The following is a 72089-nucleotide window of genomic DNA, read 5'->3' as shown; positions in this document are numbered from 1 at the left end:
GTCAGTCATTGGAGGACTTAATGTTCGGCCTCCTGGGTTGTTACTGGAGAAGCGGTCTGACTTTCTGCAAGCCTGACTTCTAGCAGCTTCACTTTCTGGGTTGGATCCTATAGAAGGGATTGGCTACTGGGTAGGTTGCTACAGATTATGGATCTGAGTATGATCGTAGATGATTTGGTCATTCATTATTTATTTGTATAGTCCATCTCCCAACATACATTTTCTCATTTTATTCTCCCTTTCACTCTGAAAATCAGAGATTATATTCCTACTTTTATGAAAAAGTAATCCAAATCTCAGACGATACCAGGATCTTGTTTATAATGATTCAGTTGGTTAAGTTGCAGAGTAATAAATTTAGCCAAACTTAGTCTCCATTTTACTTCCTCTTTGTGGAAATGGAACCATTTAGATTGGGCTACTATTTTAAATCTTGGACTGTCAAGAAACACAAGCTTTTTTATGGATAAGAATACTTACTCAAGAGACTCAAGAGAATATTTTCATAGACTTTCCTTAGGACCAGCTGTTCTATGTACCACACACTAACTTTTTTTCAAAGAACCTTATAGATCCAAAATAGATCTGTCGCAAGTAGAGTTGCTCTACCCCATAAGGTGCACCTGCTCTTTATGCAGTCCTGCTTTCTTCAACTCATCAGATTAATATGACAAACATTAAGTGGGCTGTGTGTTAGGAGATATTAAATGAAATTTACAGCTGTAGCCTATGATTATTCCACATTGCATTGGGTAGGAGAGATATTTAAATATATTGCTTTAATCAGCATGTGCCTTTTGAAAGATAAGCCAGACCATGGCAGTCGCTCATGGTCAAGGCACAGTGACCCCATCCCCACCTCAGAAGCTCATGAGGTCATGGGCTAGAGAGTTCAGACACAGGCAGCAGCATCCACATGGAGAAAAGACAGGTGCCTTGGTCCTGAGCTCTCATCCTTCAGAGCTATTTACTGTCTGTTGCTTAGGTAACGCCTTCCCTCCAAGCTCGTTCTTGTAAATGTTGGCTTCTTCCTCTGCCCACACCTGTTCCAGATGGCCTGACCTGGTATTTCTGCATGTTCTGGTGTCAGTTGTGATGGTGGATGACAGGTGGAGTCTGCAGCAGACTCTGGAGCCCTGATCGTGATCTCTGCCTGCGGATTTCCCTGCCACAGGAAGTGTGCACTCAAGCTCCCAGCGACAAAGTGCTGCTTTTCCTCAGAATAGGCTAGGCTTTCCATCATTACAACCAACTCATGGCAGAGCTTCCAGGGAAAATGGAAGCTGAAATCAAAGCTTGTTCCTTGGCAAAGCACCACCTACTGGGTGACTTGAAAATAGCAGCACTCTATGCTCACAGTTTGGGGGCCAGGGTCCAATAGGAGCAGCGGGGAGGTTTGGTTTCTTCTGAGGGCCACTTCCTGTTGACTTGCAGATGACACCCACTTTCTGTGTCTCCACACAGTCTCCCTGTGCATGTCTGTATCCTGATGTCCTCTTCTCATAAAGGCCCCACCTAGTGGATCCCGGCCCACCCAGTGACCTCATTTTGCCTTAGCCACCTCTTAAATAGCCTTATATACATACGACCTCAATTGGAGGTCAAAGGGCTCAGGACTTTAATACAGGAACTTGGGGGGAACAGCATTCAACCTGTAACACAAGACTTGGGCGTGGGCAATGAAGTGGGATTCCTAGAGCTCCAACCCCACGACTTAACGGCTGGCTCTGCTTGGCGGACTGTGAATCTCATTATACAGGCCCAGCCACGTGGACTGGGAGCTGGAACAGAATAAGCTGGAAAGATGCTGCCTCTTATAGGACAAGCCTTGCTGTATCTGGAGGGTAGAAGCTAAAATCTTGCCCAATGCCAACATTCCCAGGAAGTCTACATGGCAAGCCGAGCCAAGCCAAGCCATGTGCTTTAAGCAAAATATCCTGCCTGCTGGTGAAAGTTGAATAAATCTCAAGTTCTGAACCATCTGATGAGCAACTTTTTACCCTGTAAAGGGAGAGCTGGAGCCTACTGGTGGCTGGGAAGGAGAAGGAAGAAAATTAAGTGCAAACATTCTCTGTTCTGTGGTCAGAGGCTGCAATGTTGAGGGGAGCAGGGCGGCACCTGGGCGCTCTGCTTGTTGGTCCCTGGCCATGACCTCAGGCCCCCAGAGCATGTGCTTCAGCCCCTCCTGTGTGCTCCCTGCTCTCAGCAGGGCAGTCCGTGCCCCACCACTGAGAAGCAGGGCGTCCTTATCAGCCAGAGCTCGCGCTCCATGAAATGTATAGATCAAACCCCCAAGGAGTTTGACATTTATATTTTTAATAGAATTTTTTTCCTTCTTAAAACACCCTCAGGCTGAGAGTGAAGTGAAAATGTGTTTGCTTTAATTGCAGTGTGTGCTTCATGGACTCTGAAGCCGCGAATCCTCCCTCGCCTCGGAAGGGCACAGCCATATCAAACAGAGCCGGGGACGCGGGGAGGAACAAAAGGTCTGAAATGCCACGCGATAAGAAAGATCCTTTAAAACTCTTCAATAACAGGAATCTGGAGAGAGTTTCATTCATAGACGAGGAAGATTTAGAGGACAGCGATTAACCCTTTAATCATTGTTTCTTGCAATCCCAGGTCCCCCTTGGAGATCAGTCACATTTCCTCTCATCAGAAAGGGAAATAGAGCCAAGAAGGCAGCTTCTCTCTGCAACAAACAAATCCTGAGTTCCCCCAGATTTCGTGGGGCACACAAAGATGAATGAGACATGGCTTTTGCTTCAACTTGCTGAGAATGCGGCATCCCCAAAATGGACCGGGACCCCGTAGAGGCTCCCTGGAGACAGGTGCCGTGGCATCCTCTAGACTCAACTTCTTCTGAAGATCTTGGTTAAAACATTTTCAACCTGCACACCCACCCAAATCTAATATTCTCTTTGTTCTGAATCAAGATTAGTTGCCAATATTAAGGTCTCTGCTTCCTCGAATAAGAGGATTATATGCATTCTTTAGAGGTCTGGGAGTTCAATTACAAACACCTCTGCATAATAATCAGCATTCTTCCTTCACCAGTGATATTTTCATTATGATAAGCGAGACTGGTGTGGAGGCCACTCAGGAGATAGTGCTTATTTCCAGCTCCAAAGATCAGCATCTAGACAGACTCCGAGCAGCAATGTGTGAAAGGACCCCCTGGAAAGGAGTCAAGGGCAAGGGAGAGACCTTCCTTTCCCCCACCTCGCCCTCCCAGTTTCTGACCTTGGTGTTCCTTTACTCCTCTACCTGCTATCCCATAATAATTTGGGGTATCTTTCTATCAGAGAAGACTGAGCATATGTCCACAATGCAAGGTTGGCTCCGCCATGTTTAAAAATTAAGACCTAACCTAAAATGACACAAGTGTCCCAGAAGAATAAAAGTGGGTAGCTATTTTCATTCCAGGCATGTGAATGTAGCACCTAATGTGCATGACAGATTGTACCTATCCGTCTGGAATATTAAAGTTGCAGAAAATAATCTCTCTCCATCCAACAGCAGCCTGTACCCAGTCATGATGTATATACCTTGTCATATCTGTTTTCTGGAGTGGCTATTTCTGTCCTTCCCACATCCTGACCTTTGCACTTTTCTGCACCCCACCCTGCCATATGACCCCCACCAGCTGTGCCTGCAGACATGCTTCACTAACCCTGTGAGATAGATGGTGCATGTAGACAGATTGTGTCCATCTCAGAGATGAGAAGACTGAGGCTTAGAGAAAATAAATGACTTACATGAACCCTCACTCTCAGTGAGTGGTTGCAATAAATTTAGTTATTCTAACCCCAAAGTTCATGATGTTTCTTCTACATAAGAATTAATGATGTATTGATCTCTTGCAATTGAGAGCTTCTATTTTTAACAATATTGTCTCATTTTGCTGTCACCACCACAGCTGTCCAGGAAAGATGCCACACATAGTCCCACTCAGGAGATACGTAAGCATGAGCACCGGAGCCCAACGTGGGTGGATCCTGACCTGATTGTAAGCCTGACTAGCTGAGAAAAGTAGGAAACTTGTTAAAACATCCTGAAAGCCAGAAGGGCAGGACATCATAGTAACCCTTCCTTGGGAGGGTGACCTTCAGAATAAGCTAGAATGAAAGTTAAGCACATTACCTGGCATTTAGAGGGGCCCAGGTGAGTCCCATTCTCTTTTCACCTGCCTTGATAACATCCTTTCTTCCCAGGTTTAAAATTGTATGAACTGTCTGTCCTTCGCCATTTCTTACTCCCCTCCTGCCTGTGGTCATGTGCGTAGGCAACTTCATCAGGGAATCTGATCAATTTGTTCACAGGCAAGTTCATCAGGGAATTTGATCAAGATGGATAGGCTGCGGTTTAATCCAAATCCGTGGGCTACAACTGTGCTGATTCTGGATGAGTCTAGGTAACATCAGAGAGAACTTCCCTCTCCCCCGCCACCTCTACCTCCCAGGCTAATATTAATAGCATCAGCCGGAGGCAAGGAAGTGATAGGTACAAGCAACAGACATAGTAAATGAATTATCTCAAGCTACTTACTCCTTGGCAGTGAAGCAAGCAACTCATCTGCAGTAAAACTTCAGGTTTTCCCGAATGAGTTGGCATCATGCCCCCACCCCACCCCACCCCACCCTAACCCACCCACCCCTGGTTTTCATTTTCAGCTAGTTTATGAAGAAAAACTAAAGGCGTTCTGTTCAGAATTTGCTTCTCCTTCCTTCTTTTAACAAAATAAGTAGCGACTCCAGAGATCAATTAAAGAGTAGTCAGGAAACCTAATAGTTAGGAAATAGAGAGAATCTGAGATTAAAAACAAGGTCTGCCCTAGACCTGTTTTTAAATATTGATGTCAGGGCCTCCCCGGGGCGCAGCGGTTGAGCGCTGGGTTGCGAAGCTGCCCGCAGCCTCTGCAGCGCCAGTTCGATCCCCGGCTGCTCCCTGGACACCGGAGGAGGGTCCCACATGGCGCGCAGACCTCTCCTGCCGCCCGCTGCCCTCCTCAGCAGTGTACTTCAGTCCTTCTGCCTGCTCTGCTCCCCGCTCTGGCTCTGGTGAATTCTCTCACCCTCCCGCGCTTCTGACTGTACCCAGTGCTTGTATCAATTAATCAATCAATCTGTATAAATAAATAAATAAATCTTAAATAAAATAAATAAAAATATTGATGTCAAGTTATTCATGGTTATTTGTGGTTAATAGCTGATGATAGGGCTGCTCAGCACGCCCCAACTTGGAGATTAATTCTCCTCCTTTACAAAGAATGTCACCATTTAGTCAGGACCAAGCTCCACGGAGCTTGGTCTCTTTCCCTCTCTCTTTTCATTTAGTCTGATTTGATAAAACAAATCCTTTGCACCAAAGCACCTCAATTGCCCACGTCCCGAACCCCACAAAAGAAGAAAAAATAACAATAGTTGAAAAATGTATCCAATCAACCAAAAGCAAATGCATTTCTAATTAAAGATTATAAATATGGGTCACCCTTTAGAACAAGCAAACACAAGTCAAGCATCATTCCTCTTGATTTGTTCCGGGTCATTGTTCTCCTCTGCCTGTCTGCAGAACACTAATGGATCATCTTGATAAAAATTCATTTTTCCATCCGTCTGTTATATTGCACTTTTAATGTCAGTTTCTCCTAATGTATCTTGATTTCACCCCAGCCCCAGCTGCAAACACACCAAATTTTATTAGAATGACATCTCATGTCTCCAATCATCCAAATGAGGGAAGTATCTGCAAGACCATTTTCTCCCCTGCATTTGCAGTTTTAAGTTTCAGCATATGTTAGCATAATGCTTTCATTCAATACCATTTCCAAAGGCAGAGGCCCTTTTGAATCAATTTCTTGATTCAGAACCAGGTCAAATCGAATAAGCAGTTTATATGCATAAAAAAACGAGGATCTGATAGCAGTGAATGTCAAAAGTAATAGAAAAAGGAATATTTCATTTGGGAAACAATTCTTAAAGCATAGAAAGTTTTGTTCTATCCTAATCAAATAGTAAAATGCAAGGGGCAAAAACCCTCTAAGCCTTCCACAGCCACTTGGCAAAACCAGGACTGGTAAAGGCTGCTGGTGGGTGGGGTGAGGACAGACCTCTGAGGAGGAGGGTCCCATACCTCTCAGTCACAGGCAGGGTAGTCAACCACTGTCACCTCAATAAAGAAGAGAGCAAGAGGTGCACACAGCACACCCCCTAGAGTCATACGTGAATTATGAAGAATATACTAGAAGGATGGTGGTGGCTCTAAGCAAACCCAGCCCTCAGCCTCTTACTGGAACTCCAGGAGCTGGAAACAAGACCAGGGACAATTTGGCAAAGTGGAAAAATCAAGGACACACGGTTGTTTAACAGAAAAGGCAGGCAGGGAAGATGAGGTTAGACGCAGTGTACGTGTGGAGAGAAACACTTGGGAATTGATTTGCTTGATATTAACATCAGAGACAACAACAAAAACAGGTTGCTAGAGTTGGATGGTAACTTGTAGATTTTGGGGCACACTGAAAGGATTTTTGAGGAGTGCGTATATAATGGGGACTGTGATAAAGCATTTTTGGAAAATGAGTGTGTGTATTAATTAAGATTCTTCAGAGAAATGGAACCCATAGAGGAGACAGATAAGTGGCATCATATGTAGATGTCGATGGGTGAAATATCCAGACGGGTAGTTGACACTTACATACACACATTCTGTGAAAAAAATATGTTAATATTCTTAACATGCTTTGCCTAAGGATGGGAACCTCTTGTACATTGTCATTATCTTTCAAGTCACTGGACATTATGAACACTGTTTATTGATCACATAGTCCTATTCCTCCTAATCAGCTTCCCCACTTTGATATGATTTGGGAATGGTAACTTTGTATAATTTGGTTCATGATAGATTTAGCAAAATTGTGTGATAATAGCAACTATATGAATGTTATTCATTTGTTCAACCACATTTATTGAATTGACTCTGTTCCTGGACTTAGTAGTGAGAATTCAAGGGGAAACAAGATACCATGTGAAGCAGCTCTCAATCTAGAAAGGAAGATTCATAATCAGCCACAGATTTTTAAAATATACTATTCCAAAGATAAATACATGCAGAGTGTGTCACAAGAACCTAGACGAGGAAACCAAATACGTAAGGGGAATGGTAACTGAGATGCATCAATGGTTTTGTTAGGTGAGCTCATTCGAGAAAAGAAAAAGGCTGATAAAGACATCACGATGAGAAATAGAGAGAGACAGGGCTACCCAACGCTGGGAGCATGAAGGAGCAGTGATGGGATAGGAGACTGGAGATACCACAAAACTGAGTATCATGCCAATCCTTCAACCCCCGGGAAATGTGGTCCCTGAAGAGAAGAGAGCTGAAGCCTGGCCCAGCAGGGAGTGACGTGGAGACTCCCATCACCCTTCACTCCACTTGCTGCAGGGGTATAGGAAATTTATTCTAACAACAAAGGTTCAGAAAAAGTTAAACATAAAACTAACCCTTGAAACCTGGCTATGTAACTGAGAAATCCAGAGGGAGAAGAGATGGAGCTAGAACAAGGGGAGGAGCACCATGGGCCGTGGTGGTGGTCCGGGTACTTGGTGATGGTGGACTACGGTCAAACCACTTGAAGGAGAGGGTCTTCTACTCCCAAGACACAAATGACGATGGAAATCAACATCACCTCAATAATAATAACAATCAAGAAGTGATGTTCAGAAATCACTTCTGCAGTGCGCCTGTGTTACATCTCACCTCTGACCTTCGTCACCAAGCCAGAGAGGAGATTTACGCAGAGTGAACCACTGCTAGTGCCACACCATGAAGACTCTCTGGAGCTCCCTTCTCTACCTGCAGCACCAGTCAGGACACACCCCTGTCAGGCTGGTCCTGGTGAGCCCAGCTCTGGACTCGGTGCACGCACATCAGGGCTACCCACAGTCCAGGCCAGCGCTGGGTGTCTGCCAAGTGCCTAGATCTGAGTATGTTACAAGTTCCGAGTTCATCTATTCCATAGGCATCTGCTCAAACTGTATTGTGCTAGGAAAATCAGGGTGGACACCAGAGAGTGGAGTCTTGTCATATGCCCAGGAGCAGACAAGGATGCCGTGCGTGTGATTCTTGTTTAAAAGATGTTTATTTTACTTTTTATCATTTATTTTAAATCTATGATTTTCGAGTTGAGTTAACATTGGTTTTCAATTCTCACCTCCTCAGATGGATGTTCCATGCCAAACCCACCCACAAAGCACCACCACCAGGGTCCATTAGCCCCCTCCCCACTTCCTCTCCACTCTCCTGCTCTGGTGGTCTCAACTTGACAGTCAGACTTCTACGCTTTGTTTGGGCTAATTTTGTCTGTCCCTGTGTTTTGTTTCTCTATATTTCATATATGAGTGAAATCACCTGGTGTTTTTGTTCTCCTGACTTACTTGACTCAGCATAATTTCCTCCAGCTCCACCCATGTTGTTGCACATGTCAAGTCATCATGTGCTTTTTCACAGCTGAGTAGTATTCCACTGTGTGTATATATCATATCATGATCATCTGTCATTGGGCACTTAGATTGTTCCCATACAACCTATTGTAAATAGTGATGCAATAACCATCACAGTGCACATATCTTTTCCAATCATTTGAGTGGCTCAGCCCCTAAGGAAAACAGTATGGAGATTTCTCAAATATTAAAAATGGATCTATTGTATAATCCAGCAATTCCATTCCTAGGTATTTCCCCAAAGAATGCAAAAATTGTTAGAAAATTTGAGTGAAAAATTGCACTATATTTGTTACCCTGAAGGTTTAATATATCTCTGAAATACTATTCCTTCACATTGTAACTTCCTGTGGGCCAAAAGAAACATTCATGCTGGGCTTATCTTTATTTCCAGAAATTTTTATTGGCAACCTCTAGGAGACCTCATGAGCTGAGAGGATTGCATTAAGTGTAACTATGGCAAAAGCTGGTAAACAAGAGCAGAGACAGTGGGTAGCTAGTAAGGGAGGAAAGTATATTATAACCCGCGTCACCATGGGAGTAAAGTAACAATAAAATGGTTTGTGTGAGGTTGAATAATTCTTTAGCAAAAGACGATTGATTCAAAGAGCAAAAGACTTGCTATAAAAACAATAAAGAAAAACAAAACGGTATCTTTGAGATATGAGAAAATTAACACTGACTCTATGACTTTTGTCACACCAGCACCCCATGACTTGCACACAAAGCATTCATCTTCAAAAGACAAACATATTTCTTAAAATGGCTGAAATAGGCAGGTTGGTAGAAACTTGAGAGGGATCAAAAAGGAAAGATGGGGTTGGAAACAAACATTCCTTCTCAGAGTGCGTGTTTTCCGTCCTGGCGCTGTCTTGCTTCTCTGGTGGCCTGGGTGGGTCAGTTGTTAAAGAATCAGGTCGCAGTAGCCCTCACAATGACAGACTTGACAATGAGCGAGCTTTGTTAAAAAGGAAAAGATGGCGCTTCATGCTGACGGATGTTGCAGAATTCACTTGATTAGTGAAACCTACTGTGGATGAATCACAAATTAGCTCCGAGCTTTCTAGCAAGTGACACAAAAATAGAAAAACCTCTCTGTTACAAGATTCAATATATTCATGAAATCAAAATAAGCCAATGGCTCAGGAGAATTGCAACTTTCCTTGATACTAAGATGTGATTGGGAATTTCTCAGAGGGGTTCTTATTAAAAAAAAAAATACTATGGTAAGATGGTAAAGTTTTGGTAAAGTTTTAGAAGGCTATTTCTTAAAATACCAAAATAAGCTGAACTGATATTATAGCAAAAGGAAATTCAGTTTAAAAAAATGTCCTTCCAGAAAAGGTCTAGGGCAGAATTCCCTGTTTATCCCATTGTGATCCGAGTATATTGTTAAGAAACAGCTGCATGGCACTCAACACCCTCCTCTCTCCATTGGTCTTTGAGCAAATACAGAGCAGCCAGAAGCTTGGTTAGTATCTCCTGGTGTAATGCTCTGAGGTCAGCTTCCTTGCCTTGTGCATACAGAACTGTGCCTGGTATAGTGCGTTCTCCTTATGAGAACGAAGAGAGGAAGAGAAGTGACTAAGAATGAGCAAATTCACTTAGTGCACTTAAGTTGATTTGCAATTGTGTTTCCAAAAGTTCAAAAACTCATAATTAGCACAAAGAGAGAGCAAAACTCTTTGTACTGTGATGTCAGGGTCTTTTTCTTATTCAGGATACACTTTGTCCTCAACAAAATTGTAGTGGCACCGTGGTTGAGCGCTGGGTTGCGAAACTGCCCGCAACCTCTGCAGCGCCAGTTCGATCCCCGGCTGCTCCCCGGCCACCGGAGGAGGGTCCCACATGGCGCGCAGACCTCTCCTGCCGCCCGCTGCTCCCCTCAGCAGTGTACTTCGGTCCTTCTGCCTGCTCTGCTCCCCGCTCTGGCTCTGGTGAATTCTCTCACCCTCCCACGCTTCTGACTGTACACAGTGCATGTATAAATAAATAAAAATCTTTAAAAAATAAAAAAAAAAGTACAGATTCTTTAAAAAAAAAATTGTAGTCTATTTACCCTAAATATGTTCCTTTATGTTTTGTAAATTTTAACAACCAGAGCTTCTATTCTGTGTAGAGGCCCATTTGGGCTGCAATAACAAATTACCCAAAACCAGGTGACTGACCAACAATAGACATTTATTTTTGCAGTTCTGGAGGCTAAAAGTCCAAGATCAAAGTCCAGCCTGGTCAATTCTAGTGAAGCTCTTCTATGAGGTTGCAAACTGCCATCTAGCTGTATCTTCACTTAACAAAAACAAAAACAAAACAAAAAAAAAGGTGAGAGAGCTCTCTGGAGCACCCTTACAAGAGTACTAATTTCATTTAGGAGGGCTCCACCATCACGACCTAATCACCTTCCTGAGGTCTCACCTCCTATACCACCCCCTTATGGAATAAAGACTTCATCCTATGAATTTTAGGAGGATACACATTCAGTCCATTGCAGGAATATTTAAATTTGCTTGGATTCAATTATGATGCTGTGTGCCCAGTGACAAATCTATCGTTACAGTTGATCCACAGATGGCCTAATTCACCAAGATCATTATATATGCGTGATGCTATTCCATCATTATTTGTATTCATATTATCTCCACAAACATGGAGGCATATGGGTTAAAGTTTCTGCGCTATCAAGCTATCACCAGTCACTGCGGCACAAGTTCAATCCCCAACCAGGGAGCTGACCCACCCATGCGCAGCAGACCTCTCCTGTCTCACCCGCTGCTCCCCTCAGCAGTGTATTCAGTAGATGGGCCTGTCCTGTTCCCCACTGTCTCTGGTGAGTCCTCTCAGGCCCCGCACCTCTGGCCTACACCCCAGCTCTTGTATGAATAAGTAAATAAAAATAAAACATAATTTGTGCTGTATTTGCATTTTCACTAGCATTTTAATAATGTTAGAAATGTCGCCTCTGACAGAATGAAACTCCTAAAGCTTCACCCTGATTTTCTGACTATATAAAGGATCAAGCCATTATTTGGATGATCTTAACTGGTTTTACTTGAAAGATAAGATGAAATCATCTGTTTGCGAAGATTTTTTTACTCTAATGAGCCAGCACATTGACTGTTATGCTTTCTGATTTTTTGTATATATACAAGAAAACAAAATGAAAAAACAAGGAACACTTAGAGCAATAACACTAAATGGATCTAAATAAAAAGCATGTTTCACACCATCTGCAGTGGGAGTTGTGAATTTATCATGACTAGGCAGAGTCTGCAGTCAGTGACATCACCCTGGCCTGCTTGGTGGGTGGCTAAATGCCAATTCCACAAGCGAATTCCACAATCATCATCAGTTTTCTAGAGAACTGAAAATTCTAGTGCTTAATTTCTCATTAAATGTGCACTTCTGCCTTCTGAACACATTGCTAGCACAAACTGTTCATTGCAAAACAAGCAAGAAAAGTAACAACCAAACAATAAAATAAATAAGGTGATAGATTTACAGCACAAAATAATAAATGTCAGACCTACTCTAGCAAGGGAGTCAAACTAGTTTCTAGACGCTCTATGGCCTTGTTTCAGTCATGACAGCGGGAAGGTGTTGCAGGAACACACACCTGGAATTCCTTGTTCCCCACTGACCTTCCTGACTGGAAGGCAAACAGCTGGAAGAGGCAGCAGAAGCCAAGTCTCCTCCCCCTCTACTGGACAGATGAACAGATCCTCTGTCCCCACCAGCACCCACGCCGAGCCCTTCACTTCCCCAGCAAGAGCCCTGCTTGCTGTCCCTGGAAGGAAGGGGTGATTATGTGACTAGAAAGGATCAGGGAGAGAGAGGCAGGTTATCTCTGGTTGTCATGAAAGCATAGTCATGTCTTAGCTAGAGAAGCCTGTTCACTGCAGGTACTATGAGACATCATGACAGAAAATTTCATTTTTTATATAAATCATGCAGCATGATTATCCAGAGAGTTTCACTGAGTGACTCTACGTACATGTGGCCCCCTTTTGGATCAAGAACCCCTCATAGATCACTTGGTTCTTTTATAGAAACTGCTAATCTGAAAGGATGATAACTCTTCAAGGGGGAGCTAAGTGCCAGCTTCCACATGACACCCTGAAAAGCAGCACATGCCTCAAATCAACAGCAGATGGGGCCGAGCCCTCCATGCCATAGAACACACTGATCAGAATCCTGGGAGTGAGAGAACTGGTCTTGTTACAGGGCAGGGAGAGGTGCACCCCAGATCCCCCCAAAACCTGCCTGCTCTAAATGGGTTCTGCCATCCGCCGCATTAACACAAAACATGAGACTTTAATGGGAAGGAACTTTAATACAATTAGGAAACAATACAGGAAAGGCAAAGAATCTAGTTTCTAAATCAAGCACCCAAAGTCATCCGTCCCCTCGTAGGTAAAAGTCCACCCAAGCAGGATTGGCCCAGAGCAAGACCCCAAATCCTGCCCCAAGTCTAAAGCATCTTCCAGTGGGGACCCACAGAAAATGACCAGAAACAACCAGACAAGCCCGGAAGGAAAAGAGCAAAATCAACATCAAGATAAAAGCTGCCATTGCCACCTCCCCACGGGTCTCCCCCACATCTGTGTCACCCTGTCCACGACCACAAGGCCAGCGCAGTTTCCTCACGTGTCTCTCGGCTCCATGTGCCTCCAGGACTCCTCCTAGCTCCATCCTGCTTCCTCCTTCCTCAGTCTCCTCTGCAGCTTCTTCTCTCCCTGATCAACTCCACCCTCCATTTGGATGGGGCAGGGAACCTGGAATCTCCCCCTTTCCTGGGGATCACCTGTGACAGTCTTACTTATCTGCAGTCCTAGTGGCCTGCTGGGACATTCCTACTTCCTCTCCTCGCAAATCTTGTCTCTATGAGCTTAGAGTTTCTGCCCAGAAGGGCTCGTAGGAAACACCCCTACCCAGCTTCCACCATCTTATGTCTGGGTCGCCCCACGCCTGCACACGGCAAGCAGAAAAGGAATTCCCGGACCGGCAAGTTAGTGGACCCTGCTCACCTGGGAGGTAGGATTGTTGCTACATGGAAGAATAAGGAAAGAAAGGATTAGGGGCTCTACTAGAACCCCCACATCAGTTTTATGACAATTAGGCAAGTAGAGCAATGAGGACTGAACTCTCAGAGCAAGGGCAGGGAAGGAATAAATAATTGTGAACTAATAATACCATTGATCACAGCAAGTTAAATAAAAGAATCATTTTGACTTGCTCTGGATTGGAGCAAATTTCCTCCAGGTTCTACTCTGGGCTTTTAATTACCTTCCGTTATCATTAACAGTTGCCTCACCAGAAGCATTAACTTCCCATTATTCTCTTATATACTAGGACAATGCCAGGTAGCGCTGCCCAGGCTCATCGTAACATTGTAGAAGGAGATTAGAATGCGGCACAGATTATTATTTTTTACTGAATTACCTTCAAGACAAATTGAATTTCATTGCCCGGAATGAATTTTATGTTTTTGCAGAGAAGGGACAAATGGGTGTCAACCCATAGTACACAGCAATGGCATTATTGTAAGAAATCAAACAGATTTATATACATAAGATTTAATAGTATCTGTAGTATCTTCAAGTGAGCTATAAGAGTTTTGCGTCAAGGTCCCAACACGTGATTCATCACCACAAAGTAGAAGTGACATTAAGATTATTGTATTTCAGTGGAAAGATAAAGAGGCTAATTCTCATCATCACAGCTATTATTCAAATTCAAATCCCAAGACTTTATTGAAGTCAAGGAAATTGAGATGCTACAACAAAGATTCCATCCTGGACTCTATGTATGTTCAACAATACTGGATATCGCCACCATGATCCAGGGTTTTGTTTTAGAAATGCCAACAGGATTGGGCTCCCCAGTGGCGCAGCGGTTGAGCGCTGGGCTACGAAGCTGCCTGCAGCCTCTGCAGCGCCGGTTCGATCCCCGCTGCTCCCCGGCCACCAGAGGAGGGTCCCACATGGCGCGCAGACCTCTCCTGCCGCCCGCTGCTCCCCTCAGCAGTGTCCTTCGGTCCTTCTGCCTGCTCTGCTCCCCACTCTGGCTCTGGTGAATTCGCTCACCCTCCCGCGCTTCTGACTGTACCCAGTGCTTGTGTAAATAAATAAATAAATAAATCTAAAAAAAAAAGAAAAAAGAAAAAGAAATGCCAACAGGATTGATGAAGATTTGTCAAGAAAATAGTGTCTGTCACTATGGAGGCCTGAACAAGCCTTGTTATATTGGACCTGTTAGTCCCCTCTGAGATGTAGCTTTGTATAGTGTGGCTAGCAGGCTGGGTCAGTGTGTTTTATTAGGACAAATCCGAGTCCCTCAGCCCTACCACTGCTGGCTGGCAGAGGACTTGTTGTGGATGATGAAGGAAGAATTTCTCGAGGATTTCTGGATTAGCTCCGATGTCATTTGCTGAGATAAAGGGGCCTAAGGAAGAGAAGAAATCACAAGCGCATCGTAAATCTCCCTTCCTACTTCTTACTCTATGGAGAGCCAGAAGTTCTGATTTTGTGTCAGGTTTTGATGATAGGCTGTTTCAAAGCAAAGTACTTGCCTTGTCTTCCGCAATTCTCTTGATGAAACTGTCCATCTTAAACACTCCAGGAACCTCTCAGACTATTTTTGTAGGTTGATGTTTCTTCTCTTTAAGAAATGTGTGGTGATGTTGTCTCACCCTATTTCAACTAACTCCTCAAGCTGAAGTGGGGGCATAACTTTGAAGGATAGTGTTTCAAGGACAGATTTACTGATAGAAAACAGATGACAAAACACATGTCTTCTTAGACAAGAGGAATTATACAAAAGATATCCAGTACCAGAGGGTCCTTATTTTATTAACAAGAAAGAATATTAGAATATAATAACAGTAGCTGACTGCATTCTCAATGACTATTATTTGATATGTTTGCTTATTATCAAATCTCAAATATCAACCCTATAGTCTGCTGCCCTCAGTTTTGTTCCTTTAGATCTTGACATAGTAGGATTTCCCCAGCCTTGATAATCTCTTTAAAAACTATTGTCCAGGGCCTCCCTGGTGGCTCAAGGGGTTAAGACACAACCTAGGAAACTATCCACAGTTACTGCAGCATGAGTTCGATCCTTGGCTGGCCAGGGAGCGATCCACATGGTGCAGCAGACCTTTCCTGTCTCGCCCACTGCTCCCCTCAGCAGTGTACTTCAGTCACTCTTTCTGTTCTGTTCCCTGCTCTGTCTATGGCGAGTCCTCTCACCCCCTCACACCTCTGGTCTGTACCCCAGCTCTTGTATGCATAAATAAATCTTAAAAAAAAAAAAAGACTGTTGCCCAGGAGATGATATACACTTGCTCTTGAGTGTTAAGACAGAAAATGAGACAAATCTTTTATCATCTACAATAGTGCCTGTAAATTGGCCACTCAGAGTGAAGGCAAGAAGCAAGATAAAGCAAACAATTAGTATGATCTGACCATGAATATTATTGGGATTTTACTCTTCCCAGGAATTGGCAACCATTCACATTCTTCTAAGAATTGGCATCTCTTTACAAATAAGAAAAGGAAAGAAAGCAAATGTTAACATTCTAGCAATGAAACAGAAAGCTAGTAACAGTTCACAAAGTCCTTTCATATATGTTAACTCATTTAAACTTGACAAGTTTGATAAGGTAGTAGAGAGTTAGGGATAGCTAAAATTCACACAATTAATAGTGAGGTAGATCAGATCAGAACCCAAATCATTCAATATCTGAAGGTCATGTTCCCATCACTAAATGAGCTACAGATTCTGGTTTTATAAATATTGGAGAGTAAAAGGGAGATAGATGAAAGGAATAACCAATTTCTTATTAACAAAAAAATAATAAAATAAAAATTACTGTATTTGTCTCTGAGGTATAGTTTTATAAACTAAGTACTTTATTCATTTAATCAATTGTATTTGTCTCTGACGTATAGTTGTATATTTATTCTTTTAATCAACATTTAACATGTTCTGTCAAAGAAACAAATATTGGAGAGTATTGAACTATTTCCAAAAGAGGAGGCAATTCCACTACAAATTTGAAAGTTCACACCTACCTACAGCGAACACTTATTGCGTGTATTTTAATCAGGACTCTCCAGAGAAATAGAACCAATAGGGGGCTTCCCTGGTGGCACAAGGGGTCAAATCTCAGCACTATGAAGCTATCCACAGCCACTGCAGCACGAGTTCCAACCCCGGCCAGGGAGCTACCCACATGGCACAGCAGACCTCTCCTGTCTCCCTGCTGATCCCCTCAGCAGTGGATTTCTGTGGATCTGCCTGTTCTGCTCCCCACTCTGTCTCTGGTGAATCTTCTAACCCCTCCCAGTACCTCTGGCCCACACCCCAGCTCTTATATGCATAAATAAATAAAACAAATCTTTAAAAAAATAGAACCAATGGGGATGGTGTGGACATACATAGTTTAGCTGGTAGGCCCAAAAGCAGGTCACTGATATAGATGGACTCTGTAGTCTTTCTGTTGGGAAATTATCCCCTACTTGGAGATAATTTTTGTTTTTGTTAGTGAGTGCAAAGAAGCATAGTAAGATTTTTCTTTTTGTTTTCTTCCAGTCTTCAACTGATTGAGTGAGGCCCACCCATACTATGGAGAGCAGTCTGTTTTACTCAACAACACTGACTTAAATTTTTATCTGATCCAGAAATACGCACATAGGAATATTCAAAATAAACTTTGACCAACAACCTGCGCAACCTGGAGCCCCAACAAGGTGACACCATCATAGGGAGATACAATAAAACCAGCTAAGAGGAAGATTCTACAAATTAGAGACAGGCAAAATGAAAAGGGCATATATGGGGCAAATATAAGGTACTAGAAATTTTGTGTCTATGGGTGTGTCTGCGTGGCACAGACAAACATAAATTTAATCTCCTAGCTTCTCCAGAGCAGTCTGCTAGGGCTCAAGACACACACATCAGGGAGAACTGCATTTTAGTGCTTCTCCGGGGCATTGCTTATACCAAGAGGATGATGCTATCTCAACTGAAGCAAGACTTGCAATTATAAATGAACCTTAAAGTTTATCTAGGTGAATCTTCTCCTCAATACAAAATCCCTATCTATCTTTCTCATAGCCAGTTCCTTAGCTCCTGCTAAATCCCTGAAATGTTAGATGACTCTATCTAGAAGCTATTTTAGGCTCTCCCAAGAGCTATTTATTTTTTGAATACTAATTATTGAATATTTTTAATGCCAATCTATCTTTAAATAAATTCCACTTCTAGCTGTCCTCAGGAACCACAAAATTGCATCTTAAATGATCACTTATTTAATAAACAAATAAGATTCTTCTTGATTTTGTCCCCTTGCCTATCTTCCTGTACCCTTATTGTCAATATCTTACTATGCTTCTCTTCACTCACTATCATGTCCACCACCTTCCCTACTGGGGTCAGAATTGTGGGCCAATAAAATTCAAATGCTGAATTGCAAACCCTCTATGTATGGGGAGATCGGGCCTTTCAGGAAGTAGCTAAGGTTAATAAGGTAATAAGGGTGGGCTGCTGATGCAACAGAACTAGTGTTCTTATTGGAAGAGGACGAGACATTGGGGTGTGCACACACAGAAAAGGCCAATATATGCAGGTTGTCTCCCCAGAAACCCTAACCTTGGACTCTAGTTCCCAGAATCTCAAGAAAATAAATTCTGTTATTGAAACCATCTGGTCTATAGTATTTTTCTATGGCAACCCTCGATGACAAATACCCCAAATTTGGCATCTTTCAAATCCACCTCTTTCCAATTTATTCCAAGGAGCTAAAGCGTGGAGGTTACCGGGACGCAGGGACACTGCGTCGTCATTAGAAGCAGCACTGAACTGAACCGCCCTGACTCAAAGATGATTTCCTGAGGAGCAGGGAAAGACAGAGGGAGGCTGAGATAAAGGATGAGCGCAACACCTGAGAAACACAACTGAGTTCCTGCCAGAGTCACTGTGGAAACAGGACTCCTCATTCATTAAGAGCAGTTTGCAACCCTTACGAGAGCGGACCTCATAGGCAGGTTGAAATGATTCAGCGACATGTCAGATACAACACACACAGAACAGTGCCTGACATAAAGAAACCTCAAATAGATATTTAGAAATATATAGGTAGTGAGAAATAAATTATAAATTATAAAATTTGCACCAGCATCAGAGAGCACAGTGCCCCCGACTTCACTCACGTTGGTCTTCTCTATCTTCCAAAGAGATCGATGTTTATGTATAAATGGTGGATCGAGCATTTACAATATTTCCTGTTTATTAAACCTCTTTCTCTTTCACTACACTATCTTCCTCCCATTTCTCTGCTTTCCTTTTTCTCCATCAATATTCATTCAGCACCAACCTTAAGTCAAGTTTCCTGTAAGGAAATGGTGACATCGACAGTGAACTGAGTCCTGGATTACAAATATTTTAAAACCTGGAGAACCTATGAGGGAGTGAAACAGTAAGCGCGGTGCATGACAAACAGGAAGGAGCTCCTTTTGTACCTGATGATGGAACCCTACCAGGTAACCCAGGAGCCTTCTTTGTAAATGATGGATGACTTGTAGTCAGTTTATCCCCTTCTAGCCATGAAGGGAGAATTTGATATGCAGTCCTGAGAATTTCTGGTAGTCATTCTGTGGGGTCATAGACTTACAAATCACCTAAAAATGTAGTGACTTAAGCAAAAATATTTCTCATTGGACATTTCCAGGAATCCTGATGCGACTTACGTGCGTCCTCAGCTTCAGGGTCCGTGACAGACTTCAAGGTGACTCAGTCAGTGTCTCAACTCCTGGATCTGGGGGGGAGGGTCTATTTCCATGATCACTCACATGGATGCCCACAAGACTCAATTCCTTATGAGACTCAATCCTTGTGAGACTCGGGACTTCAGTTCCTGTGGTCACCCTCGATTCTTTATCATGTGCCTCACAATGTGGCAAAGATGTATTGGGGGACAGAAGGAGTAAATAATGAGTTTAGTTTTTAAAATGGAGTATTCTTCAAGAGATCCAGATAGAGATGAACAAAAGGAGCTGGGTATACAAATCTATTTAAAAGTACCAAAAGGGGGCCTTCCTGGTGGTGCAAGGGGTTAAGACGCAGCCTATGAAGCTATCTTCAGCCACTGAAACATGAGTTCGATCCCCAGCCAGGGAGGTGACGCACATAGTGCAGCAGACCTCTCCTGTCTCCCCGCTGCTCCCCTCAGCAGTGCATTTCAGTAGATCCGCCTGTTCTGCCCCCCTCTGTCTCTGGTGACTCCTCTCTCCCCCAGCACCTCTGGTCTGTACCCCATTTTTTGTATGCATAAATAAAATCTTAAAAAAAAAAATAAAATAGAAACACCAAAGGGGATACTTGGGATTAGAAAAAACACAGTAAAATATATAAATTGAAAGTTAGTGAACGTATTTAGTCCCACTGATAAGAAAGTGTACAATGAGCATTATTTTTTGTTACATAAGATAGGGCCCAAGAGAGTCTGCAAGGGCTCTCAGAGTGTCACTGACAAAGCCTAGATGACTTTCTAGACAAGACCACTTTCTAGACAAGAGACAATTCCCTGCTCAATTCAGTCTGGCCTTCAGACCTACAAGCTCAGATTCTTGATTTGTCTGCTCCCAGGATTGGGATCATATTAACCAAGCTTATGAAGCCAATGTATCAACCTGAAGACTATTTGTTAACTTACAATGAGAAGTAAAGCCATTAAGTGGAGTGAACTCATGTTCGCTCAGCAGCCCTCCATCTCCCTGCAGACTTGCTATGTGGGAAATGAATCGCACTCAGAAGATGGCTTGGTCAGCATAGATTTAAAACAAAAGGAATTATTTATGAGACTGCAGAAGTAAGGTACCAGGCTAAGGTGCGAATCAGGCTCTGGATTCTTACAGATATGAGTTTGAATCTCATTGCTGACACATACCGGTTGTGCCAAACCTGGAATGTCAATCAGTTTTCTTATGTTTGGTGTGAGTAGTAAATACATCTGATGGAGGTAACGCTGGATACACTGACATAGCATATGTAAATACTTAGCCAAAGTCTGATGAAAAGTATTGATCAATATATCTTGACCATTTTTATTTAATGACAAGTGTAATTATCATCCATCTCCCAGAGGGATATGTCATGGTCCACTTCATCCTTTTCTCATGACCAGGCCGCCAGAGGATCTGTGATCATACCTACATGTCCTTTCTAATATCGCTCCTTATTAGAAATGCTCAATATCTCAGTAAAAAAGCAAGAGACGCTTGGTATGAAATTCTCTGCTGTCATCAAAAATGACAACTGTATCAAGGAAAAAAAAACCTGGATTTTTACAAAATAGCATATTTTTCCAGTAGAAGATTTTTTTTTTATTTATTTATTTATTATGTTTGTTTGTTTGTTTTGTTTATACATGCACTGGTACAGTCAGAAGCGCGGGAGGGTGAGAGAATTCACCAAGCCAGAGCAGGGAGCAGAGCAGGCAGAAAGACCGAAGTACACTGCTGAGGGGAGCAGCGGGTGGCAGGAGAGGTCTGCGCGCCATGTGGGACCCTCCTCCGGTGGCCGGGGAGCAGCCGGGGATCGAACCGGCGCCGCAGAGGCCGCGGGCGGCTTCGCAACCCAGCGCTCAACCTCTGCGCCACCGGGGGAGGCCCATCCAGTAGAAGATTTTTAACTAGTTTTCATTCATTTCATTCTAATACTGTGCATTCTCTCTTCCTTCCCACATCCTTTCACATCAACCAAAATCAAGTCTGAATTAAAAGTAAGGGGAAAACTGTAACTCCAAATATATTTATTAAAATATCATGGACATTTCTATTTCTCAAAATTTCCGTGCATGAATATCATGCCCTTCAACGTTGTAAACTATCACTTAAGTTGGAAACTATTCAAAAAAATTACAACGTATAATTATAAAATACAACGTATAAAAATTACAACTGATTATCTTGTGACAGGCATGGTTTGCACACTTGAACTTAATTTTTCCTTGTGATCGTCATGTGACTTCCGAACTATTGTTTCCTCAATTTCATGAGTGATAAAACTGAAACAGAGATCATTACTGTAACTTCCCCATAAATACACAGCCAGCAAGTGGCATAAGATTGGTACTCAAGCACAGCCTCTAAGCTGGGCAGCTTTTCAATGAAAAATGCATAAAACCAAAAATGGTGAAATATCAGTACACACAATAAATTTAAAACAACGTATTGATTCCTGGAATTTCAAGAAAGTTCTTTTTGACTTTTCAGAAGGAGAAAAGGAAAACAAAAGCCTCCTCATTCATAGCCCAATTACCCTCTACCGTCAACTAGAAACAGGTGTTATGTTTTGCAGACTTACAAAAACAGAGACTGGAGCTAGGCTTCCCTTACAAGCATGAAGCAGGAAACACCAGAAAGCTGCCCCTTTCCCCGGTTTGTTAAATAAATCCCATTATTGTTGTTCTCTGAAAAAGAAAAAAAAGCAAGCAAGCAAGCAAGAAAGAAAGCTGCCCCTCTACGCGGCCCTAGCAGAATCCACATCCTGGGTCTCCTTTGGAACTCAAGTCTGTGGAGAGGTGCAGCTGCCAGGGGGAAGGCTTTGATGGGAGATTGCTGTTAATTTTGTCGGAAGGAGGGAGGGAGGGAAGGGAAAACCAGTGATAAATCTGCCTGTCAAACGTGCCCTCCCTCTCACCCCTACCACCAAGGCAGACAGACCCAGTCACTGCCCAGCTCCTTCTTAGTGACGTGGTCTAGATCTTGCTTATGGCTGTCATTTCACCGGGACCTTACTCAAACCCATAATCTTCTGGAAAAAAGCACTTCTATAGACACCTTTCCATAAGCTGTTGCAGAAAGAACATGTGTGTTGTGCTCAGCGGACAACTATATAATCCCTCTCTGCTACTTAAATGCTTCTTGATGTTCAGAAAGTTATTTTACATCTTTGTCTTATTTTATTCATGTGGAAATACAGTATTTATGACACCCACCTTGAAGGCAAGAGAAAAAGGATGTGAGGAAAGTTTGAGTGGTGGGAACTTTTATTAGGGTCTAGAGCCATCAAAGGGAGATCTCAACCCTCTGCGTTATTAGGTTTTTCTCATTTTCATTCACTTTTTGAAAACCCAAGGAAGTTTTATAGTAAACATTATAAAAATGTCTCCTTCTGTTTCTTGTAATCGCACACCTAGTGCACTAATAAAATTAGACCTTTACTTGGCTCAACTAATGACTCCCTCAGCTTAAATATTTCCTGCTAAATGGATCTTTGAAAAGTCCTAAGGAAACATATTAGCATTAAATATGCCAAGGAAACAAATACATACCTACAGCATCACAAGAGCAAATCAAATTAGTGAGAGTAACCTAAGTTCACGATAACCAAATGGGCCTTGCACAGCCCACGCCTGAAGAGGTGGGTGATCACCAGGGGGGCAGCAGAGCAGAGCTCCAAATCCCACCCCCACTTCTCTCTCTCTCCTGCCTGCAGGGAGGAACATAGACTCAATGGCAATCACTTCATAGGAGAGGTGGGAAAGGATTCAATAAAAATGCACGCCACGGCCTTCCTGGTGGTGCTAGGGGTTAAGTCTCAGCACTATGAAGCTATGGGCAGCCATTGCGGCACGAGTTCGATCCCCGGCCAGGGAGCTGAACCACATGGCACAGCAGACCTCTCCTGTCTCCCCGCTGCTCCTCTCAGCAGGGTATTTCAGTCAGTCTGCCTTTTCTGTTCCCCGCTCTGTCTCTGGTGAATCCTCTAAACCCACCACCCCCACCCTGTCCCACACCTCTGGCCTGTACCCCAGCTCTTGTATGCATAAATCAAATAAAATAAATCTTTTTTAAAAAAAGAAAGAAAGAAAATTCACACCAAACTCAACCAAATGCCTAGACCATAATAAATGCCCGGTAAATTGTAGCTTTACTTTATTTTTCAGAAATGATAGACTCCCCACCCAGTCAAGGACAGAGACATTTAAATACCAATGAGGTGCCATTTACACAGTGTAAGAGATGGCACCCCCTGCTGGCAGTATAGTTGGGCAGCTGGTCTGTTTATTCTGCTTCGAGAGCGAGGTAAATGGTTTGAATCATTAAAATCACACAGTTTGAGAATCACATAGCGATTTCAAGAAATATTTTACAGTCTTTCACCTTAAATTCTACCTTGCTGATTATTGAACCTAAAACGGTATTTCCAACATTCTTGAGAAATTCTGGGACAACTTTTGGAGGTAGAGGGGCTTTATTTTTGCCCATTATATATATATATATATATATATATATATTAAGATGATGCAATACTTTGGGATCAAAGATATTTTTCCCCCAAAGATGTTTAATTTAGAAACCAGCATTTAAAGGCAATAATGAAAGGGAAAAAAGTATAAATACAATGAATTTTCTTTAAGCAATGACTTGCATAAAACTGAAAAAAACATTAGTAGATTATGCAACAGACTATAAAATTATTAATGTATTGTTCACTTGATAAAATGTCTTGCAATTTTTTCAATAATCACTATGAAGACTTTATTCAAATACAATAATAGAAATAGAGGAGGAGGTGGAGAAGAAAAGGAAACCGTTGAACATTACTGCTGATTATATGTCAGAAATGGAGCTGAACACGTGTGTGGAATGCGAGGTCCAGGGTGTCCACTATGTCAAAGAAACATAATTTAATGCGCTATCCACCCTCATCACTGTAACCCCAACAAATTCTACGTTCATGGTCAGGGACCATAAGAGAACTTTTCAAAACTAAAAACTTGATTTTCTCAGAGGGCGAGGTGAATTGTTTTCTTTCTTTCTACTGTTTCTTTTTTGTTTCTTTAATATTGGTTTTGTAATAAAAGAAAATTATACCCTACTCCGTGAAGAAATTTGTAGTGAAAAGCCATAATTTCTAGTTTGAAAGAGAACAACCAAAGGTCTTCCCAGTTTTCAAAAAAATCTCAAAAATAGGTTGTTGAAAATAAGCCATTTTGTATTTTTTTAAAATGCTGCTGTTGTTAAAATTAATAGAAAGACAGCAATGCCGTGACTCCAAATAGAAACTGAGAATTACAGCAGTCTCCTCCCATCATTCACTCGGCTGCCAGAGAGGTCTTTTTAAGACATACACCAGTGGGCCACGGAAAAATTTTCCAAAAGTTTCCCATTGCATTTATAAAATAACCCATACTGGGCTGTGGCACCCCTTAGCCTAGTCCTCATCAGCCTCCGGACTCACTACCCACCCTCCCTTGGATTCCTCCTGTTCTCACCACATCGCCCCATTTTCCTTTCTCAAACACACCACTTGCATCTACCTCAGGGTCTTTGCACCTGCTCATCCATTGCCAACTTTCTCTGAAAATTGCTTTGAGTTTTCTCTGAACAGGGTTCTTTTAACCTCTCAGTTCACACCTGCAAATAATCATGGAGCTGTTGAAATCTCACGGCGCGTCGAGGCGAGGCCTGCATTCAGTCCTGCGTCCGCTAGTAGTCAGAATTTGGAGAACAAGCCAGCACTGAGGAAGCTGTGGATGTAGTGGTGTTCTCGAGGGTGAAGGGCAAGCAAGATGCACTGTGTGCGGGGTAGGGGCCTGGCTGAGGAAGCTGGAGATTTGGCAGGCGAGTTAGTCTTGTAGGCTTGGGATAAAAATTCCAGAGGAAACAACATCTAAACTGGAAGATGAGCAAGAGTTAGCTGGGGAGATGGTAGGTAAGTGTTCCAGCCACAGGACCAACAGAATGTGTCTCATTCCAGAACTGCCAAGGTTTTGCTCTACTGCCTGGTACCTGGTGGATTCATTCAGAATTCTGCATAAGCAATCAGACTTGCTCTTAGTCATCTTATTTGAGAGACAGGAATCGTGGGATCTCAACCAAGGGCTTGCATACACCAAGGGTCAACCTCCAACAAAGAAATGATGCATTGTTTCCCTTGTAATTCTGAAAGCACAGAATGCTGACTGCTCCCAGCCAGATTTCTCAGGAAAGTGGTAGAGGATCCTAAGGCCTCTGAATGAGATGCTAACAGCTCCCTTCTCCTCTAGATGAGGAGTATCTGGGGCAGCCCATCCACTCAACCTTCCACCAGGACAGGAAGCCCAGAAGTCCCAAAGGAGTTAGATTTTATGTTTAATACCCAGGACACCAAGGCACACAAGTTCAAAGGCATGGCAGGGCTTTGAGAAAGGCCCTGCATCCCACCCCCTGAGGTGCTGCTTCTGGGCTGTATTTAGGACTACTAATGTTATCTTACGTTCTCACTCCTCTAAGCTAATAATGAAATGAGAGTACAGAATGGGGACAAATGGAGAGCAGAGACAACAGACCTCTCCACAAAAAAGAAGCCCCTGGAAAATCTGAGACAGTTGAGAAAGCTGGTCCCATGTCTGCTTCTTAGCTCAGCTGCTCAAATAAAATACTATAGATGGGGTGTTTAATCCACATTCCTCACAGTTCTGGAAGCTGGGAGTCTTAAGGTCAAGAAGCCTTCTGATTTGGCCCCTGGAGAGGGCCCTTCTCTGGCTTTCAGATGCCTTCTTGTTTTATTCTCAGATAACTGAGAGGGAGAGCAAAGCCTCTGGCCCCTTCTTCTAAGGGTGCTGATCCCACGTGAGGGCCCACCCTCATGACTTCATCGAAAACTAAGTATCTCCTGAGGCTCCATCTTCACATGACCACCTGGGATGGGGGGGTCATGTTAGGGCTTCAATGTGTGAATGTGGGGGAGACACAATTCACCCCTTAGCACCTGCTGACTGAGCTCTTGGGAGTTCTCTGTCTTTTCCCTTTTCTGTGCTTTTCATGCCCTCCCCCTCACCAAAGAAGCCATGATAACAAAAATAGCAACAACCACTTGCAGTTATAAAGCGCTGACTGTGCGCCAGCTGGTGTTCTAAGAACTTGACATGTCTTGGGGACCATGATTAGCCCACTTTAAAGATCATAGAACTGATCTGTTTACAATAGCTAAGCTTTGGAAACAGCCCAAATTCCCAAAAATAGATGACTGGATCAAGAAGATGTGGTGCATATACACCATGGAATATCACTCAGCATTCAAAAAAGATAAACACATGCCATTTGCAGCAACATGGATGGCGCTGGAAGGGATCATGCTCAGCGAAATAAGCCAGAAAGAAAAAGAAAAATACCGGATGGTCTCACTCATAGCAGGAATCTAGAAAACTTAAATAAGGGACCAGGAAAATGAATAACTATAAGAAAGTGAAAATCAAAATCAACAAAAAACTATGAACCAGAGACAGTTTTTGGGGAGTGGGGGGCGGGAGGGGAGGGATTGGGGTCAGAATGGGGGGGGGGGTTTGCAAATGTATGGGGAATATAAAAATAAAATTTATTATTTAAAAAAAAAAAAAAGATCATAGAGCTGAGACACAGACATCAAGAATTTCACATCTGAATGATGCCCCTGAGTGGGAAAAACTCCTGAAGATGTAAAGGACAAGGAGGTTGGTGATCCAGACTGAAGTGAAGAGGGTGTCACGGCAGGGAGAGGCGGGGTGCAGGGCTGTGGTCAGAGAAGAGTAAGGAGGCCCCGAGCAGGATGATCCCACAGCTAAGCCCACAGTCAAATCATGGGGTCTTCAGTTACGAGTCAGACTCTCCAGTTTCAAAGCCCCTTCAAGAGATCCGTGGTTTCATGCCCCAGCTGTAAACTTCTGTACGTTTTCACAGCATCTAAACAGAGAAGCCTAGTAATAAAATGGGTGGGGGAAGACAAACCAGCTCGGAGGCACCTCCAAGGAAGCTGTGTACTCAGCCCTTCAACTTGTTGGAAGTGGAACCACATTCGAGGAGAGGAAGTTTCGTGGCCCAGGTTCTGAGACAGGCTGCTGGTTTCCGAGCCACGGTGATGGGCAAAGGAACATTTTGTGAGCGCCACCCGGGAGGGCGGAGGGGCTCTGGCAGGGGAGGGGCCCCCGAGTCACAGCTACAGGAGATAAAGGATCTATCATTAAACCTCACTATGAAGACGCAGATGACGGTGTAGAACAGTGAAATAATAGAAGTTAATTTTTATTTTCCTCTCTTTGAGTGAATGAGGCATATAATTAAGTCAAATCACCTCCACCCACTCACACGTATGCTAAGCACACGTACACACACACACACACACACACACACAGGGCCTCCTTCTGTGTCTATATTCACTGCCACTCACTTCAGAGGAGCGTGAACACAAAAATAATCAGTTCTCCATGGAAAGAATCGTAACGCCTCTTGTTCCACACTCACCACCATTTTGTGGCTGGCTGCTGGTGCGGAGCCCCTCCCTGCCAGCCGGTGTGTGGAGGTGGATTCCAGTCCAGGCCACCTCAGCAGGTGCTGTGAGCTCACCTTGGCGCTCCAGTCCCTACCCCTCCCCCTGCAGTGACCAGACAGCATAATTTCATTGCTTCTTTGTGAATCAGGCTGTGAGGAGGAGGGTGTCCGAGAGAGACGGGAGGCAGTGAGCCAGAAGAGGCAGCAGGAGAGAGCAGCATAGCTCTGGGGGAGACAGAGGCAGAACGTGAGACAGGGAAAGAGCTGGAATCTCACTGAATCACAGAGAGACGGACAAGACAGTGACACCCACAGAAACTGGCAGCAAAGGGAAAAAGAGGGAGAGGTAAAGCATCCTCGGAGAGCGGAGCAGAGACACAGAGAGTCAGGAGAGAACAGACAAGAGAGACGCGCACAGGAGCTGCTGACACGGAGCCGGGCGGACATGGGAGACTTCCAGGGAGGAAAAGCGGGAAAGAGGCACTTTTATAACCTTTCCCTGTGATCCCCCATTACGGAGATTTTCTCCCCTGGCCCCTTGGGTGGAGGCAGGGGCCTCGGCTCCCTCATCCCCTGCCCTCCCACTGGCCTCTGCTGCTGCACGGGAGACGAAGCTCTGGGAGTCCTGGGCGCTGTGAAATGCTCTTTCCTTCATTTACAATGTGCTGGAACATGACGTTCCCTGGGAGGTTTCGTGTAGGAGAGTCCCCGCCGCCAAGAATAGCAGGGGCCGCCAGCCACTCCGCCGCGGCGGCCCAGCCAAGAGCGGGAGCGTGTTCACACTTCAACTCCATGAGTTTGCAATTTCCATTTAATAGACCCAACAGTGCCAACACCAAACAAATCCCGGCCCAGGGCCCCACCCCCAGACTGAGCTCCTAGGGAAGCGTTTGCTTAAAATACGAAGCCGCAGCCAGCGCAGGACTCCACTGCCTGCAGGTACTTCTGGGGCCTGTGCTCCTGCAGAAGCCCGGCCCGCTGCTGTCCTGCAGGCCCGGCTCCCCCTCGGCAGGGTCAGGCCTCAGCCCGGCTGCGGTTCAGCAACCGTGTCAGCTCGTCAGCTCGCACAGGCCCCCCTAGTAAGCTCCATCCCATTTCTCTACCTCCCGTCCCCCTGCGGACATTCACTGTTGCTTGGGGGTCAGAAAAACAAAAACAAAACAACCAAAGGCAGCATCCCGCTCCAGGCATTGACATACATGCACAGCTGTGACCACGGATGTCCCACTCAGCATGACGCCCCACGCATCGAGCCCCCAGGCGTGCTCCTCCAGGTGTGCTCGCCCACCTGCTGCAGGGCCATGCTCTGCGCCCAGCTCCACCTTGTGCCCAGGCCTCTCGGGAGGTCAAGTGCCTGAAGCAGTGCCTGAACTTGTGAGGCTTCTGTGTTTCCCAGGGCAAGGGGAAGCTCTCCCTGCCCTCTGCTGCGTTTCTGGGTGTCCGTGAGGAGACATGGATGGTCCTGGGATCACCCAGGGCAAGATGAAAAGACGCTGGGGGCTGCCTGCACCCCCATGTCACACTGTGCACGTGCTCAGCTCCCTTTCTGGCTCGTGCTAACATCTGCCTGCTTCTGCTGACTGCTTTGCTTCTGTGTCCTTGACCTCAAGGACAGAAGCGTTTCCTCTCTCCCTCCGCTGGCCATGCTCGTCCTTACTCCCCATTTCACTCACTCCTCCTAGAACTTTCTGGGATTTTGAGCATAGCAGCTGCCTCACTTCAAGCTCACACTTTCAAGTCCAACCAGTAGCCAATTAAAAAAAAACCTCTGTGTGAGCCTGGACCAAGAGAAAGGCAGCCGCTCCTAACCCTTGGTGGCGTGGGAGATAGAACAGGATGCTACCTGCGCTAGGGTCCTGCAGAGATGGGAGGAGAAGGGTGAGGGTCTGACCCACAGGGAAGGGAACTGAATCAGTTCCCACTTCCACCTCACTCCTGGGGCCTGAGGTCAGCCCCTTACACACCCCAGGGAGACCAGCAGTGGCCCACTCGGGAGGCTGAAGAGGCCTTCGAAACATCTGGAAACTTCCAAGGAGGAGCAGGCCTGCTTTGGTGCTCTGAGGTCTCCCCCGGCACAGCCTCCTAATAAAAAGAGACTCAAAATTCAGTCTACATCTAAGTTCAAATTTTCAAGCTTTCACTGTTAATCCTTTTTTAATTGACATGAAATGTATTCCCAATTATTAATCAAAAGTGTGCTTTCTGGAGCCTAATTAAATGCTCTAATCACATTTCTAGCATTAGAAATGGTTGTAGGTTTTTGTGGGGGGTTTTTAATATATTTTTTTTCTAATGAGCTGTTTACACTCTGCCGATAACTACACTATGGACGAAATTGGAGATTCAAAAACAGCTCCAAATACTCAAAGAGAAATGGTTGTGCTAGGATAAAATAATAACCTCATGTACAGCAGGGGGTGGGAAGAAAGCCTAAATTTATTGCTGCTGTGTTGAATGCACAAATGTCACTTCCTTAAAGAGGGAAAATTAGTTTTTAAGCCTGGTTTAGCAGCCAGAATCTCTGGCTGTCTGCATAATATTGGATTTTTCAAGGTTTCTACGATGCCCCGGGGTGGGGTGTTTTGCATGCAAATTGCAAATTATATAATGCTGAAGATGTTATATAAGAAAAAGATGAAGACTGTTTATCCTCTTTTTCACTCTCCTCTTCTACCTTTCTGGTCCTTCGACTTCAACTAACATTTATTGAGCACCTACTGTGTCTTTGGAGCTCTTATGTCATTTAAAACTCGTGACAAAAATTTGACAGAGACAGAATTATTCCACTCTTAGAAGCTAGCTTCAATGACTGGCTCACCCCCTAAGGAAGAGGTCTTGCTCATTGCTCACCACTAGAGCTTCCCAAACTTGAGCGAGTGTCAGAAGCCTCTAGAGGGCTTGTTAGAACACAGGTTACTGGGGCCCACCGGAGAGCTGATGACTCAGCAAGCCTGAGGTGAACCCAAGAATGTATATTCCCAGCAAGATCCCAGGTGAACTGATGTTGCTACTTAAGGGGGTCACACTTTGTAAACCTCTGCTCTCCAACAGGACAGTATTGAGGGTACCTGGAGGTCACTCAGCCTGTGTCTGTCTGCTGTAGGTAGGTGAAATATTAAATCACACCACCCACATTATTGATGAGTCATTAGAGAACTGTGAGAACAGAAGGACTGTCCAGTGCAGTCAACCAGGCAGTAAGTACCAGGTAATTGTCACATATCATGGAGTTGACATTTTCGCAGCTAGGACACTCTCAAGTTTGGACTTGTCTGCTGAGCTGACTCCCCACTCCACCTCTTCTAACTTTGCTCTTACAGTCAGTCCTTTGCAGATACCAGGAGCAAGACCCGTCATCCATGATGGGGTGTGAGCGGGGTGCTGAACTCAACCTCTAGATCCGGTGTGGGCCTCACTCCTCACCCTTTAGTTCCCCTCCTGCACTGACATTCCAATTGAATTTTAAAAAAAAAATTGTCTTTCTTTATGGCCTTAACATCCTCGATAGCCAAGATGTCAGGAAATGCATTGCTTGTTTGTTTTTTGATTCTTGGAGATCTAAGACCCAACTTCATTCTTCTGGTTTCCTTTTGCTTCCCTGTCTCTCTGTTGTTCTCACTCATTATCTCTGTCTTTCCCCCATTCTCTCTTTGGTGTCCTAGGGATGCCTCTTCACCCGCACTGTCCTCAGATTTCTGTGTGGACAGAACTACGGGGCACATGTCACAGGGTGCTGGTGACATAGTACTGGTCACACATGCTTTTGCGTCTCTCATCCTCGTCTTTAAATCGGGTGTTTGTGCCAAACGCTGCTGCTCTCCTTTTCTCTGCAGTGCTGTCCACATGTCCTCTCCCTCCAGAACACAGAAGACATTGATGGCAACACTCTGTTCCTGCCCACCGTCCTGTGGCGCCTTCTCTTCTGGGCTCCACCCCACTCTGCAGTGACGTGAGTCTTCCCAGGAGAGCTGAGCACCCTGCTCTACCTGGGCGCAGAGAAGATGCAGGACGCAGACACTTCCTCGCAAGTGTGCAGACCAGCGAGATGGTGCCGGCAGTCACCGATGAGCAAGTTCCAATTCAGCAACCAGAGGCGCTTAAGGGCACTTCAATGGCTCTCAGATGACAGACTGGAGAGCAACGAGCAATATGAATCTATTAATGACAAACCGTGTCATGGAAAATGGATGAGCCTTGGGAGGAGCTTTATAAATGAGGGCATGAAAGGGACAGGGCAGCTTTGATGTTGCAGACCTGAGGGACACTTCTGACTGGACAGGCGAAGCACGGGCTTGGCAAGCAGCAGCTGAAAGAGCAGTTATAGATGAAGACGCAGTTGTGCAGAGAATAAAATTAACCATAAGCTCAGATCACTGTCTACTGCTCTTGTAATGGATTATGACTGGTGACGCCACTGCTTGTCCTCAGCTTCGTAAGTTCTTTGCTGTCACATCTCCACTGATGATAGGAAGGCAAGGGTAGGCAGGAGTTGCCCTGGTTCATTGCGGGTAGGATAGAAAGTGGAGTCTGAGCTCACAAGGACCCTCCTTTATCTGCTCCTTGCTTGCTCCTCAGTCTTCATCTCCGTTCAGGGCAAATAGCACGCTGATCGGCACCAGTTCAGCCATGCCAGCTGATAGAAACTGATAATCTCTCAGTTTTATACACTAAATCATCACAACTGCCCCCCACCTTGCAGTGTGCCCCCTACCCCTTACCTACCACCTCATCTAAGACTCCCAGCATCTCCCAAGATCCATTCACCAGCGATCCCCTGGTCTTGCTGGGAAGCTCCTGCTCCATACTCGCTGCCTTAGGTTGTCCTGTTCTGGAAGTTTGTTTTGGCAGACAGAAGAAGTCTGCCCCGTCTTCAGTGTGGGACTCACCATTGTAATGCAAAAAGAATCCAGTGAGCAGACACTATCTAAGATTTTCTTCCACAAAAGAGAGTCAGGGATGTGCACTTTTATTTCAAAAATGTAAGCCAGATGGGGGTTAAGGACCTGGAATTCCGATCCTTCTGGTAGGCACTATTTTCTCTAGACCATCCTGTGTAATCTGCCAAAGTTACGTCCAACCCATATCTTGGTGCATCATGGCCTCCTGCCCCGTCTGGATTCCTCCCTCTTCCTGCCACAGGTTTTAGCACATCACACTCTGTCTCAGAGAACCTAACCCACCACCATACAGATTTTATGGGTGTTAACTTCTTTTTACTACTAAACCTGTTATAGGACAGCCCCGATATTGAACGGGTTCCTGGTTGTGGGTCCTCACCTGCGCACTTACAAGGGACTTATGAATACTCCACTCCAGGCACACACAAAAGGTTAATAAAAGGTTTATTTACAAGGGAAAAGGAAATAAGGAAAATGTACAACTCAGGGAGAAAATAGGGAAATAAAGTCTTTAATGCGTCCTACCCGATCCGCCGACCTGGAAACCCAAAGTCACTCTCAGAGCTGGCCGGACGCTGCGAGCTGGCGGAAAGCCAAAATGGGGGATCCCCTCCCCAAAGCCCATGTGTCTGGCTTTATGCCAACCTGGCTGCTGAACCCCACCCTCAGGTCCCAGCCACCTTCCCTTGGGTGGTGATGGGATTTGGAGTTCCCAGTGTCTTTGGCTTTGGCCTGGGGTGGGGGTGGAGGCCACAAAGCCTGTATGGAATTAGCTTTAGGACAGCCTCTTCCCCCTAACAAACCTACTGTCATACGCCAAGTTGTTTCTAGTTCTCTAGGCACTTCCTAGTCTCTTGCTTATCACCCCAAGCTCTAGCTGTTCTCTCATCCTGATATATCCTCCCTGCCTTCATTCTTCATCTGGATTACTCTACTTATTCAGCATCTGAAGTTAACAGTCCTGGGAAGCCTCTCTGGCTGTTTAGAGGTCTATTGCTGTACAACAATTCCCACAAATGTAGTAGCTTCAAACATCACAATGGATTCTCGGATTTCTTATGAGGATGGGTTGACTGTATCTTCTGCTCAGAATCTGACAGCGTTGAAATCAAGATGTTGACCATGTGCAATCTTGCCCAAGGCTCTTTCAGGCTCATTCAAGTTTCCTGGTAGAATTCAGTTCATTTTGGTTGAGTGATTAATGATCCCATTATCTTGTTTGCTTTCTCCCAGGAGATCAGGAGATTATCTTTTTGGTGCTTCTGTCTTCTCTGAAAGGGCCCGCCTAATTAGGTCAGATCCACCCAGGATAACCTCCCTTTTGATTAAGTCAGAGAGGATGGGCTAGTCAGTAACCACAGGATCCACCCACGCTCCAGAAGAGCAGCAGATCCAGCGCCGTGGAAGCAGAACGGAGAGTGCCAGGCTAGCGTTGGGTTGCTCTAGCGTGCACGTGACTCAGCCTGCACTTGCTTCACACCTCATGGGCCAGACCTAGTCACATGACCCACCCAGTTACTGGAATTACCAATATGTAATAGTAATCACCAAAAACAGAAGGTAAAGATTTTGTTTTCTTTTCTTTGGGGGGTGGAGAGAAGGCCCAAAAGACTATGGTGGATGATTATTGGTGCTTTAGTGGTGTTTGTGGTACAGTGGTGTTAGCAGGAGACTGAGGCGCACCCTGGGATCCCCAAAAATTGCATGCACTAAATAAGTTCTGCCTCTCCCATATAAAGACAAGCATGCACTTCGTGCACAAGATCTACAATATTAAAAAACTTTAAAAGAATCATTGTACATTGAGAAGAAGAGAAAGGATAATAGTTTCTGAATGAAACACCCTAAGTTACCCATCTCCCCATGAGTAAATGTCCAACCATACAGGGTTGGCGCAAAACAAGGTTTTTGAGGTCACAAAAGGCACTTTCTGTTGAGGAACTATAGGAAAGGGGCAGAAGAGACCAGACAAGTCTGGAAGGAAAGGAGCAACATCGGTACAAGTCAAAATAAAGGATGCGGTCGTCAGCCGCCCCACATGTCTCTCACGGACGTCTCTTCCAAGCGTCTCCTGCCATGTCTCCCCAAGTCCTTGGTGCAAGCCCAAGGCCGAGAAGCAAACACAGCTCCTCCAAGTCTTTTCTTCCAGCCTCCTCTCCCCGCCTCCACGGCTCATCCACCATTTCTTAGGTGGGGCAGGGAACATGGAACCTCCCCTCTCAGATCACACTGTTCCAGTAACATACCTCTGAAAAGAGGTGAACCTACACCCCTAAATGAATTTCCTCCCATCTTCCACCTTAAAAAACTGAAAATGAAAAAAAAAATCATTCACTGTGTTTTCATGACTGTTTCGTATTTATTGTTGGCTTGACAAAAGCATTGTTGAAATTAAGAAAAGCAAAATCCATCTCTTTAGAAGGGAGGAGCATAAAACATTTTAACAGTATTATTTTTAAGTGAAATATAGATCTCTAGTCATTGACGATCCTTGTCATTGTTCTAGTCCTTAAGGGTCTCCAGAGGACCGTCCCTCTGTCCCTCTGCTCGTGTGATAGGCTGATAGGTGTTGCTTTTCCATCTATAACCCTGAAAAGGAGCCATTAACACCGGGTTGTAAATTAGGAGTGGTGAGAGGGAACTATTCATGGTGACCATTTTCATTCTCCTTGCAAGAAAATGCCCTTGAAGAAGCAATTCAGGACATTCCCAACATTGTGGAGTTTTTCAATCTTGTTATCAGTGTGATACAGATAAACTTCAGGGCAGAGGTGCACAAAGGTCCATTGAAGCAGCCAGCGCTTTGGTATGATGCATTGGGAGGAACAATGGCAGAATGAGGCTGGCTCAGCCTTCGCCAAGCCACTGGTTGAAAATAGAACACGGTAGCCAGTCCAGCATTTTGTCTGCTTAAAATATGTCAATGACATCACTTTCATTTTTCTTGTGCAGTTGGGAGATTTTAGACATAATTATTAAATTAATGTGTTTCCACAACCCTCAGGGATGGCTAAAGCAGAGTAGCAGATAAGTTGATGCAGAAAAGTTCATCCAGTCTAGTAGTAAAAGCCAAGGGTCATAGCCTGTGATGAGACAAGTCCCATCCTCATGTAAATAAAAGGAAAGCTAGGCACGGAAGCGAGTTAGGGACCATCAAAGACTGTCAGTGTTCATTCTTTGACACTGAGTTTCCAGAGACAATGTTACCCAAAATTTCAGTGATGCAGAAGCAAGGGAACCACAAGCATTGGAATTCTAAAATTTAGACATCTCAGATCTGGGCTGAAGAGCTCAGAAAGGCAGTAACACAAGATGACTGGGTGAGCAGCACAAACCCAGAAGCTACACATAAGAGACCTGGATAGGTTCTTGCTCAACACGTCATGCAGCAAAGCCAAACCACACATGGGCAGGGAGGCATCAGATCTGGGCTGATAAGGGCAAAACGTGGACGAGAACAAACCAGTATGGGGCCAGCGCTCAACCACTGAACCAGGAACAAAGGAGATTATCAAAAGCTAAATGGAGAAAGAAGAGAAACAAAAGTGGCATAAAGATCCAAGATTTATGCTAAGAGGAAGGATAAGCTGGCATGCCTAGAATTCAGGTGGAGGGAAATCCAGGACAGTTTCCTGTAATAGAACATTTCTCTCTGGTTTTGTTTTTGAAGATTTGGGAATTCTTTGCCGCTTTTATGCCTTAAAGCTGAATTTCTAAGATCTGTGCAGAAGTCATGCACCAGGTTGAACACCATAGCATCTGAAGACAGACTGCTTAACTGCATGGGGACAGTGCACTGGGCTGGATGACACACTGGGAGAGCAGGATCCTTGAGGAGGCAGGACCTGCAGGCACAGCAGTAGCAATGTTTGTGAGTATCACTTATGAGCCCCGTCCTACGTAAGTCCCAAGAAAGACAAATAGTAGATGCTCAATACATACTCTTGAATACCCACACCCCCAGCACTATTGGATTTCACAAAGGGCAAAACCCCCGAGCACCAGCACTTGATTCAATTAAATCTGTGGCTGATTCTGGATAAGGGAGGCACTGGCACTGGCCCAGCAGAAAGCTGAGCAGGTGGTCAAAGGGGCTGTGCCAAGCTGGTGGGTGTTTAGAAGATGGTCAAAGGGAAGGATGTCCATGAAGTTGGGAGGGAAGGAGCTTCTTATACTCTTCTTTTGGGGAAAAAAAAAAAAAAAAACACTATTTTTTTCCCAAAACAAGGCTATGCAACCACTCCTATGTTCTCAGTTTTCAGACAGTCCGAAGGGGTTTGGGTGAGGAATTAACACTAAGAGAAGAGGCAGATGACCACCTGATATTGACCCCGTGGCCCTAATTTCAAGTGACTTTCACTTCACTGGTTGTTCACCAAAAACATTACCAAAATCAAACATTACCAAAAACTCCTTGAAGTCAAGTCTTTTCTTAGGGATCTCAGCTAATGGCCTAACCTGTGTGGATGCTGGAAGCTAGACAAGGAAAGACACATGCTGGAATCCAGGAAGATAGAATCTGGGTAATGAGGAAGTTAGTATTTCAAACTAGAGACCTAGAGAGGAAAATTAACCTCAAAGCTCATCTGAACTCGTATTGGCACTTTAGGGGGAATTACGTGAAGGTAAGGTTTGGGGTACAGGTGAATGCCTTCTAAGGAAGCATGGCTCTCAACATCAAGATGAGGCGTAATGCCAGACAATCACACATGGTCAATAAACAACCAAGCTCATTACCCCATGGGCTGATATAGGTGAAAAACTCATGAATAATTCCAGGAAGAAAAATGCCAGGAAGTTAGAAAAGCAAAGGAACTTTGAACTCCATAGACTGTTTACTAGTAAAATATGGAATAGTAACAGGCGTTCCCAAAGGTGGTACCACAGAGAAGAAGGAAAACAACAGTGGCTGTGATCCTGCATCGCTGATTCTTTTCTAAGGAGACTAATCTAAGGAAGGTTGGGCAACGGGTGTACCTTGCATCGTGATGCCCTTGACCTGAGTGGGCTGCCTTTCTCCTGGCACTCCTGTATCTGACTTGTGCCTGGCCATAAGGACCTCTTGTTTGATGAATAAGCATCTTCTCTCCCTTGTGTTCTTTTGTTTATGCTGCTCTTCATTTCCCATCTTTCTACTTAGATTTTACCTGAAAAGTCCAGGTAAATTCAGAATCCAGCCTGATAGGTTTCTAGTTGCACTTCCCAGTCCCTCCAGAATGCTGAGTGTTCCTTCTCTTTTTTCCAGAGCACTTTGCAGATATTTCTCTCCCTTTATTGTTGTTGTTTAACTTCCTGTCCCACTAATCTGTGAACTTCTCAAGGGCCTGGACTGTGACATCTATCTTCAAGCCACAGTGTGAGGCATAATGTCTGACACAGTAGTTGTGCTGAGTAAATATATTGTTGAGTGTTTAAGTAAAAGAATGAACACAAAGTTTTGAGGTTAAGCTCTCTGAAATGTCTTGAAATTTTGGACCTAGGAAAAAGTTTCTAAAATCCTCCATTTTACAGCTTCCAGATAACCTTCCAGATTTTTTAATGACTTCTTATAATTCAGATTGGAATGCAGTTCATCAATGTTACCACTGTCCTAAGACCTGAGTTTCTCAGAGCAACCCCTTGGAAGGACTACATTGATTTGGATGTTTGTGATGGCTAAAATCAGTTCTATGATTTAGATACTGCCTTCTCTGAGGGTTTGTTTTGTTTCAACTACTAGAAAGTTATAAAATAGAATCAGATCTTCAAAATTACAGAACCACCGGTCATCAGGGATGGACTCCAATAATCCAAAGGAGAGAATCCCCAAGCCAAGGACATTGCCCAAAGGGGCAAGAGCTATCTCGTCACTATTTGTGTTTCATTACATACTTTGAACTCTCTAAAGTGGTGTGGGAGCAACCTAGAGAAGAAAACATGGCATCGACACCGTGCTGTATATAACTGTTATAAAGTTCTTTCAACTATTTCCTCATCAAAGAGTCCATTGCCTTCTGGGTTGAGCCAATCTAGCAGCCTCCCCAGGAGACCTAAGTTCCATCATGGAAACAGTCGATAATGTGTCCCAAGGTTCAGAACCTCAATTTTTACCCAAGGTCCCAGAAACAATTTCATGTGACACCCATGACTTCCATTTACTTGTGGCTCAAGAATCAGAGAATCAAGCTCTTTCTAAATAGATGCCTTCCGGAGATTTTCCTGACACATCTAGAGCCAAAGCCCAAATTGTTTCTTTAAAATAAATGTTTCCTTTTAATGTAAAATTTCGGAACTTGAAAAATTATCTTCTAATTAGACATAGCGTTGCAAAGATACAACTGAGGAAGTGATGTATTTTCTATATGTGAATATATGCTGTTATATATATTACAAAAGAGCAGGAAGCCCCCAAATATTTTTTCTTTTTCTTTATCCCTAGAAATCACCTTCATATTTATCTTTAGCTGACACTTATATGAGAATGATTTTATATTTAATGACTGCACAGTAGTTTGGGACAGGAAAGAGTTTCTAAAGTCCATTCTTCAAGAGAACAATGATTCAGTATGCTTAATTATATACCGTTAACTCCTGTAATGGCCCTATATGGGTTGGCTACTTGGATAAATAAGACCAATTCCTGGAAAGACCAAAAGGGATAAAATTAGACAGTTTAATATCCACTTCCAACAGAGCCATTCATTAGCTCTGTGATCTTCATCCAGTGACTGGTGTGTTTCAACATCAATTTCTTTATAACTAAGGTAATGACCCCAATCTCATGTCTCCATCAATCATGAAATAAACACTGATTGAGTATTAACCATGTTCCAGGTACTGTATAGATTTAGGGATACAATGACGAAAAGATGCATTCTTCAAACTAATATAAAGAATAAATTAACTAACCTATTGTACATGAAGTGCCTGGCATATGATATATGCTCAGTAAATGTAATGTTCCCTCATAGCTCTATTTTACAGATGAAAATGGTAAAGTCAGAGTAGCTACATGTCTTGTCCTTGGTCCTACCCTAGTAAGTAACAAGAAGCAACACTTAAAACTGAACATATCAGTCAAGGTCCTGCCAGGCACTGAACTCACAACTGATTTTAGAAGAGAACTGTAAGGCTGTAATTAATTACAGATGTTGATAGGTTAAAGGAGCCCAAAAGGAATGCTGAGACCCCAAAGACCAACATCAGCCATGGCTCTTAGTCCGAAAATGGAAACAGGGATGAGGGAGGAACATGTCCCACCCCCCCCCCACCACCAAGAGTTGTAGCTTTGGAAGAACAAGCTCCGACAAACCCATTTCCTGCTCAGCATGGAGGGAACAGGAAAAATAAAGCCTTTACTTCATTCTCCTCCCACGTTCTGGCCTCCAGCTGGCACTTCCCACTGGGAAGACTTATAGGCTCTTTTCCAGAGGACAAGAGAGCCCTGTGCTCTAACTTGTAGAGTCCAGCCTCTTGATACACAGAGAAGTCTGGATAAAGGCAGGAAGATCTCTTTTGTCCCAGTGATTCATATCCTCTGACATGCAAATTATACTTTTCTCTCTCTAGATCCTCTCAGTCACGTCATCTGACTTGAATTCCCATGATGTCATGCTCTACCTCAAGTCCAGATGTGGGTGAGGTTAGTACTAGGGTTACTAACCCTATTGAACAAGAGATCGATCAACTGAAAATGCGAGTCCCCTATTCCCCAAACACCCTACATGTAGTGGTGAGACAGGGTCTTATGCCATTCAGACTTCAATAACAAAAACACCATAAATTAAAAAGCTAATTAGCAAAATTGCATTTATTTCTCATAATTCTAGAGTCCAGACAAAATTGCAGAAGCACCAGGTTCACGAACAAATAAAATGGGCCTTTGCTTTAATGTTTAAATCATTGAGTTTTGGGATAACTTGTTCTGTAGCAATACATAAATGACACACTAGTATGAACAATGGAAAATAGTAAGTAGATGTATTAAGAGATAAAATCAACATATCCAAATATCGTGTCAGGAGCTGGTAGCGTAAGTAACTAGATTTATTAATAGACATTGTAAATCCCAAAAGATCATGTTTCCCTCCTGTTTGGTGATGACCTCGCATGGGCAAAACATATGTGTACATATGTGAACACATGTGTTGATATATCTTCAACATCTCTCACATAGTCTGGCACGAACCCGGCAGAGAATAAATGTTTTGAATTGAATTGAATCACATCGAATCAAATTGAAGTGAATTACTTGAAAATGTTCTGAGTCACTTAGAACAGCGGGAAGACGCTCCAGCTTTGGGCTCAGGCAATCTCCTTGTGGCAATCCTGTGTGCGCTGGCGAACTGATACCAAAGATGGGGAAATGATAAATTATGAGTGTAACAGAGTCAGATTATTTAGGGTTAGTTTCTAACTCACCCATTCCCTGTTTCTTTCACGTCGGTCACGTCTCTTAGACATGCCTGTCCCATGTCTTCATCTATCAAATGAACATAATAATTTATCCATCTCTGAAGTTGTTGTGAAAATTGAGTGATTTTGAGTCAAAAAGTGCTTAGAATACTAAGTATTCAAAAAACATGTGTATTTTAAGTTATGTAACTCTCCATAGCCTCAACTTCTTCATCTGTGAAAACGTTAACTATTACATCAATCTTCTAGGGCTATGAAAATTGCAGAGAAAATGGGCCTCCCCGGTGGCGCAGCGGTTGAGCGCTGGGTTGCGAAGCTGCCCGCGGCCTCTGCGGCACCGGTTCGATCCCCGGCTGCTCCCCGGCCACCAGAGGAGGGTCCCACATGGCGCGCAGACCTCTCCTGCCGCCCACTGCTCCCCTCAGCAGTGTACCTCGGTCCCTCTGCCTGCTCTGCTCCCCGCTCTGGCTCTGGTGAATTCTCTCACCCTCCCGCGCTTCTGACTGTACCCAGTGCTTGTATAAACAAAACAAACAAATTAAATAAATAAATAAATAAATAAATAAATAGATAATAAATAAAAACATGCCTCTATAAAAAAAAAAACTAAAAAAAAAAAAAGAAAGAAAATTGCAGAGAAATATGTGCAAAAGGCCTTAACCCAAGGTCCAGCTCACAAGAAACTTGAGTCATTTTCCCTTCCTTCTTCCCTCTCTCCTTCCACGCCAACACAAGCCTGAGAGCCTCTTGGCCTCACAATCAGGGAAGGCCCATTCATAAAAGGTCATGAGGTTCTAGTAAGATTGTATAAATATAATCTCCATAGAAATATCCTCACGTGGCCAAGTCCCTGCACTTTTTTTTTTCTCCTTTCTCTGGTCCTGAAAAGGAGTGGCTCTTGCTCTCTCCAAGGTACCCATCTTTCCTGCAAAGCCTGAGATTGACTCTTTGGTCTCCCTCTGCCTCCATTTACCTGCAAAGGTCTAATACCTAAGACATCAGGTGGTTCTGGAGGAATCTGATTGGGATGAACATCACAAAAGCAGAGATGCCAAAGAGGGTGCACAGCTTGCTCTGATCACGTAGAGCAGGCCACGCCTCTGCTCCACCTCTTCAGTAGGGGCCAGAGAGCCTGACAGCCTGTCTCCCAACACCTTGCACAATCAGAAAAGCGCCATGTCAGCCCGAGCTCTTCCAGGAACTTCTATCCTTCCTCAGTGCTTGATCATCTGCTCTTCTCTCCACGGGTGCCACCCTTTCCATCCTCAAGGTCTTGATTCATGTCTGATGTTACTCCTAGAGTATTCTACCTGACATCATTTTCCTATAGAAAATCTCATACTGAAGTCACCCCAATACTGTAATCAAAAGGCTGTGGCCCCTTCTATTTACTCCCATTGTACTTGGTTTGTGCTGCAGCTAAATATTAATTATGCTCCATCTGGACTCACAGTGTAAGGGAAGCTGTTCCCTTCCTGTGCACCTATTCCGTGAGTACTGGACAACGTCCTTTTTCCTCCTGACACGCCCTGCGGCAGTTTGCATTCTTGCTTGCACATGCCACCTGTCTAATGAGGATTCTATGAATCAATAAATGACTGAATGGGTTTGAAGAGAAATTTCACATATAAGATATAACTGTGTTGGAGATGAACTATCTTAAATCATAAATGAAACAATTTCAAAACTTGTTCTAAAAAAGTTAAGGTCTAGAACATGCACCAAATCTAATTATAGGAAAATAAATGCAACTGGAAAATGGTAAATGAAAAAACAGAGACTTTAACTTTATTTTCAATTGTCTAGTTGCAACTTGACCGTAATGGACAAATAAAGCTACTCCTGTCAGCCCTGATAGGTTGTAAATGCTAACCGCATGCAATAATTTTAATGGGATTGCACTATGTAAATAGTATTGATTTTTTGTTTATTTGTTTTAGAGTAAATCACTGTCTGAAAATAGCCTCCCAAGTCAATGGTTCTCATTTAAACCTAATTATTTTAATTATTCCCCAAAGCAATCACACTACATACCATTCACATATCTCAGCATCTGTCCCCCCATGTGCACTGGAACCCCAGACAGTTCACAGATCCAGCTCATCACCTCCGCTTATGTGACCCTTCCTCTGCCTCAGGGCTGCTGCGAGGCTGCCCCCTCAGGTTAGGGCTGACACATGCACATAGGGCCGGGGATGACTCACTGCAAAGGACACCCCTTCCTGCCCTGCTCCCCCAAATGCATTTGCAAAAATATTTTCCTCATTCTGTGCATAGGGGTCGCTTCACACTATATAGGTACATAGGGGGTGCTCATGCATTTCTGACCTAGTCTGTGTTCCTTTTGGGGGTAATCTGTGACCCCTAAATAAAGAGGTTATTAGTCAGAGCTGATCACCCCTCCTCCCCCTTCTGTGCTCCTGCGAGCACACCCTGGTGAGACTGGAGGACCAGGAGCCCCACTGTCAGCCTCAGCCGCCGGGAAGTGCCGCTCAGAGTCCAGCTCACCTTGAAGCACAACTTGAAAAGCTCACGGGACTAACAGGACTGTGGGGGTTCTCCTGAGTCTGTTCCCCATGTGGAGGAGTCACACATGCCAAGCTCTGGGGGGTCTGGGTTCTGCTGAGTGAATTTGTTCTCTTCCTTGTGAGACCGACGCTTCAGAGAGGCTCCCTGAGCAGACAGCAGGCTCTGGCAGCCACAGGACCGCGGTGCCTGGGGAAGCTCTTCTGGTCTTGCGTCTCCAGTAAATAGAAGCTTGTCTCTTAGAAAAATCTCTCTTCGGAAGGACTAGGGTCCAAATAAGGGGGGGGTGCAATTGTGTGGGGAACATAACCAAAATGAAAATGCATACATTGTGCAAAGATGAAAAATGATGTAAGAATTATATAAAATAAAATATTAATTAAAAAAAAGAAAAATCTCTCTTCATTGAGGGATCACAGATTACCCCCAAAGAAACTCACTGGCCAAAAAATAAAGGGAGGGCGAGAAGGGGGGAAGGAAGGGAGAAGAAGGAAGGAAGCATGGACAGAAAGAAGGAGGGAAGGTTGGACAGAGAGGACCGACCGACGAGGAAAGGCGGAGGGAGGGAGGCAGAGTCACAAAGAGAGCCACCGAGCCTGACAGAGACGAAGAGAAGGAATCCGCATGGCGCAGCCTCTGAACACTAAATGTCAGCCCCTCCGTGTGTGGCTAAAAGCAGACTTGACTTACATAACGCCTCAAACTAGAATAGCCCCCTTATTCTCCGCTCTCTTCCATCATTTGCTGGATCTAAAAGACACGAGCCAAGGATCTTGACAAGAACCCAACTCTCTTCCAAAGCGACCATATGCCGGGCTGGAAACCAAGCTCTGGAGCATATGTGCCTCGGCGCTGAGGGCGAACCGCTGTGGGCGGCACCACGCTCGCAAGGCTCTGCGGGCTGTCTGCAGGAGCCCCGGGGCCTGTCTAGGCGCTGTGAGCGGCTTGCCTGGGCCTGCCTGGGCAAAAAGCACTCTCTCAGGTCAGAGACCCTGGATCAAAAGCACTTCAAACGCTCGAATAAGTCCTCTTGGATGAACACAATCCCCCACCTCCCCGCCCTCACCAGCATCTCACAAACAGCTGAGAACATGGGGCTGGATGCGACAGGTGCAAGGGAGGATTCCAGAGACTTCAAATGTATTAGTTTCATTTTTTCAAATCAGAAAACTAAGCCTCAGAGCCACAAGGTCAGGACTGGAACTTAAACTTCTGGTTCTCTGGGCTGAGTTGCTGCTGCTGTCGCTGCTTCTGGGGCCCTCCCGTCGCCCCACATGGCATGGAAGTCGTTCCAGAACTGGGCCCATCTCCTTGTTCTTCAATCCCGCCCTGTTTAACAGGCTCACAAAAGAGACTCAGCCGATGTTCAGACTGGTCCTTTGCTCCATCTATTTTGAGATAGGACAAATCTACAAAAGGCCTATTTGACAAGAAATAAATTCCATCACAAAGGAGACTCCCGTTATTGCTCATCTCTGTATGTGACCAGTCACTGCAGGTCCCAGCAGGTGATCACTTCGCCCACCTGCTGCAGCCTCCGTGTGGCCCCTACTCAACAGGCAGCTCTCACCCTGCTCCCTCTCCCCACTGGGCCCATGCACTCTGGGCTCTATCTCAGTAGCCACAGGCAGACCTGAAATACTGACGCAGATATTTCAGTGCATAGTAGATGACAGGACTCAGCTCTGCCCTGGACTTCCAGCCGCACTTCATTCAGCCATGTTTTCCCAACTTCTCACCAATGCCATCAGGACAACTGTATGCAGCCCTGCTTCTGCAATATATATAATGGTAAAATGGATTGGATTTAAACCCACTGAATTGCACAAATACCTCTGAGTTCTAGTGGTATAGTAAGATCAGTGGTGGATAAATAAATAAACAAACAAAGGAGAAGAGACAACTCTTCCTTGCAGTAGAATTCCATTACTAGCTATGGGAGGAAAGAGAACAGTAGAATCATCAGTCAGGGGGGCCTCCCTGGTGGAGCCAGGGGTTAAGCATCAGCACTGTTAAGCTGTCTGTAGCTACTGCAGCACAAGTTCGATCCCCAGCCAGGGAGCTGACCCACATGGCACAGCAGACCTCTCCTGTCTCCCCGCTGTTCCCCTCAGCAGTGTATTTCAGTAGATCCACCTGTTCGGCTCCCCACTCTGTCTCTGGTGAATCCTCTCACCCCCTGCATCTCTGGCCTCTTGTATGCGTAAATAAATAAAATCTTTAAAAATTAAAAAAAAAGAATCGCCAGTTGGCAAATACCACAGTAAAAGGCACTGCCAATGAGAGCCACAAATTGCAAAGTGAGAATTCGAGGAGAAAAAGATTTGCATAATCTCAAAATAGCATACCTAATACCTAAGATATTTGTCAACAACATAGGGAAAGATAGTAAATTTGCAATGGGAAAGCTTAACAAATGCTGTTTTAAGCAAGTGTCAGAGGCAAATGTCACCCCCGAAAAGACATATTGACACGTGAACCCTTGGGTGCAGCATGTGGATGGAGCAGGCCATATCTTTTTATGACATTGGAGGCAAAAGTACATAACCACCCTGAAGAGGAGAAAGCAGTGCACAACCCTGCTTGAGGGACGTGCTCCCAAATAACATATCAGCACCTTTTAAAAGAGCCAAGGGTAACAGAATGATTAAATGAAATCTAGGGTGTTCACTTGATCTCAGGGGACGAGTGCCATTGGAAAAATTGGTGAATTGTTTTTAAAGTCTTCAATCTGGTTAATAATATTGTACCAATGTCAATTCCCTGGTTTTGATCATTTCACTACAGTTATATAAGATGTGAACATTACTACCATTTGGGAAAATGGGTAAGGCAAATAGAGGAACTTTGTCCTATTTTGCAACTTTTCTCTAAGTTTAAAAGTAGTTCAAAATAAATTTTTTTAAAGATTTATTTATTTATTTATACAAGCACTGGGTACAGTCAGAAGCGCGGGAGGGTGAGAGAATTCACCAGAGCCAGAGCGGGGAACAGAACAGGCAGAACGACGAAATACACTGCTGAGGGGAGCAGCAGGTGGCAGGGGAGGTCTGCGCACCATGTGGCACCCTCACCGGCGGCTGGGGATCGAACTGGCACTGCAGAGGTTGCGGGCAGCTTCGCAGCCCAGGGCTCAACCGCTGCGCCACCAGGGGAGGCCCCAAAATAAAATGTTTTATAAAAGAGCATGCTACCCTGATTTCCATTCTGCTCCTTTGCTTTGCATGTGTTTTCCAGAAGTGTTTTCCTAAGAAAAAGTAACCATAAAGAGTGATTCAAATAGTTCGCCCAAATTACTCTAAGTGGAAGCCCTCAAGGAAGATGGAACCAATAATGAGCTTTATACTTTGCCTGTCTAAGCCTCAGTTTCCCCAGCAACAGGATTGTAATAACAGCCAGGTCTGCATAGGGAAGAGCAAGGATTTAGTCTTAAATTAGTTGTGCTTTCGTGTTGGATGCCTTCTATGACATTTCTTTGGCCTTAGAATACATGCAGTATCATTTTTATCCCTTAAGCATTAAACCAACATTTTTGTTATGCCTCAAAGATTGATGAGCCACAATCTGTACCATCAAGAATATTTTCCAGGAATGTAATCCTTGTGGTTGGCAAAAGTTATTATTTCCAGAAAGATAGGGAATCACAAGTAGATGGGTTGTTTCTATGATACGCTATTTAAGACAATTTTGTATGACAAGGTTTCCTGTGTGTATTATGGGAACCGAACTAACTTTTCTTAAGATAGGACTCTGGAATGTTCTATAAGGACTGAGTATCTTCTGGATTCCATAGATAGGCCCGATCCTAGGTCTACATTAGCATTAATCTAAAGTCACACTTCTCAGATAGCTGTTGTGACACCCATTAGAGAAATGGGGAAAATTGAGATTCAGTTTCACAGAGCACATAAAGGAGGGAGCCAAGAGCCAGGCCTGCCCAAAGCCACATCAGTCTCCTTATGACAAGTAGCCCAAGAAAACAATATCTTATATCTCTATCTTTAGAGAAGGATCAAGATGATTTGGTCAAATGGATACCTAAAAAGATACACAGACTTTGTCTAAAAGCACTGATGAGGAAGTTTGTGCTTCTCTGTCAGAATTACCTGAGCATTTGCTGTTCTGTAGTTGACATCATAGCGATTAGCTCTGCTTCCAGTCCAAGAAATCCCAAGGACATCAGGAAGGCAAACTTAAGGAGCCCTTCATGGGCACAAGTGATTCCTTTCCAGAGCAAGTGACATTTAAGCTGAGTATTGAGAAATAGTTATACAGCCAGGCAGCTTTGAGAACTAGGTTCCAGGCAGAGAAAACACACACCAAACAGATACAGAAGCATGACCTGGAGGAAGAACAGCAAATGGGAAAGTAGAGATAAAGGGTAATTTACCTGGCGCCTCTGTGATATAAGAAACGCAGCTCTCAATCACAGCTGGGGCCTTGTGGGGCTTGCAGTATAGCCAGAGACGCCCCATCCACACTGAACAATGGTACGTTTTACAATGACCAGTAAGAGCATCCCCTGATGCCCTGTGAACTGCTCTTCAGACCCTCCCCTGCTCCTTCTCTTCACTTTTTCCTACCTCCAGATCACATGACAACACAATTTGAAAAACGACGGGAAAAGCTGTCGACTTCTCAATATTTATTAGATTTAAAACCTGGTGATGGACCATATTTTTCAGTGAAGATAGAATATAAAGTTCTTAGCCCTGCCAAGAGAGAAACTTAATATAGAATCCTGATTCAGGCGAGTGGATTTGCCAGTTTCACTCTGAAATATCAAACAATTACCAGGGCACCTTATCTATGTGTTATGCTTCCTTAAGCAATGACAGAAATAGTATTAAGCAGTGGGAAAAGGATTGCTATTTACCAACCACTGTTTCTTGGACACTGATCATACAAAAAGTAAACATTTATAAAATGCTTACTGTGTCAGGCACAGGGAATCACAGCTATACAGGGATCTTCTTGTTTAATCTTCATAATGACCCCAAGAGGAAGGTGCTAGAATAATTATCTCAGTTGGAAGAAGAAAGTAATTCATACTGTGGTTAAGTAAGCTGGCCAAGAATAGCAGATACCATAACCAAAAATTTACCCCAACTGTAGCTGACACCATGGAGCCTCATGTTATCCATCTGAAAATCTGACAACTTAGTGAATGATTATCCCAGGAAAGAAGTGACTTCCCAATCCTCACTAGCTATAGGCAAAATCAAGGATCACTATTATATATGTCTCCATCCAGTTGTGCGATGATTATTCCAACTTTCTTGAAGAAACGTGACCAGTTAGGAGCCTCCAGGGGTAATTTGAGTTCCCATAAAATAGAAAAAAAAAAAAAGGTATTCTAGCAACACATCTTCCCAACATTCAGCCCAAGGACAAGCCAAATGTGCAGGAAAAGAAATGTTTCAAGTGAAACATCAAATTCCATTGACTTTCCACTGAGTGTCCAACCTTTGCACTTCTGAAGTTTCTCTAAGACTCAAAGAGTTGTAAGAACTTGCCCAGGACACTATTGCTTAGCAGCAAAACCAGTGCTCCAAAACCCTCCTATTTCCTAGTCTTCTGTTCAAGTAGTTGACTTCTGCTTTTAATGGACGCCTACAACCTCATTGGTTATAACCTCCAGGGGTAATTTGTCTGCCATCTGGACATCAGAGATTCCCATCATGATCCATGTCTTAATTTCACTCCCATCTCCTCTCATAGAGGGACATCATAATCTCTCCTTCCAAAAGGTTTGAGGAGATTAAAAGATGTTCTGCCTGTGAGTGTAACAGAGAGCACAGAGCAAATTCAGGGTAAAGGAGACTCTGGTGATGTTTAGATTCCAGTAAAACTTAATTATCTCTCACCTGTCTTCTGCTTAGAGACAGGATGGAAGAGTGAGAATAGGAGAAAGACTTGAAGGTGGGGGGAATAACAAGGAGAAAAGAAAGGAGAAAAATTAAGCACAAGGAGCTTAATAGACTAAGGAGCTCTGAACCTGAGGATTCTCTCCCAGCACCTGTCATTCTTGCTCGTATTCATTATGCTCTAACTTCCTTCCAAGGCGAATCTAAAACCAGCTTTCTAGAGAGTCCAGACAGCCATGCTTATTAATTGTATGCAATAGTTCAATAAAGCATTGTTGAGCTCACCGTTTAGCAGAAGGATGGAAATTATAGCTTGTACTTTGACAACCTGTGGTTTGAAAAAAGAAAATGGGCCAGAACGAGGGTCACTTAAAGAAAGGCTGTGCAGCGGTACGTCAGGCTGCTCAGCAGCTAGCCCTGGTTAAAAACCAGCTCGGAGTTTTCAGCAACAAAGAGAGGAGCCTGCCTCCAGTGGGTTAAAGTTGCAGATGGATTTATGACAAGATTATTGGGAAGATGGTGGACTTTTCTATCAGGAGACTGGGCGACTAAGGTATGAAAATGGACAAGTATGAAAGATGGCAGCTCTCGTCTCTGCCGTTAGGAATCTGGTGAATGAGAACCTTGCTGCCCAGGAAGCCAAGTGGGCTGGATGAGGGGTTTAAAGACTATCAAAGTTGACTATCAATTTCAGAGCAGACTCTGGTCTCATCTCCTTGGGCATGGGTTGGAGCCCAAAATGGCAGCTACCACGGTGTGGCCCTATGTATTCCCTAAAGCACAGGTCCCAAGTCTCCAGCTGTGGAATCAGAAGCTGTCATGTCTAGTGCTCTGCAGTCACTGACCAGTTGAACGGTGACACTAAGGTCTTATAACCTCCATCCAATCCAGTTCTGCATTTTTCAGATAGAAATAGGAACCCCCAATCTGACCATACAGAGGGTTGCCATGAGCAGTGGGGAGTGAGATGTCCGTGGTCTTGAAGAATCCTCTTTTTTTTTTAAAGATTTATTTTATTTATACAAGAACCAGGGTACAGGCCAGATGTGCGCTAAGGTGAGAGGATTCACTAGAGACAGAGCAGGGAACAGGACAGGCAGACTGATGAAATACACTGCTGAGGGGAGCAGCGGGTGAGGCAGGAGAGGTCTGCGTGCCACGTGGGTTGCTCCGAGGCCAGCGGGGATCGAACTGGCACTGCAGAGGCTGAGGACAGCTTCACAGCGTTGCGCTCAACCGCCCACGCCACCAGGGAGGCCCCAAGAATCCTCTTCTTGATCATTAATTTTTAGTTATCCCTAGAAGGTGTCACCATGAAAGCAATTTCTAGAGACAGTTGTCCCAGGGCCAAACACTGGCTTTACCTCTTAGCACCTACGGCCTTGGCAATACCTGATTGATTTTCTGAACCTCAGTTCCCTCATTTATAAGATGAGGGTAAAGTTTCTTGCTCATAAAATAATATAAAGATCGAGTAGATAACATATTCAATGCAGAGTTCCCTGGGACTCAAAAAAACAGAGTAGAGAGGAAAACTCAAAATAAGCACTAATAAGCATCATCCACATCATCACGATAGGTCATGCCTCTACTTCTTGGGCGCCGACCGACCCTCTGTCTCCGGTAGCCCCTCATCACATGTGATTTTGTAACATCTCTTGAATTACTGTTTGGAACTTATCATCAAATTTTATTTACATTTGCTGTTATTGTGCTTGACATGCCATCTCTTAGAGGTTTATTTGATTGAACTCACTTTGACCCCCATCAAGGAAGATACAATTCTTTCAAGAATCCCTGCCATTCTGTGTGTCTGTCACAGCAAGGAAGGGGTCACTGGGCACCGTCAAACCACAGGGCATGAGCCCTCGTCAAGAGGCCTCGGGCTGCCCCAGCACTCCTGCTGCCTCTGCTCACGGCCCAGTGGAAAAGTACTGCCCAGACTCTGAATTATTAATCTCATCGTGACATGAAACGCCTCCTAGATAAAAAGAACTAGTGGCTGCCACCCCCAGGATCTTAGGGAAAACCAAGAGCCAATGACATCCTTTTGACCACGATAGAATTTTCCCTTGTCCCCTCTGGAGCGGGCAACACCTCACTCATTCTCAGCTCCCTCATATACATAAGTCAAGGGCCACTGGGTTAAGAAAATACCATGGGGCCTCCCCTGGTGGTGCAGGTGGTTGAGCGCCGAGCTGTGAAGCTGTCTGCAGCCTCTGCAGTGCCAGTTTGATCCCGGCTGGCCGGCGAGGGTCCCATATGGCGCGGCAGACCTCTCCTGCTGTGCCCACTGCTCCCCTCAGCAGTGTATTTTGTCAGTCTGCCTGTTCTGTTCCCCACTCTGGCTCTGGTGAATCCTTTCACCCTCCTGCGCTTCTGGCCTGTACCCCGGTTCTTGTATAAAAATAAATAAATAAATGTTAAAAAAAAAAAAAAAAAGAAAATGCCATGCTTTTCTTGGGGGGGGGGACTTGAGGAGGGGTTGATATAGAGGAAAAAATGCTAAACAACACCCCCCCATCAGTTGATGATGTCCCACTATCTTTAATTGAGTTTCTGTTTTGAGTTCATGAGAATTGTGGCACAAGAAAAAGTTCAAGTTCTTTTCAGTTTTCCATCTTCCCTTCAAAGACCAATGGCTGAATCCAACCAGATCAGCACTGCTATAGGGTAGAAAATTATTGATACATGGAAAATTCCACTTGTGAAATGTCTATAGAAAATATATCTGCATCCTGCACATTACCTGGGAAGGCTTTGAGCCAAGTTGTTATTAAGGCAAACCTCTGAAAGAATAGCTATTTTTTAAGTCAGAGAGAGACAATGTTAGAACAAAAAGACTGTGGCTCAAGAGATTTGAGCTGTGTGGCCCTGAGCTTTCCTTCAAAAGTATTTACCAAACACCAGATACTCTGGAGTCTACATACATACCCACAAGGGAGAAGCCATCTACCACATGAGACCCCTGGTGTGCACCAGACTCTCTTCTGAGTTGTGGACTCATAGTACACATAGTAGCTAATCTAGCTAATCTAGCTTCCCCACAAATGCAGTTTGAGGCAGTTTGAGGCCCCTTTTGCTTTTGAGGAAATTGATGCTTAATAAGATAGGCATAGACTAAGGTCAACACAGTTGAGATTCAAACCCAGATTTATTTGGATCTAAAATCTAAAGAAACATACCATTCAGCAGAGGATGAATAAATAGCAAATGCCACAGCAATAAACAATTTGCAAGACAGAATTAAATCTGCAGTAGCCGGAGAGTGCCCAGAGCTTTGGGGGCTGGGGATTGGGGATGTCGAGTGATCAGCGGCTTTGGTCCTTCCAGCTCAGAGGCACTTCACAGGATGCAAAACAACTCAAATCAAGGCCCTGAGCCACTCAAGACGCAGGTGGGAAGAGGTCTGTAAAAGGGCACGTTGGGCCAGGTGAGGAGTGTGAGCTCTGGCCTTTCAAGGAGCCAGTGACTGTTACGGACACATGACTATTCTAGAGACGGGACTGGCTGTCCCCCCACCCCTTTATTATGGCTGCGGGGTAAATAACGCATTAAAGATGGCGAGAATGGTGACTGGGAGGCTTCAAATAAAGAGGGAGACTGGGCAAGGGAGTATCAAAAGGAAGAAAGAGAAATAAGTGTCCTATTTCCTTCTAGCTGTAGGACTGTTACTCTAACAATAGCATTCTCAAAGAAACTGAATGTAATCAAAGCAGAAATCAACAATAGAAATCAACCATTGATAGACTGGAATATTTTAGACCGTAGCATCTGATTCAGTACTTATTATGGGTTCAACTGTCTCTCAATTCCCCCACCTCTTTTAATATAAAGTTACACTGAAGTCCTAACTCTTAGTACCTCAGAATGTGACCTTTATTAAATATAAGGTCGATGCAGAGTGAACTAGTTAAGAAGAGGTCATATCGGTGTAGGCTGGACCCCCACACTAGGGTCTTTTCTAACACTCCCATCAATGACAGAGACGCTGGGAGAATGTCACATAATGACAAAAACTGACACCGAGGTTAAATGCTGCAAGCTGAGGAATGCCAGGAAGGCCAGCAGACGCTGGAAGCTAGGACGGTGCCAGAAAGGGTTCCCTGGTCTAGCTGGCACCTTGATTCAGGACACCTGGGCCCTAGAGCTGTAAGAAAATCCATTCCTGTTTTTTATTATTTAATTTTTTGTTTCTATTTTAATGTGGGAGTTATATTTTTGCTCCTCCATATGTGCACATGTTCCACTTACCCTCTACCAAGCCACCCATGCCCTTACCCCCGTTCCTACTCCCATCCCTTCTTCCCGCCCCCCTGTACTCGCTGGTGAGTCAAGATTTATTCCTGATATATTTTGTCTATGTATATTTTTTGGTTATTTATATTCCACAGTAAGTGAAACCATCTGGTATCTGCCTTTCAGTTTCTAACTTATTTTACTTAACATAACCACCTTGAGGTTCATTTGTTTTGTCCCAAAAGTCATTATTTCATCTGTTTTCACAGCTGTGTAGTACTCCATTGAGTATCTATTCCAAATTTCTTTCTTTATTTATTTATTTATACCTGAACCGGGGTACAGGCCCGATGCGAGGAAGGGTGAGAGAATTCACCAGAGACAGAGCAGGGAACAGAACAGGCAGACTGACGAAATACACTGTTGAGGGGAGCAGCAGGCATGGCAGGAGAGGTCTGTAGCACTATATGGGACCCTCGCTGGCCGGCCGGGATCGAACCGGTGCTGCAGAGACTGTGGACAGCTTCACAGCACGGCGCTCAACCCCCTGCGCCACCAAGGGAGGCCCTATTCCAAATTTCTTTATCTATGAGTCTATTGAAGAGCACATAGGTAGGTTCCATGACTTGGCAGTTGTGGGCAGTGCTGCTGTGTACAAAGGCAGATAAATCTTTTCATAATAGGGGTTTTCATATTTTTAGTATAAAAACCTAGCAGAGGTATTGCTGGATCATAAGGAAATTCCATTTTTACTTTCTTTTAAATCCCCATGCCATTTTCCAAAGAGGCTGCACCCACCTGTATTCATGATCTCCCATTTGCTGGGGCTTGGAGGGGCAGCCCAGGGACACTGACACCCAAACTATGCTTGACTTTAAGCGGCGCGGGCAGGATAGGACTACTCCGGGAAGGAAGCAGGTACCAAGCTGAGGGCTCTCGTGGGACTTCTTAGTGATGCATCTCAACCATCTAGACTCAGAAAGGGGAGAAACAGGCTCAGGAAGAGGCAGATGAGGGGCTACAATACAGCTAGAGAGGGGCAGGATTTGAACTCAGGTCTATCTGACTTGAAAACATAGATTCTTAGTTATTCTTCCCTCGAATTTCCTAAAAAGAGTGACAGGGAAGCCAAGGCAGTGGGCCAGATGGAATGAAGCTGGCAGAGATCTAAGCGGTTCATGGAAACATGAGCAAACACAGTCTTGAGGGTACCGGGGTGCGGTGGAGGGAGGACAGGCAGAAGAAAGGCTTCTTGCCCCAGAGCTCTGAGTCACCGAACTGCGATGCTGCCACATCAGCGGGACTTGCCTCTCATCTTCGCTCTGGGCTCTGGAACACAGAGGGAGGCAAAGACAAAGTCTGCTCAGAGAGAGCAAAGAGTGACAAAGTCTTTTTAGAAGCCTCTGGGGCCTTCCAGGGAACACGCTTTCCTAAAGTTAATTACTTTCTGGATGAACATCTGATTAGAAATATCATCTGCGAGCCCCACCTGCCGCGGATGTCTCCTGTTTTTAAAGTAGATGTTCAAAGAATGTTAAAATCCTAATACATATCTCCATCTCCCCTGGAAAACAAAACAGTGATTATTTTGAGCCTCGGGAAGTTGGGATCCAGTCACGGAATTCATCATTACCCTTATGCAATCTAGGAGAACAGGGAACAGATCGGTTTAAAAATCTCAAAGGAAAACATGCTGCCTGCAGAATTAGCCTGAGTCATCACACCCAGTAGAGTGAGGCTTGAATCAGGAAGAATTCTTTAAATTTTAACAGATGACACCTTCGTCCTGATGACCAGACTGTCATCTCTGGAAGTGCCCCAGTATGTTTTTTCTATATGTTAAGGAGGTACTTGATGCAATATTCATTTCATAGGTGACAGGCACAGGGTCATAGGAGACAGGCACAGGGTCATAGGTCAGGAATCAGGATTCCAGTCTCCAAGGTGTAAGTCAGTTGCTGTATGAGTCATAGTTTCCTCATCTATAAAATGCAGGTTTGGATTCGGATTGTTTATCTCTGCCTTGGGGGCTCTTCCTTGTCAATTGCTCCCTCATCCCCTTTCCCTCCCATCTCAACTCCTCACCTTCCCATGACCGCAATGAGGAGAGAATGTACGTTGAGAAGCTGGTGAATGGGACTGGATAAGGATCCATACAACACTACCCAGAGCTCATTGTGGAAAAAGGCGGTTGAGAATTGGTTGTCGCAAAATTCATTCATTATTCATTCATTCTTTTCCCCAACTGTCCATTACATGTTCAATCAAGTGCTAGACTTTGGGGATAAGAGAGTAAAATATCATTCCTGACATCTAAGAACCAGAGTCCCAGTGAGGAGAGAGAGAAATGAGTGGTTAATTGTGATTGGCACATAATACCTAAGGTGCAGTGGAAGCAGCTTTAGAGAGAGTCTTACCCCATCATTTTTGATCATGGAATCTTTCCAAAAGGAAATAATTCTGGGAAAGAGAATTTTCTAGAAAGAAAGAGCACAAAGCATAAACAAAATTTCAGATTGTGAAGTATATCCACAGTTTTAGGACAGGTGGCAGAAGCAGCGAACAAAGGGTCATATGACAAAGAGTTTTATGGGCTTTGTTAAGGAAAACGATTGATCACTCATAGTCAGCATGTGGAGGAGAGAGAGACCACAATCGCTTAGATGGTGCTAGCATGTCTAGCAGTGAGTCCACAATTGTCATAGTCCCATGTCACCAAGACATCACCTACAAGAGTAATGAGAGCCATTATGTAGAGCTCTAAGGGACTTGACCCAAAGGGCAGAAACTACAGAAAGGCAGTTTCTAACAGAAGTGCACTGAAGTTGGAAGAGGATGCTGAGGGTGGCAAGAATACACTCTCCATCAGTGATTGGTCTACTGCTTGCTGGAAAGGTAGGATGTTGGGTGACGTAAGCATTAAAGTCCCTTCCAAACCCGTGCGTCTTAATTTATGTTTACTTTTCCCAGTACACATCAATTATGTCATACATAAGAGAGAATCCAAGACCAAGTTAGTGATATTTCTGAGAGTTTGCACCAACAACCTTTTTAGAAATCCTTTCTTCCCTACTTACCCCCAAATGGGCCCAATTTTATGCAATTTTCTATTAGACAAGTTGTAGTTATCAAATCACAATGGCTCGACTTGAGGTTATTATGGTATAAGAAACCAAAGAACAGCATTGTAATTTAACTAGAGAGTTCTGAATGTTGAAACTGACTTGAGGACTGCCATCTAGGGACTCAAGATTGGAAGCCTCCAAAGAAATAGCCTCCAAAGTCTATGTTGGTCTATGAACATGGAATTTAGAATGACAAAAAGGAGAAGATTTTGACAACAGTTCTAAAAAGAGATAATAAAGGTGAACAGGTATATGCATCTTGAAGAACAGAAATCATTAAGAGGGAAGCTGGTAAGACAGTCCAGAGTAGCAGGGAGGCACAGAATACCTGAGTGGAGCACAGGGTGCATTGGTGTGCAGGTCTATGGGTTGGCTACCCATTGACTTTGACAAGGAACAATTATTCATCCCCAAGAGCCTTGTCTCCTCTTCTGCATATGAAACCAATGATGCCCTCCCTGTGACATTGCAAAGATTAAGTGAAAAATTGTATGCAAAGCAATTAATTATCCTTGGCACACAGTAGGTTTGCAGAGGACAGCAGTAATCAAAATAGCAACAATGACGCTTTCACCAAAAGGTTTAGGCACAAAGGAATAGTTTGATTTGTTTACTGTGCAGAAGATGTAAGTTTTTATTGCCCTAATGACAGTCAGATGACGCTAGAAGCAGCCTGGGGAGAGTGTGCAGTTGTCATTGTAAATACTAAGGAAGAAATGAGAGGAAAATTAATGAGGAAACCAGACAAATCCAAAATGCTGGGCCATCATCCGTCTGGACTGCATCAATGCAGGGGAGGGAAGCGATGACGTAAGTGTTTATTTCTAACTCTCTCTCTTCCAGAATGCTGAGTGTTTTCAGTCTGGCTTCTGCTTTTAAAGTTCCCAACACACCTGGACTGCAAACAGCATTCTTTTTAAATCGTGTGCTGCTGTTGTAGTTGGCCCGGATCCCTACAGCAACTGTGTGCATGATTTTATTCTTGTCCACAAATAGGAAGGTAGTGACAGGCTCCTGAGAGCTAGAAAATGTGGCAGACATTGTCCTATCCAAAGTTAAACCAGAAAGTCTGTACACTTAAAACAAGATAAGCAAAGTCACCTCCCAGAGATAGTGCAGGTCCCAGCCAGTGAGATGGGGGTAACCTCAAAGAAGATTTAAGATATAGGGCCTCCCCAGCGGCACAGCGTGTTGAGCACAGTGCTGTGAAGCTGTCCGCAGCCTCTGCAGCGGCCGGCCTCTCCTGGCCAGGCAGGGAGAAACCCACATGGCAAAGCAGACCTCTCCTGTCTCTCCGCTGCTCCTCTCAGCAGTGTCTTCGGTCTGTCTTCCTGTTCTGCTCCCCGCTCTGTCTGTGGTGAATTCTCTCACTCTCCTGTGCCTATGACCTGTACCCCAGTTCTTGTATAAATAAAATCAATTTTAAAAAAGGATAATATAATAAATAAAGCTGTTGCTATCCAAAAAAAAAAAAAAAAGACATTACGATATCTACAGACAAATGATCTTGGTCAGGAGGAAACTGATCAGCATGGAAACAGAAAAAGAATCATAAAAGTCATGAGTGCCTTCAGATCTAAGCCCAGCCCACGGTCATTGGAATCTGTCGCTAGTGCTTATCACCTTGAGGTCAAGCCCACACACTCCTCACTTGACCCATGAGACCCTGTGTGACCAGCCCCAGCACATCTCCCCTCCGCTCTGCACCTCATTCAGTCCACTTTCTTCCTCAATTTCTTGCTACTTAGCAATGGCTGTTCTCTTGATCTGGGATTCTCTTTTCCCAATTTTGCATGCCTCTCTCCCTTATTCCCTTGCTTACATTTAACTCCACGGGGCAGTCTTTCCTGATCACCTTATCTAAAATCCATCTGAGAACCAGGGCTCTACAACATGCTTGTAATGTGTGCAATGGCCAGACGTTGTCCTGAGACCTGCAAAAAATAATGCAAAAAAGGGAAAAAACCAAGTGCAAAAGCCAACAAAGTCCCATCCAGGAAGAGCTGGATTAAAAAGTTGAAAGAGTGATATACTCTGCAGAACATAAAGCTGGTGAAATATTCAGTCTCGCAGATTGCCGTGCCGCAGCAATATTTCCTAAGCAAGGAAGAAAGTCATCATCCAGAAGAAGCTTATTTATTGAAGCCGTGTTTCATAGTCATGAATCTAGCTTGCTAAGCAAGTGAATATCTTCTAGAATACTTATTCATTTGGGCATTTAAATGTATTCTGTGAAATTTGAAAATTATTTTCCCCCAATCTCTTATTTTCTGAGACCTTGAACTTAACCCACTGAGGTTTACAAAATCATGGATCTTTGAGGAAAGAATGTGATAAGGGTCTCCTTGCAACTTCACAAGACACTTTCCAAATGGAAAGTGGTGATATCAGAATATCCCCATGATGTCACTACTCTCGAATCCAGTAAATGTCCTCTCTGTTTGCACGTTCACCATGCAAGGTTCTGATGATGACTTGGCTCTCCACGTAGGTCTGCTAGGGAAAGAAAGTAGAAATGGGGACCTGTGCTTTGTCTTCCTGTTTCAATTGCATCTTTCCGTTAAGAAACAAACTGAGCATGTGCTCTTGTGCCTGTTTGGTGGCACCCTTAGCATAGTACCAAGAGCTTCCTTGAACTTTGATGGGAGAGGGAGGGTCTTCGCATCAAAGAAGAATGAAAGAAAAGAGATAGGGGTGTGTGTGTGTGCGTGTGTGCGTGTGTGTGTGCATTCTAGAATTTTCTTTAGATAAGCCAGAAAGGAGATTAAAATGTGGTTATCTCCTATGGACTCCTTGGGGAAGGGAAAAGAAATACCATGTTTCAGCACAGTGCCTCTAAGGAGTCTGGAGAAGAATGTTCGGAGAAGAATGACACTAAATACAGAGTCTTGGAAGCCAAAGTCTAGGGCACCTGTGGTCAAACTTGGACTCATGCTCCTTTAAAGGGCTCTGAGACTCTGAACAAAGATACAAAGAAGTGAAATGATCCTATGGGTGAAGTTTAAACCAATTCTAAGAATTTAAAGATCAAAAAAGGATGGGAATGCAAGCATCCTGAGAGTGGAAAGCAACTTTACACCTGTTCTAAGTGAACTGGCATCTTAGGCACCCTTTGCTGTCCTTACTCAAGTGCCAACAAGTGAAGATGGTAACCGTGCACAGCACAGGACCAGCCCTGGGGAAGGACACCACACCAGAACACCACACTGTGTCAACTGCTGTCCATCCTCTGAGAACAGCACCCACCACTGTGTAGTCTCTTCTGTGAAACTCCCAACTCAAGACCAGAGTCATCTTAGAATTTAAACAAATGGATACAATTTCCAGGAGAGTCCCCCCAAGTCTATTCCGTATTTGCTCTGGAAATAATTTTATTGTGGAAACGAGATCTTTAATACCAAAAAAATGAAATAAGATAAACTGTGAGGTAGGTATTGCTGAGTTCACTTTGTAAAAGGTGACAGAGCTGAACCTAAAACCCAAGCCCCAAGTCTACAGCTGCTTTTACAAAACTCATTCATTTTGCAGTCATGACTGGACTTGATATTATATGACGACATCACCCATTCACTCTTTCAAAAGTAGCACCTACTGTGTGCCAAACGTCAGGTTGGAATGGAAAATCCAGAAGAATGTAAGCACCCAACTTACTTAAGGTATGTGCTTATGGGATCTTCACAGGATTGGGACATTGTGGGGAGAGATAAGAGAAATCTGCTTTAAGAGAAGAAACTGAGTTTTAGACAAAAACATTCCAATCGTAAGAAGACATAGAGGTCCAAACAGGCCCAGGACAAAGTCAAGAAGCAGCAAGTTGCTAAGAGGCTATTTAGAGAAGGGACATGTTCAGGAGGAAGGCCATCGAAGAAGATTATGTGCAGCTTCCAGAAGAAAAACATTGTGTCCTTGGGACTTCTAGGAACATTCCAGAAGGAAGACAGACTGTAAAGATCAAGAAGCAAGCTCTAAGAATTCTAAAATTCTAGAACCTTAGCTGCTTCCCTCCTGTTGGGATTCTACTATGCCTTGTAGGAAGCAGAATTAAAAGCTTTAATTCAGAAAGGATGCTGAGACCTCACAGACTGATTCTGAGCAAAGGGGTGCACGGTGGCCATTTTGAAACAGATAGGGGGAAACAGACGCTGGCGCCCTGGGAACAGCCGAGATGAGCATAGGAAGCAAACCTTACTGAGAAGGAGCACTGGGATTGAACAGAGAGGAAGCCAGAGGCTCCTAGAAGTCCTGCGCCAGCCTCCCAGGGCCGAGGCTGCTGTGGAGGTGCAGGAGGTGACAGCAAAGAAATTGCCTTCCTGCGTTCCAGGGTGTTCTCGCCCAGGCCCTGACTAGGAGGAGGCTGTATGATTCCTAACTCCCTGGGCCCCACATTCCTCAGAGCTCTCATCAGCTCTGCTGACTCAGTCTGTGGCCCTCGCAGAGCGCAGAGTGAGCTGGTGAAGGTCCCCGAGTCCTCCAGGCCGCTGAGCTCTCCCTGGAAGGAGGGGCCTTTGAATCTGGGTTCGCATTAGGATGAATCAGTTCCTGTCTGCATCTGGGGAGCACCCCAGTGAGCGCTCCCTCCACGTCACTCGTTCCTGGAGGGGATTTGCTCTGCATTACACCTGCAGAATGCCAGCCTCTTTTCTCTGGCGAGCCTGAATATGTGATTAATATTTTAAGCCTCCCAAGTTCCGCTTCCCTCATTTCAAAAGTGCCCAAATCTTGGACTTTTAAAAAATGTATTTATCTCCCCATCCAGACTGCTGAGGAGGAATCGCAAGTAGAAGGCACAGCCACGGGGGCCCAGACAAATCCGGGCAAATCTTTAAATTGCTTCTGCAGTCATCTGGGCTTTCTGTCATTAGCATCTCACACTCCCCTGCTGACCTCCATTTTGAAAAGAAGAGAGAGCCATTTTGAGAGGCCATCCTATCTCTCCTTCCAAAATGTAGGCTTGACATGGGAAGCAAGTGTTCTCGGCTCTGTGGAGAGAGAAGTCTCTCTGGCCTCCCGGGTCATCCTGGGTGCAGCTAGCCTTCCCCTTCCGCTCACACTTGATCCCTGTCTTTTGCTCTCCTGAGCTCCCTTCTCTCCAGAAAATCTCCCCCAAGAGGCCTCTTGCATACACAGCTTGGCTGGTTGCAGTCACCTGGTTATCTCCCCATTCCCAGCCCCTTACCAGCTAGGCTCCTCTGCTCAAGAAGCAGAAATGGGCTCAGATTTGGAGGCCGGAAGGGCTGGTTGCTCACCCAGAAGCCAGCATAGGAGTGTTCTGACACTGATTCCTAAACTGGGCACTTCAATCTGTTTACCTACAAAACCGGGATGGTGGGCCTCCCTAGTGGCTCAAGGGGTTAAGCACGGCACTATGGGGCAATCCGAAGCCTCTGGAGCACTAGTTTGATCCCCCACCGGGCAGGGAGCAACCCACATGGCATGGCAGACCTCTCCTGACTCACCCGCTGCTCCCCTCAGCAGTGTGTTTCAGTCAGTCTGCCTGTTCTGTTCCCCGCTCTGTCTCTGGTGAATCCTCTCACCCCCTGCATCTCTGGCCTATACCCCAGCTCTTGTATGCATAAATAAATAAATCTTTAAAATAAATAAATAAATAAAACCCGGGATGGTAACAATATCTATATGTGTCTGAATGAATATTAAAGAGACACAAATAATAAAGGGGAATACAGTACAGGCAACACTCAAGTGTCTCCAGACATATACATCGCAATCCATTACATCTCAGCTGTGGGTACCCTCTATAGCACAGAAGTCTGGAGTTTGGCAAATCATGGTCTAGAAAGATGCTGAGTTCCTTTCATCTCTAAATTCCTAAGCACCAACTGATGTTAACTTTGAATCACGGAACAAGTGTGTGTTGGGTAGTAGAGATACAGGGAAATGGAGGAGCAATATTTGCTTTTACGGTGTTCATGGTCCAATGAGTCAAAGCCAAGAAGAGCAGGGAATAGCTCTGCTCACTGACCCCACTTCACAAACAGCCAGGACAACGGGGTGTTGTCTAGGAAACCTGGGTGTTCCCAGAACCGCAGGCTTTGCTCCCCTACACCATGTGCTCCCGCCCCCATCAGCTTTTGCTTGAATGCAGCTGGTCCTGATTGTGCAGAATCAAAGCTCTCTATGTATTGACAACGGATTTGGAGTCAGAGTGGCAAGAACAGGCACAAAGCCGTAGAAGCATCTGCCTTCAAAGAGCAGGTCAATGGCAGGACGTGAAAGCCCAGAGCTCCTGCAAGTCCTGACTCTGCCTGGTTCTATGAATTTGGACAACATTCTTGGCATATCCAAGCCCTTATGCCTACTTGAAGGATGGAGTTAAGTCTATCTGCCTGCCGACAGCGTTGTGAAAAATGAGATAATGTACATGAAAATATTTTTTAGACTGTCAACCCTTTTATGTCAGTTTTGGAGCCAGGCATAAAGGGGAGTCTCATAGAAGGGAATGGGGAGAGACATGAGGGAGGGAGGGAAGAAATAGGATGCCCAGGTGGCATTTTAAAAACTCAACACTAGGGAAAAATCTGCCAAAGTCTGATGGGCTGTAGAAATTAAAAGTAGGAAGAGATGATGGAAGGTAACAGGAGCAGGTCTGCATTTTAGCATTAATTTAGAAATCCTTCAGTAATTTTAAGGTGGACTTGGGAGAAGAAATACCAAAGATAAGGAGATCATTTTAAAAACAGCCACAATGGTCAATGACAATAAATGGCGGCAGGGCTGATTGAAGAGGATTTAGTACATTGGAGTAAGACCAAACAGGAAGACAGCTCAAGAAGCAGGGAGAGAGGAGGGCAAGAATCAATTGCAGATTTCCCACAGGGCAGCTGGCTGGGCGAGCGTGTCATTTAACTAGGACAGGGAATATTTTAGAGGAAGGTTTGGGGCGGGGATGGTCAATTCCATTACGGACATGTTGAGCCGAAGTTCCTCACACCATCAGCTGAAGATGTCAGCAGGTAGCTGGATCCAGGCGGCTGCAGTGTCTGAAGCTTAGAGTCACAGAGGTGAGATTGATAGGAAGGAAATGACTGAGGTCGTCCCCTGGTAGCTGTAGGGTGAGAATAATAAAAGTTGATTCAAGACAGAACCCAGAAGAGCTCCAAGATTTTTATACGGTTCAAAGGAGTTGTCCTCAGTCCAAGTCAGACAGTTCATCTCCTGACAGTTTAAAAGCCAGGAGTCTGTGGTGAGCTGGCCTCTGATCCCAGTCCCACCGCTTGTCAACCTCGTAAGTTGGCTCCACCCTATGACCTCAGTTTTCCCATCTGTAAGAGGGGGACACATGTGGAAGCACCACCAGGGCTGAGGGAGGCAGTGTGGGCAAGCAAGCAACCCAGTGCCACATCGTCACACAGAAATATTAAAAATTTAGCTGCTTAAGGTTCTTTGGGGAAAAGATGTCCTTTGTGGTTTAAGATAGTTTTCGAGGGCCTCCCCAGTGGTGCAGTGGGTTTTGAGTGCTGCGCTGTGAAGCTGTCCGCAGCCTCTGCAGCGCGGGTTTGATTCCCGGTTGATCGGGGAGATTCCCACACGGTGCGGCAGACCTCTCCTGTCTCGCCTGCTGCTCCCCTCAGCAGTGTATTTCAGTCCTTCTGTCTGTTCTGCTACTTGCTCTGTCTCGGGTGAATTCTCTCACCCTCCCTTGCCTCTGGCCTGTACCCCAGTTCTTGTATAAATAAATAAAATCTTTAAAAAAAAAAGTTTTCGAGTCTCGGAATGGGATCTGCTTCCCACCATTCTGGGGGGAGCCCAATGACAGGGTCTGCACCATTTCCTCCCGGGCTGGCCAAGAAGCTGTCTCCAGCAGCCTCTGCTCCCAGCTCAGGCATCAACATGGATTCTCCTCACTACAGCTCAGTGCTCTTGGCCTCCCACCTTCTGGTCCTGAAGGCCCATGACAGCAAGTGGGGAGCCCTAGACAGGAGCACCTCCTGCTGGCCCTGCAGGCATCGCTGTGAGAACCCCACCGGACTCCAGTCCCTGCGACCTGTGCTGTTCACAGCTTCCCCGCGCCCAGGCTACTCTGCCACTTCCTGCTGCTGGTCCCTTCTCTGCCCCAGATGGGGCTTCTTGGAAGCAGTGGTCTTGTTGACATTCTGCTGCCCCCCAACATCCTTGGAATTTGGTCACTCACTCATTCATTCATTCATTCTTTCATTCCAGAAATCTTTACTGAGCTCCAATTATGAGCCAGACACTGAGGTAAACAAGGAGACACGGAGGTAAGACCTTCCCTCACGGAGTTTAGCACCTGGGGAAATCTATAGCAATCAGCCAGACACATAAATCAAGCAAAAATATAATTCAAATACTAAGGAACGCAGTGAAGGAAATAAGCAGAGAGGTGGGGTGGGGTGGGACAGAGATGGCTCTTTGGCAGAGTGACATTGAACTAAAGCCATGAACCCTAAAACCATCTTGAGTGTAAATGGGAGGGGCCTACGCAGGGGAGGGAGTGAAGCAGATTCTCTTCTCTGAGCAATTATTAAAGCCAGACGCGTTGCTGGCTATCTTCTTGGATTTGCATTTCTCATTTGCAGCTTTCCTGCTCCGTCTTGAATTAAGCAAGCTCTACAAAAGAAATGCTCTCCACCTTCTTTCCAAAGAGCTACAGAGAGGAGGATGCTTTGAATTAGATGATGGATTTTCTATTTCTGCCACTCTAGGTGTCTCCATATTTCAAGGTGTTTGATGAGTGAGAACATGAGGTTCAAAGATGCTACCCTGTAGGATGTGAACCAGAGGGTTTTTTCCCACCTCCTAACATCTACAGGAGCACTGACTAATTGGAAATAATAAAGCCACCTCTCGAACCTGTGCAGGGCTTGACAGTTTGCAAAGTGCTTTTGTAGACTTGATCACATTTAAGGTCCACAACCAATATGTGAAATAGCATTTTCTCTAATTTGTAAATGAGGAGACTGAGGCTCAGAGAAATCATGTGACTCAAAAAATGCTACTTGTGGGTGATGACACTGTGGTTCTAGAGTCACTTGCTCATGAGTCTCTGGGTATATTTTTGAGTGCTGTTACTCCAGAGCTTCGGAAGTCATTTCAGGTCAATTTATGACATTGGGTCTGTCCTAAATCACTACTGTTGGCTTTTATTCAGGCATAACTTACATCGTCCATCTTTCCTGCGGCTTGCCACCCTGCGGGTACGAATAGGCCCCCTGTTTTTCTGGTTCACTCACCATGCCAAAGGGTAAGACTTGACCCTATGTGCCTCCCTGCTCTCCCGACTGTCCTGAGACAGGGTCGATGTCTCCCTCTAGCCAACCTCTGCAATCTATGGGCACTTTCTTCTCGCTCCCCATGCAGCTTCAGAACTCATGGACTTTGGAGGATCCAGTAGAGGTGTGAGAAGATTAGGAGCAAATTGTTCATCAACAGAGAAATATTAAGATCCTACCTCTGGGGACTGTGAGTGAGGCCGGTGGCAAATGTGGGTCAGGTAGAGTGTTGGCAGCAGCGTGGGATGACCCAGGGCTTCTGGAGTCAGGAGGATGCAGGGCTGTAGTTTAAGTGGTGGAGATTCGACCAATGCTGGGTACATCTGAGAGATGAGTATGGGCCTTGGTCTGAGGAGGTCTGTTAGTTAGCATTCCCTTTTCTTGCTATAATACAGTTGAGATAAAGTACCCTTTCTTAGGTCGTTCTACCTTGTACTTAGGTCACTCAACCTTACACTTATCTGAGTATAAGCAGTCAGCCATATCACGTCAAATGCCCTGTCATTCTCAACATGTGGCTTCCACCTCGTGGTCTAAGATGGCTGCTGTGACTCCCACTATCACATCCACCTTCCAGTTAACATGAAGTAGAGAAGAGAAAGAATGGCGATAGTCTTTGTATGTTAAGGTCCTAACCCAGACACTACAGTTCAACACTTGAGCTCGCCTTCTATTGACCAGAAAATACTTATGTGACTGTACCTAGCTTCCAGGGAAATCGAGAAATGAAACCTTTATCTAGATGGCCCTGTAGTCAAAATCTTAATTATTTGGGTGATACAGGAGAATAGACACAAGAGAAATAGCTAGTCATCTCTGTCTCACAGGAGACATTATCTTAGCTGTTGTCCAAACTCAGCAAAATATAGTGAAATTCCAGAAGTGTGGGGCGACTGACGACAGAGGAGACGTGTCTCGATGTCCTAATTGCATCTCAGAACAAGGAATCAGTGGTCGAGGTCAAACATATTAGTACTTGGAGGTCGCCTAGAAAATCTCAGTATCTAAAAACAGTGCTCCCTGTTTGATGTAACATTGTGCAATGTTTAATGTCAATTTAACTTTTTAATATAATTTCTTCATCAGCATTTGTCCAATATTCCCAAGAGTGCTAGGAGGGTGTGTGTTGGAGACAGGATGTGTGCAGGAGGATACAACTGCAAATTTCCATGAAATTAATTACCTAGAAGAAGACATTACAAACGGCATGGCTAGAGGTGCTATGTGTATAAAGAACGGTTTCTACTTGAAAAAGGGAGCCTGGGCTTTGTGTGTGTGTGTGCAAGTTTGTATATGTGTGAGGGTGGATGTGTACACATATATACTTAGCATGATCCTTAGGGTAGTCACGTGATACAGTTGAAGAAAGAGTCATTTCCATTTTGTAGAAATTTGGTGATTAGGTGCCGGGCCTGGAGTTTGAGCCTGATGTAACAATAAATAAAGCCTCTTAGAGGAGGAAGAAGTCTCAGAAAGGGTGAAGGCAATTTCTATGTAGGAAGACGCAAACCTGTTCAGCTAGGGACTGGACTAGTGGTTTTCAAAGCACGTGTTCAGATCCTTTGACATTTCTCTCATGTAGGGGTAGAGTCTAACTCCCCTCTCTTTGAATATGGACTGGCCTAGTGAGCCCCTCCAGATGAGTAGAATGTGGGGCCAGCGACTCTCCGTGACTTTCAATATCAGATCAGAAAAGGCCCTGTAGTCTCTGCCTGCCTGTCTCCTGGGACCCAGCCGCCATGCTGCGAGGGCGTCCAGGCCATGTGGTAACCTGTGTTTTGTCCCCATTTGTCCTTTGTACTCTCTCTCCTCGCTCTCTTCAGCTTAGAGGAACATTCATTTCTAAATACTTGAGCACGTTTTCTTTCTTCCCATTCCAGAGACAAGATTCAGGGCGCCCTTTTGGGAGACAGATCATAGCTGAAGTGCTAGCTCGTGGCACGGCTGGCTGCACCTAGGTCTCCGCCTTGCCCTGGTCTCAACAACTTCTCTTCCAGCCGGAAGATACAGGCCTGAAATGTCCTCTCTTGTCCAGGAGGAGGGATTGCCCCGCTGGAATTATGTGCACTTAGGAGGATTGAGTGTTGTGTCTTCAAGCCAAATGCCCCCTTCTTTAACCATTTCCCATATAGCGCCTTCCTATTCTATTATTTCTAGTCTGGGATAGTTTATGCTGAGATTTCTCCTAAAATCTGTGTAATTACTCCAAGGGTTTGGCCTATAGCATGTGCTTACTTAACTATTCAAACCAAACTGAAGTCAAGTCTGACCTGTCCAGAGAAAACTGGACTGACACTGGGCCTCCCCCGGTGGCGCAGGCGGTTGCGCACAGTGCCATGAAGCTGTCCACAACCTCTGCAGCGCTGGTTCGATCCCGGCCAGCCAGGGAGGGTCCCGCATGGCGCGCAGACCTCTTCTGTCTCGCCTGTTGCTCCCCTCAGCAGTGTATTTCGTCGGTCTGCCTGTTCTGTTCCCCGCTCTGTCTCTGGTGAATCCTCTCAACCCCCGCATATCTGGCCTGTACCCTGGTGCTTATATAAATAAATAAATAAATCTTTAAAAAGAAAATACGACTGACACTATCCTCATTTTTTGTTAGTTTTCTTGGTGTTTCAGGGTCCAACAAAAAAAATTGATTCCAGGATGACCCTCGTCTCTGGCTGCTGATGAGGCATGCTACCCAGTACAGTGCAGTAGACAAACCCAGTGCAGGCCTCAGATACATGTGGTTGTGAGTCTGTGCCTTGATGCTTGCGGTAACATGACTTAACCTTCCTGGGCCTCAGTTACCTCTTCCCTAAAATGGGGGTGATTTCAATGATAAGGATAGCTTGCAGAGCGTTGATCAGGATTAAAGAAGAGGTCGCTAGCAACTACAACATTGTAGCACATTGACAACTGATAGCTCCATTGTTAGTGTCTTGCACAGTGTAATCTCATCCCTTGGGAGTCTTTTAAAAGTATCATATCAGACATGTATATATATTTAATTTTCCAAGTACCTGGAAGGCAGAGATTGAGCATTATAACAATTGTGCAAAGGCACCCATGACTGAATGTCAATCAAAAGAAAAAATCAAAGAAAACCAGTTAAAAACTATTGTAGCCCCACTGTATTTGTGTTTTCTTTCAAGGCTTTGGGAGGTATTTTTGGAACATATTTGCATGATTTTTCATTTTGCTTCTATAGAGCAGGTCTAATAGCATCTTTTCTATGACACTTAATTTTATAAATATGCACAAACATCACCTCATTTGATCTCCTTGATTACACCACAAGGCAGATATTATTGGCATTTCCTGATTATAGCTAATGATTTGCAGTTTTGAGAGGTGACATGACCCACCCAAGGTAACACAGAGTGGACAGTGAGAAACAGATGCTCAAACCTGCACATGACACTCTGCCGTGCTGGCTGACTTCACTGAGAATGTCCTAGGAGATAATGCATGTGAAAATCCTTCACAGGCTCCAGAGTGGAATATGAATGGAGGGGATTATTGCTATTATTTCTAGGGCAGGCGAGCTATAACCTCTTGTGGAATCATCTATCAACCAGGAAATCCCGTTGATGTTCAGTGAATTGTACCCTTGTGACCCAAAGGATAATGTATTTCCCAGTGTACTTAACTTAATACCATGGGCTGACCTGTACCTTGAACTGAGCTGGGTGAGTAATATTTAAATGCAGTGCCTGACAGCTTATAACCCAAGCAGCTCTCTCCCGCCTGTGGCAAGCTGCCAAGCCAGGGAGGGATGAGCAGTGGAATGTAGGAATGAATGAGATTAGGGTCTGATGGTGTTCCTCCAAAAACAACCCATGGCTTAGATTTATTTTCAATACTTTGATGCAAGAAACATCTTTGTTCATTTTGATTCTCAAGAGTGATCCATGAGCCACCTCCCACAGTCACTATGGATTGTCAATTCCAGCCGCCCTCACACTGGGTCAGCACCATGCCATGTTGATTTAGAAACCCAGTGGGAGATGATCTGACCGGAGTTTGATGTTATAGTTCAAGAGCTTGCTGGATCCTCCAGCACCTGCAAAAAGAGAAATGCTTGCTGGACACTTCTATGGGGGAGAGTCAGTGGGGAAGAGAAGGAGATGTCCTGTGCCTTCATATCTTAATACTGGGCTGAAAATGCAATTGAATTCAAGAGTGTGTTTGAAATAGAAGAGAATTGAGACCTCCATGAAAAGATTCTTTAGTAGACAAGGAAGTGGAAACTCAAAATAGTTAGCAATTTGCCAAGTGATTTGATGTCTGAATTCATCAAATTTAGATAAATGTCTTATCTAAATCAGATGAGATATTCGTCACCCCCAGTTGCCATTCTTTTTGCCTTATCATGTCACCATCTAGAAAGACATCTATCCAAGTTAAGAACGACCCAAATGGGCAATGTTTAGAGCCATTTCTCTTCTGTGTTGTACAATTAGTCAATCAGCAAACAGGCATGAGTTCTATTCTGCACTTGACACAGAAGTTGGACCTGAGACCTACAATTCTCTCAGGGAGATATTAACTGCAAGAGATGCTGCAGCAGTAGAGATCTACCTACAAAAGTGTGGAATAAGTGATATATACACCTAGATGCACACATCTATACTTACATAGCAGTACACAGTATGTCATCTGGGTCAAATTTGGACCAGTGCTTTTCATGTTATTCAAGATTGACACAAAATTAAAAAAATATGCTTTTAGAGATTCTAGTCCTTTGAGTTGAGTTTGAGGTCACTAATTAATCACAGTCACTCCTCGGCAGGTTCTTTCCTGAGCCATGGAAAACAGACTCAGGAGCCAGATAATGATTAAAAATAAATCACATTATTGTATTCCAGCATTATTCAAGTAAGACTTGAATTGAACAACAGAGCTTGACTGAAGTGGCTAAAATGAACTGAGCTACCCAATGCAGGTTCTGGAAAAATCCAGATTTACAGGACAGGGTTTGGAAATAGAACAAGGGTGATCCAGATGAAGATGGAGATAGAGCTGGAATAAGGGATCAGGAAAAGGGGAACAAAGACTGGGAGAGACCATTGCCTTATCCTCTGGTAAGAAGCCTCACCTCCAGGTGAGAAGTGGATCCGAGGAAATGGAGATGGATCTCAATTTTTCACAGGTCAAGGATGGATCATTCAGAGAGGAAGAAAATATTTCCCTACAACTTCATGAAACAGGAGTGAGCACAAAGAAAATGCAGACGCATGAAATCATTGAGGAGATGGTTGAATCCATGCGGTAAAAATGTGCCTCGGTTTATTATTTTAAATTAAGGTGAAATACACATACCATGAAATTTACCATCTTAACTGTTCTTTAAGTCTTTTCAGCTCACTAGTGTTAAATGTATTGTCATTGCTGTGCAAACAATGTTCAGAATTTTTCATGCTGCAAAGCTCAAATTCTATACCCATTAAATACTAACTCTCCATCCCCCATGGTCCCCCGCCTTTCCTTGGCCTCTGTCAACTATCATTCTACTCTCTCAAGGAATTTGACTTCTTTACGGACCTCAGATAAGTTAAATTATGATAGATAGATAGATAGATAGATAGATAGATAGATAGATAGATAGACAGACAGATAGATAGACAAATGGTGTGTAATGACTTATTTTGCTTAGCATGATGTCCCCCAAAGTTTATCCATATTGTAACACATGGCAAGTTTCTCTTTTTAAGACTGAATAACATTCTGACATATGTATAGACCAATCTTGTTTCTCCATACATCCGTAGATGGATGCTCAGGTTGCTCCCACTTTTTGGCTATTGTGAATAATGTCCTATGAACATGAGTGTTGAAATATCTCTTTGAGACCTTGCTTTTGATTCTTCTGGGTATATACCCCAAAATGCTAGACCAGGGCCTCTCAATTTTGACAAAGGAGAGCTTGATGTTACTAAGATGAAACAGAATTTGGACACGGGAATTCTACAGGTCTGCAGAATAAGGATGTCTTCCGAGGCTGGCAGGACTGAACA

The sequence above is a fragment of the Talpa occidentalis genome, unplaced genomic scaffold (assembly GCF_014898055.3).
Source record: "Talpa occidentalis isolate TD23 unplaced genomic scaffold, MPIMG_talOcc4v2.1 talOcc4.6, whole genome shotgun sequence".
NCBI classification, from domain to species: domain Eukaryota; kingdom Metazoa; phylum Chordata; class Mammalia; order Eulipotyphla; family Talpidae; genus Talpa; species Talpa occidentalis.
The sequence above is the reverse complement of the archived record's forward strand: the minus strand, read 5'-3'. Positions refer to the sequence as shown.